This window comes from Gossypium hirsutum, chromosome D04, assembly GCF_007990345.1.
Source record: "Gossypium hirsutum isolate 1008001.06 chromosome D04, Gossypium_hirsutum_v2.1, whole genome shotgun sequence".
NCBI classification, from domain to species: Eukaryota; Viridiplantae; Streptophyta; class Magnoliopsida; order Malvales; family Malvaceae; genus Gossypium; species Gossypium hirsutum.
In genome coordinates, this window is record NC_053440.1 from 25338747 (window position 1) to 25410835 (window position 72089).

Here is a 72089-nt window from a genome sequence, read left to right on the forward strand (position 1 = left end):
GTTGGGACTAAAAACATGATCCCCGATATGAATCTCTGAAAGAGAGTCCATGGCCATGCACCATATTGTGTAAGACCATAGCTAGGCTATGGCATCATTTGGAAAATAACTAAAGGAAGGTGATTACTCAAAGGGGTTCTTTGCTTGACCCAGGACGATGAGGGACAAAACTCACAAAATATGACTCTAGGCGAATCCCTATGGTGAACACGCTAGAAAAATGATGCCTTTGTGGAAATCTATGAAAATAGAGCCTTTGTGGAAATCTATGAAAAGGAAGCATTTATGGAAAACTATAAAAAGGAATCCTTTTTGGCGATCTATGATAAGGAAGCCTTTTCGACGCACTCTAAAGAATGACCTTTATGGCAACCATCTGAAGGCAATGCATTTGTGGTCGACCCTAAGAGAAGCCTTTTCGGCGCACTCTAAAGAATGACCTTTGTGGCAACCATCTGAAGGCAATGCCTCTGTGGTGGACCCTAAAAGAAGGAAATGGTATTCGTGGTGAGCTCTAAAGTAACGATAGTTGTAATGAAATCAGAAGGAAACTCCCCTATGGCGTATCATGTTACACCGTTGATGAGATATGCTAATGAGCTTCGTTTGTGGCGAGCTTTGCATGAAATGTAATGCCATATCCTGCATGTTCGTAAGATAAGAACATAGAAACTGGAATGCACCAGAGTATGTGGTGAGTTCAAAGTATGGGTTAAGTAAAATTTAAGAAAAAAACTGTGTAAAGGCTATGTCTAATTGTTTGATGAAGGGAATGTAACGCCCCAAAATTTAAATCTTTAATTTTTGTATGTTTTGGCCAAAATTGCTTGTTTGCTTTATTGGCTAAGTGTTTTGGGTGTGTTTGAGAACCTTGGGTTCAAGTCTTGGCTTTTGCAGAATTTTTAGTTTTACTCTTAATTGAATTTGGACACTAGCACATAGGCTTTATAAATATTAGTGCTTGTTTTATGACAAAAAAGCCTATTGGTCTAGTGGTAGGTGGCATGTGAAGTACTCTTAAGGTCTGAGGTTCGAGTCTTGTGGTGCACTGTGGAGTGTTTATTTTTTTACCACCTGTGCACTGAGGTGGTGGAGTTTGACTGAAATGCTGTGGAATTTGAATAGAAGAGTGAATCATGGAGAGAATAGTGCATTGTGATTGGGTGGAGTGAATCAAGGAGGGATAAGGGGAGAGATTTTAGGAGAAAATCAAGGAGTTGTTTGGAGAGGAATGTTGTGTCGTTTAGGGTAAGTCAAGCATTGAGAATTCGGATGGGGGAGGGTGTTTGTGCTGAATTTGATCATTCACTCAAGGTTATCAATTTTGGTTTATTTTGGAATTTTTCTCTCAGTCTGCTTTGATTTTTGTGAGTTTCGGGTTTCACATTTTAGTTTTGGTGCCGAATTTTGCCAAGTTCTGGGAGTTACTCTCGGGTTTGCTCATTTATTTTATTTTCTTCTCTTTACTTTTCTTTTTCTTTCCTTTTTGTTTATTGTAGCCGAATTCCATCTTTGTCGAATCCCTTTTCTCTTCACTCTTCTCTTCTCTGCCAAGCCGAATCACTTTTCTCTTTTCTTCTTTTTCTTTGGCCGAATGTCCTTCTCACTCTGTCTTTAATTTCTATCTCTTATTCTTTAACTTTGTTATCGAGAGCTATTTCTTTTTCCCTTATTGATTGTGGTTCAGCCGATTGTCGCCATTCCATTCTCTGACAATTCGAGTTCCTCAAGGAGGAAAGGAATATTCAAATGTTTTTAAGTCATCGAAACCTTCCTCTCGTCACGCGAACATAGGTAAGTATGTAGTTTAGTATTCCAATGTGAAGGCCGAGTTCTTTCTTTGGGTTTGTAAGTCACCGTGTGTGGTTTTAAATCACATGATTATGCGATATGGTTTAATGAAGTCCGCTGTGATGCAGATATCTGTCAAGAAGATTTTTGTCAACCTTCGTCGGTGGTATAAGTGGGCTAAGCCACTTTTTTCAGTCAATGCAAGTATTAGTTCAATTCTGGTTAAGGTTGCAAAAGAATGAGATTACCCCTTTTTGTTTAGCGACTAATGGAAAACATGTTTGAATGCAGATTTTGGGTGTTCGTGGATCTTTGTGCGTTTTCACAAACTGGTGTGTAATCACCCCACTACAACTGTAGATCGGTGAAAAGCCGTGAACATGGTGTTTGAGAACACATGGGCGTGCGAATGCTCGAGTGGTAAGCCTAACTTGTGATTCGTGGGCAAAATGAATGAAATATCCTGAAGGGTAAAATGACCGAAATACCCTCAAAGGGTAAAATAACTAAAATACCCTTGAAGGGTAAAATGATCGAAATACCCCCGAAGGGTAAAATGATCGAAATACCCTTGAAGGTAAACTGACTGAAATACCCTCGAAGGGTAAAATGACTAAAATACCCTCGAAGGGTAAACTGATCGAAATACCCTCGAAGGGTAAAATGACTAAAATACCCTCAAAAGGTAAAATGACCGAAATACCCTTGAAGGGTAAAATGACCGAAATACCCTTAAAGGGTAAAATGACCGAAATACCCTCGAAGGGTAAAATGATCGAAATACCCCCAATAGGGTAAAATGACTGTTATACTCCTAGGAGTTGAAATGAGTGTATGACCGATTTGCTCGATGTTATATATATGACTGTTACTGAATATGACATACTGCATACACGTATGATTTATGACATGACATACTGCATGGGGTTGGGATTCTGATATAGGGGAAGTATACTGTACTGGTGGTTTGTCACATATACTGTTACTGGTAGCCTTGCTGCGTTACTGTTATTGGCAGCTTTGCTGCGTCATTATTTCTAGAAGCTTTGATGCGATATTGGTGTGTTGGCTAGGTGGGTCGATTTTATCCCCACATGGTGTGTTGGTGGTACGGAGTGGTGTGTTGGCTGGATTGAGATGGGTTGCATTACTACATTGTATTGATTACTGTATTGGGCTAAGGCCCACACACTGTTACTGTATAGGGCTCAGGCCCAGACTGGTTCTGCATGTTGATAGTGATTGTCAGAAGGGGATTACACACTGAGTTTCGTAAACTCACCCTCTCCTTTAACTGTACAGGTAATCCTCTGCCATAGGTGATTCGGTGCTGCGAGGGACTCGGAGATGGCCATACAATCACTGCTTTTCATATTTTCTTTTATTTTGATTTAAATAATAAGTTGGGTTTTGTTTTTGTAATAAGGCCTTTAAGTTGGTTTAAATTTTTAATTGGGCTTTTACTTCCATATTTTAAATTGCTAGTTTAGGAGAAAATGAATTTTATAATAATTATCTTTTTCAAAGACACGAGTTTTAAACTATAGAATTTAAAAAGCTTTCACGATTTTAGACTAATTGATTAAATTAATATCATACAACAAGACTGATGTTTCGACTAATTGATTTGCTAATTAATAATAAAAGGGGGTTTATCTTCAACATACAAAAAGAAAAAAAATTCTACCAACGAGTTCAAATTTTTGAGTGACACATTGATGTGACACATCTGATCCGACCATAACGTCTAGGCCAGATTTGGGGTGTTACAGGAAATGTATTAGTGAATAATAATAAGAAGGGGTAGCTGAAGAAAGATAAGGTAAGGAAAGCAAATTCAAAAATTATTTTGAGAAGAGCACTAGGTAAGGGAATCATGATTAAGATGTGTATGAAAGGAAGAAATTCTGAAGGGATGAAGCCACTAATGAAACAATGTTAAGGGGAATTAATCATGATATAGTAAATAGAAGGAAAGACTATATTTCATCAATGGCAAACTGTTCATGGTGACAAACAACTGAAGATTTAAGAAAATGAGCTAATGGCGATGGACTACCTGCAAAATTATGTAAATGAATGACTAAGGTATAAATGATTAGTTCTCACTAAGTTCTCATAAACTTACATGAATTGTGTTTTCTATTTCAGGTTGAATGTGAGGCTATGCCTTGGGGAAATGATGCTAGGACTACGCCCAAGGAGTGGCGTATCAAATTATTATGCATACAGAGCAAGCTTTGATGGCGTGACTGAGTGTGTTTGACACATAGAAACCCTTCAATCAAAATAATTACGTTAGACCAGAACATCATTTTAGTAATACTTGTAATCAAATTCCCTATATATTATAACTGAAATTCTCTAATGTTTATACTTATGTATTGTATTGTGAAGTCTTGTAATTAAGTAGTTCAAATCGATTATAATTTGTGTAAGTAGAGTTAAGTTACATTTTTATTAGATTGGTAACATCTAAGATTCAGATCCGGTTCATTGAATCGGATTTGGGGTGTTACAGGCTATCTCACATGCAACCTAAGAATGATATTTAGCTAACTCAGTTATTCTTAAAGCTAACAAAATTAGTTTACAAATTAGAAAGCTAACAAATCTAAAGGAAATCCAAATAAATGTATGTGCAATTATGTTTTCCATCAAAATAGACTATGTAGATACATAATAGACAACTAAAGTGAATCTGTCACATCCCAAAAATAGGGTTAGTAGAAATTGGGTTAATGAACCAAGAGTGGTCATGACTAAACTTTTATTTAGATGATCTCTTACTTATTTGATAATAAATAAATAAATATAAATTATAATGATTGAGTAATGGTGGAGCTGTCCTTGATGATCTGAGTTTGAATCCCTTCCCTCTCAATAATTTCTTTTTGGTGCAAAATTTTTTAAACCCTTAGCAAAGCTCATCCAATGTTTTTAAATATTTTCTGTTAAAATAAGAGTAAGGAAGTGAAGTGGTCTAGTGCTTTAATGCTCATTAGCTATCCTAGAGGTCTTAAGTTCAAGTCCCCTTATTCTCATCTTTTTATTTAATTTTTAACACAAAAACCCTTGTGATTATTAAGCTTGCCGTCCACCCCATAGCTTCCACGAATAGGAGGATTGCTTTTTGATAACTCTTGAAAAGAGTTATATTTCAAGCCTCTAGATGGAATTAATTGTTTGTAATTAAGTAAATATGTTTGCATTTTTTGATATTTTTAGAACATTGCATAAGAAAGCCTGGATTGTGGTATAAATGTTATTATCTGTTACTTCTATTATTGGGGAAGAAAGGTGTTGTTTGTGGTTGGCAACAAGTGTAGGATGAAGAAGAGGAGAAAAAGAGTAGGAAAATGAAGGAAGAGAAATATTGTCATGACAAAATGTTGGTTAAATTGCCAACACGAATGCCATGGCAATTCTAAGAATATGACGCAACACTCAATCCATGTCACTCTTAGCCAGCTGGACTTGTATAAGATAAACCACCTTTAAAAAAAGAAAGCAAAAGGTGTGTGCTGAGAGGGAGGGACGTACCCTATAAAAAAGGAAAGAGAAAGGAAAAAAGAAAAAACCAGGGAGAGAGAAGAATTAGAAAATAGTTTTTATCTCTCTATAGCAGATTCTCGTGAAGAAAAAAATCTCAGAGAAAGATAGAAAAGGGTAGTAGCTTACAGAGCAAAAGAATTTCTGACGCAAGGAAAGGGAAGAGGAATCTACCCTGGGTTTTGTATCAAATCTCATTATTAGAGTGAGAGCTGGAGTAGCAGAAGCTTCTTACAATTTTGCCTTTATTTTTTGATTTGAACTTTGTGATTCGTGATTTTAAACAATGATGTTGAATGGTTTTGTTATGGCTTAGAATGTTCAACCTATGAGCTAATTATCATTGGGCTGGAATTATTTGGGTGAATTTTTATTATCTTTATTACCCATGGTTTGATTTTGATTAGGATATTGTTTCATTCGATTTGTGATTATTTTTAATGCATGCGTGCAAGCTCTAGATATAGATGACTGTTTGGAATGTTATTAGATCTGATTTAATTTTGAAAAGATTAATTAGATTGGATTATAACCAGTTGATACAGGCAAGTATTCGAAAGTATCTTTGCAGCACTCTAGATGTAGAAGTTACAGTATGGAGAGGAAAATGGAGAAAAATCGAGATATCATTCTTGAGTTTTGTAGACATGCAAAAACTCAGAATGATAGCTTAAAGTCTGGCTTTCGAAAGAAGCAGTCTGCAGTAGTGATTTCTTGAGCAGTAGAATGGTCAAGATTTTTCCATGGCATTATTATGTTATAGAAGTATGCCCGAGTAATTCCAACCTTTATCATTCCACAGTACAAACTCTTTCCCACTTATTCTTTTAGAATTTCCACAATATTTTAATTGTCCTAGCATATTTTTATTCATAATTGATTTTATTAATCTATTCATTACATTTCTTTATCAATTAATCACCTGTTTCTTTTGCACAGTTTAATTAGTCAATTTCGTAGTAATAACATAACCAATTATTTTAGTCAATTTCGATCTTTATGGAGACGATACTCACTCATCACTTTATTACTTGCTTCGACGTGTATTCTTGTACATTCGTGTTACACATTCATATGTGACAAGTTTTTGGCACAATTGCTGGGGATCAACAATTTTGGTGAAATATTTGATGTGCTATTATCTCTTTAATTTTATTAGTTTATCTTAATTAGTTGTTTTGATTTTTTTTTTGTTTTTCAAGATTTTTGGTTGGTACTTGAATAGAGATATTTCAGCAATTGAAGAGTACTTTTTTGATCTAGAAACTGAGAAAACCTTGAGAAGAATGAGAAAAAAATTGAGAGAAATGGAAAGAATTAGAAACAATCAGGTTAGAGAAGAGTCATAACAACAGGAAGGAAGGGATGTTGATATTCCTTGAATAATAGATGACAAACACAGACCCATCAGAGAACATGTAGTGCCGATCTTAGATGATTTGAATCCAAGAATTGTCAGGCCGCATATTCAGGTTCAGCATTTCGAGTTAAAGCCAGTGATGTTTCAAATATTACAAACAGTGGGGCAGTTTAGTGGATTGCCTACGGAGGATCCAAGGTTGCGCTTAAGACTCTTCTTGGAAGTCTGCGATTCATTCAGGTAGTAGGGTGTTCCTGAAGATGCCCTGAAATTGAAGTTATTCATTTATTCATTATGAGATCGTGCTAGAGCATGGTTAAATGTATTGCCGTCAGGTACTGTGACATCTTGGAATGAACTTTTTTAGAGGTTTCTGCTGAGATATAATCCTCCGAACATGAATGCCAAACTAATGAATGATATTATATCCTTTCGGCAATCTAGTGATGAAGCATTATATGAAGCATGAGAGCAATTCAATGAGTTAATTAGAAAATGTCTGATGCATGGTTTCCAACATTGGAGACAAATGAAAATGTTTTACAATGGATTGAATGAGCATACAAGGATGGTGGTTGACGCATCTACCAATGGAACTTTGCTCGATAAATCATATAATGAAGCATCTTAAATACTGGAGAGGATAGCAACCAATGATTATCAATACCCCACTACTAGAGTAGGGACTGGCAGGAGAGTTTATAGTGCAATGGAAGTTAATGCGATCACTTCCCTAACAACTCAAGTATCATCTTTAATGAATATGATTAGAACACTAAAAAGACGAACTGTAGTGCAGGAAATAGAAGCAGCCGAGTTAGCATGTGTTTACTAAAGACAAGATCATGTTTTTTATGAATGCCTATCAAATCCAACCTCAGTCTATTATATGGGAAATTTTAATCATAACAACAACAACCCATATTCCAACACATATAATTTGGGGTGGAAGCAACATCCCAACTTCAGTTGGAGTAATCCAGGGGTGGGAAATGCTAGCAATGCTATTCAACAGAATGTTGCAAGTGCACCACTTGGGTTGTAACAACCTTAACCCGTATCCGTCGTAGGAATAGGGTTACGGAGCATTACTGAATAAACATGACTTAAAACATACATTTGCAAACATTATACTAAAAATAGCATAATCCATACATTTCATCCCTTAATCGAGCCATCGAGGCCTTAGAAACACTTTAAAAATGATTTAGGACTAAATCAAAAACATTTGAAGCAATGAGGAAAAAGTTAGAAAATTGGAACTACAGGGGTCACACAGCTTTGTGGTCAGGCCATGTGACTCACACGGCTGAGACACAAGCCCGTGTCTCAGGCCATGTCATAATTGAAATAGGGACAGTCAGCCATCTCCTAACCCGTGTTCGTGCCCATGTAACTCTCTAAGTTGGGTCACACTGCCAAGCCACACGCCCATGTGCCAGGCCGTGTAACACTCTAAATGGCCTCACACGCCCGTGTTCCAAGCCATGTAACTGCCTGACTTAGAACCTTTAAAACCTACAGGGGACACATGGCAATGTCGCATGGCCGTGTGTCACACATGCCTGAGACACACACCCGTGTCTTTGGCCATGTGGATAAGAAATTGGCCAAAATCAAGCCATTTCCTTCACCCATTTCAAAAATGTACCTACAAGCAATATACACATATAATCAAGGCACCAAAACCTGCACAATAAAACCAAATCAATAAGCCAATAATCCATCCAACCAATATGCCATATTGGCACCTCAATCACAATCATACAAATATACCTAAACTTATGCATAATTGGCCATAACTCATCTATACACATCTAGCTAAATTACATATCAAAACATACAATAATTGACCACATTGCAAGCATGCCAACAATTACCATTTTGGTAATAAAACATGCATCAACTTAACCATATTAACAACCAAACCCAAGGTGTCATAAGTACCAAAAGTACCACGAATTCAAAGCAACATTTACATGCCAAAATTATCAAGTAGCCTTTAAACATAAGTCCACCTATACATGCCATTATAACCTTAGCCAAAACATCAAAAACTACGGATATGATCACTGAATAGTGTGATAGGTCTCTGACGAGCTTCCAAATCGATCGAGTTTTCGATAATCTATAAAAACATAGGAAAGAAAACTACATAAGCATGTAAAACTTAGTAAGTTCACAAATTATGAACATAACTTACCATTTCAATGTATAACCTTATAATTTAAACATGATTCAATCCAACATAAGCTTGGCACAAGCCTAAGCATCATCAACAACACATGTTAGCACATTCAAACATAATCCACATGAATTTAACATAGGTAAGCCATTACACATGAACATAATTCATTTAAATTCATCTTTTTCCTTAACATATCATACTTTCAATGAAACTTACCAATTCAACCCTTTTCATAAATACATGACATAGTTACAATTTCAACACTTACAATTCATTTCCTTTTCATGCTCGTTGAACCGTTTAGAATATCATTATATACGCGGGATAGCTCACACGAAGTGTGCTGAACATATAACCGTAACCTTTCCTTTCTTTTACATCATTGCTCACACGAGCTGTGGGTCAGAATGTAAGCTATGCAATGCTACTCACACGAGCTATGGAGTATCTTCAACAAATGCAGGACTTCAGCCATTGGTAGGACATTCAAGACCAACACCCGAAATAAAAAAACCCTAATGACATGTCATTTGTATCCTATGAATTCCTAAGGTTCAAACAGGGCTTGATAATCGTTGTGACATCGTTGGATAAACATCATATAGTTACATTGAAAATAATACATTAACATATAGATCATTATAACATTTAAACGTTATTTAATCATACAAACTTACCTCGACAAACAAAATGTAAAAACGTAGTCGATCAATCTGAGGCTTTCGTTTTTTCTCGATCTAAATCTGCACGAGGTTTACCTTGATCTAAATAGATAAATTCAATCCATTTAATACTTCTATTATTCAATTCAGTCCATAATTCAAAAGTTTTAAAAAATTACAATTTTACCCCAAACATTTTAACTCTTTCATAATTTAGTCCTTAAGCTCAAAAATTGAAATTTATGCAATTTCATCCACATTTCATGCTAGCCGAATTACCTAGGGACTTATATCAACCCATGCAAATCATCAATTCATTATTTCACCATGTACTTTTACTACTTTTACAAACAAGTCCTTAAATGACATTTTCATAAAAAATCACTTTACAAAACTTGTTTATTTATTAACAAAGACTCACAATCTTTCATTAAAATTCAAGAATCATGCAAGAACATTTAGGGAAAATCCCTATATCTTTAACAGTTTTGCAAATTAATCCCTAGGCTAGCTAGATTAAGCTCCAACGACTTCAAAAACATATAAATCATTAAAAACGAAACAAAATTACATACTATGCAATCAAAAGAGCTCAATCGAACCCTAAGCTTCAACAATGGAGTTTCCTATGCTCAATTTCAGTGGAGAAAGAAAATTAAAGAAGATGACATCTTTTTCTTTTTTTCGTTTTAGTTTTATTTTGCTATTTACTAAATTAACCTTTATAACTTATTAAATTTTCAATAAAACCATGCCATGTATGTCCACTAACCATACAAATGGTCTAATTACCATCTTAGCCCTTTCACTTCAAAATTTCATAACTATTTAACACCTTTAGCTACTAGAACTCTATTTTTACACCTTTTATGATTTAGTCCTTTTTACTTAATTAAACATGCAAACGTTAAAATTTCTTAACAAAATTTTAACATGACCCTAATATAGTCTTGTAAAAATTAAAATAATAATAAAATAAATGTTTAACTTATCAAATTTGTGGTCTCAAAGCCACTGTTTCGACTTCACTAAAAATGAGTTGTTACATGGATACAATCAACTCATGCCATGGTAAAATGTTCAACAAAGTTTAGCTTTGAGTTCTTCATCGATGGAATATCTATTGAAGGAATATATGGCTAAGAATGATTCTATCATTCAAAGTCAAGCTACATCTTTAAGATCTTTAGAAAATCAAATGGGGTAAATTGCCAAAGCATTAAGCTCAAGATTGTAAGGAGCACTGCCTAGCTATACCAAAAATTCACAATCTCAAGGAAAGGAACAGTGTAAAGCTATTATGCTTAGAAGTGGTACGCAACTACCAGGAGTTGTTAATAACACCACTATTGAAGAAAGTAGTTCAGATTTCAGAAATAAGAAGAATTTAGAACTAGTAGTGGAGCAGGCTACAAAGGAAAAGAGCAAAGGTTAGAAGAATTTGAAACTATTACTCTCACTAAAGAATGCACAACAATGCTAAGAAACAAATTGCCACCAAAGTTGAAGGATCTAGGGAGTTTTACTAAACCTTTCTCTGTTGGAAGCCATTATGTTGGCAAAGTATTATGTGATTTAGGTGCGAGTATAAATCTAATGCCTATGTCTATTTTCAGGAAGCTAGGGATAGGGAAGGCATGACCTACAACTATCACTTCACAATTAGTTGATCGTTTATATGCACATCCAAAAGGTAAAATAGAAGATGTGTTTGTAAGAGTTGACAAATTTATTTTTCCAGCAGATTTTATTATTCTGAAATGTGAGGCTGATAAAGAGGTACCAATCATACTTGAGAGACCTTTTCTAGCAACTAGCAGAACATTAATTGATGTTAAAAAAGGTGAATAAACTATGCAAGTTAACGATCAGCTGATAACTTTTAATTTTTTTGATGCTATGAAGTGCCCAGATACAGATGAAGAATGTCACGCTGTGGAGATTGTTGACACAATAGTTCAGAAAGACATTGTAGAGTTTTATCACAATAACTATAATGATGATGCAAAATTAACTAAGTTAATTGAAGAAAAAATGATTGAAAAGCTTGGTGAACTGATAGATGTCTAGCAAATCGAGAATGGATCAAGGAGAAGTTTTGAATCATTAAATTTATCAGATCGTTCTTTTAAACATCCTCGGCCATCCATAGAAGATGAATTGAAGTCTTTGCCAGCACATCTGAAGTATGCTTACTTGGGAGATAACAGTACATTGACAGTAATTATTTCTTTGGCATTGACATTAGATCAAAAAGCTCAATTATTGAAAGTTTTGAAGAAATCTAAAAAAGCATTGGGATAGACGATTTCAGATATCAAAGAAATTAGTCCAGTAATCTGCATGCACACAATATTACTAGAGGATTGCCATGGAAAATCTATTGAGCAACAGAGAAGATTGAATCCCATTATGAAGGACGTTGTTAAAAAAAGATTATCAAATGGTTGGATGTTGGAATCATATACCCAATTTTAGATAGTTCCTAGGTGAGCCCTGTTCGATGTGTGCCTAAAAAAGAGGGTGTCACGGTGGTAAGCAATGATAACAACGAACTCATTCCTACTTATACTGTCACGAGATAGACGGTTTTTATGGACTATCGGAAACTCAACAACGTAATAAGGAAAGACCATTTTTCTTTGCCATTTATCAACTAGATGTTAGATAGATTAATGGGGAAAGTTTTCTATTATTTTCTAGATGGTTATTCGGGGTATAACCAAATTGACATATCTCCTACTGATCAAGAGAAGACCATATTCACATGTCCTTATGGAACTTTTACCTTCTGACGAATGCCATTTGGATAATGCAATGCCCCTGCAACATATCAGCGTTGCATGATGGCAATATTTTTGGACATGGTAGAGAAATTTCAGAAGTTTTTATGGATGACTTCTCGGTGTTTGGTGATACTTTTGAAGATTGTTTAAAAAATCTGGAGTTACTTTTTTGCTGGTGGGAGCAAAACAATCTTGTTCTCAATTGGGAGAAATGCCAGTTCATGGTCTGTGAAGGAATTGTTCTGGGACATAAAATTTCACAACAAGGGATTGCCATCGACAAAGCAAAAATAGAAGTTATTGAGAAATTGTCACCACCCTCCACAATTAAAGGTATTCGAAGTTTTCTTGGCCATGTAGGATTCTATAGACGATTCATCAAAGATTTTTCAAAAATATCAAAACCCCTGTGTACATTGTTAGAACACAATAGATCTTTCAATTTTGATGATTAGTGCTTACAAGCATTTGAGAAGTTGAAAAAGAGGCTAGTCACAGCACCAATGGTCAAAGTACCAAATTGGACTTTACCTTTCGAACTTATGTATGATGCCAGTGATTTTGCCATAGGGGCAATACTTGGGCAAATAAAGAACAAGGTATTTCATGCTATATACTACCCAAGTCGTACGTTGACTAGGTCAAGCTAAATAATGCCAGCATTGAGAAAGAGTTGTTAGCTGTGGTATTTGCCTTAGACAAATTTAGAGCTTATTTAGTAGGCAGCAAAGTTACAGTTTATAAGGACCACTCTGCTATTAAATACTTGGTGACTAAGAAAGATGCCAAGCCCAGGTTGATTCAATGGATATTGTTATTGCAAGAATTTGATTTGGAAATTAGAATAGGAAAGGGATAGAAAATCAAGTGGCTGATCACTTGTCTTGAATTGAAGCAGGAAATGAAGATGGAAATTAGAGATAGGACAGGGATAAAAAATCAAGTGGCTGATCACTTGTCTTGAATTGAAGCAGGAAATGAATATGGTAATATTCAGCGCATTCAGGATGATTTCCCAGATGAGCAACTCTTAAGTGCCATGGCATTACTGTGGTATGTTGATATTGTAAATTTTTTGGTTAGTGGACTATTGCCACCTGACCTCGCAAATCAAAGACAAAAATTTTCTCTATGATGCCAAGCAGTATTATTTGGATGAGCCATTTTTCAAACATTGTGCAGACTAGATGATTCAGAGGTGTGTTCTAGATGACGAGATCAAAAGTATTTTATTTCATTGTCATTCAGCACCATCTGGAAGGCACTTTGGGGGCATGAGAGTTGTGGAAAAAGTCATTCAATCTAGTTTTTATTGGCCAACAATGTTTAAAGATGCTTATGAATTTTGCCAAGTTTTCGATCGTTGTCAAAGAACTGGAAATCTATCGAGGAAGTATGAGATGCCCTTGCAAACTATTTTCGAAGTGGAATTATTTGACATTTGGGGAATTAATTTTATGGGGCCTTTCCCACCTTCTTGGGGCAATGCATACATACTTTTAGCTGTTGATTATGTCTCCAAGTGGTTTGAGGCTATTGCTTTACCAACAAATAATGCCAAATCAGTACTAAATTTTCTTCACAAGAATATTTTTACTAGGTTTGGTACTCATCGTGCTCTAATTAGTTATGAAGGTTCACACTTTGATTGCAAATTAGTTGCTAATGCTCTAGACAGGTATGGAGTTAAATATACAATTGCCACAGCATAACATCCCAGACAAATGGGCAAGTGAAAGTCTCTAATAGAGAGATTAAACAAATTCTAGAGAAGGTAGTCAATCCCAACCGAAAAATTTGGTCATCCAGATTGGATGAAGCTTTATGGACATATCACACTACATTTAAGACACCATTAGGGATGTCACCCTTCAAGCCTATTTATGGGAAACCCTACCATTTGCCCATTGAACATGAACATAAGACATATTGGGAAATTAAGAAATTGAATATGGATGGGAGTGCTGTTGGTACCAACTACCTATTGGAGTTGAATGAGATGGAAGAATTTTGAGCTCAACCTTATGAAAATGCCATGTTGTACAAAGAAAAGATTAAGCGATGGCATGACAACAAAATTTTGCCATGGTAATTTGCATCTGGACAACAGGTTATGTTATTCAATTCTAAACTTAAATTATTTCCTGACAAATTGAAATCTCTTTAGTCTAGTCTATTCGAGATATTGTATGTTTATCCTCATTGAGCTATAGAAGTTAAAGACAGCAAGACTAGTTTCATTTTCAAAGTCAATTGACAACGGTTAAAGAACTATTCTGGAGCCCCTATAATTCGTGATAAAAGTTCCATCACTTTTCGAACTGCTTAATATTTCTTTCTTATCCTATTTTATTCATTTACTTTGCTTTTAATTCTTTGTTTCTTTTCTTCAATAAGCTTATTTACCTGTTATTTTCTTTTGTTACAAGCACATGATGGCCCACGGTTGTAGACATCAGCCCATTCACTACATTAATTAATTTTAATTTCCTAATTTTTTTGCTAATTTTCTTTTCCCGCTAATTTCTTTTTTGTGTCAGGGCACACTCTCAGATTAATCTTAGCCACCACATCATTGCTATATTTCCTATCACGTTTTACCCTGGTTTTTTCACTTCCTTTCTAACTTATTTTTCTTTTCATCTTTTTCAATTTCCTTTACTTTTACTTCATTCAAACTGTAAAGGTTTTACCTTTTTTATTTTTCTAGTCACTATTATCTCTACAATGGCTCACCAAACACCATCATCTTGCACCCCTGTGCCTTCACAAACATTTTTTAGCAAAATTGCGGAAGAAAAGTATATCCAGAACATACAAAAGAGGTCAAGATGCCCCATCTCTTCTATAGTGGAGAAACATGGATGGCAAATCTTTTGTCTCCATCCTAGTGACATTCTCACTAAGGTAGTGAAAGAATTTCATGCTCATCTAACCTCTCCAGATAATGCTTTTATATATGTGTGTGGTGTCTCGGTGATGTTTGATGAAAAATCAATTAATGCACAATATGGGTTATCTAACGACCTTGATGAACATGCCTAATTTTTCAAGACTATGACCACTAAAGGACTCCACCAAGTTTTTACGAATTTATGTGTTGAGTGGATGAAGTGGACAGTGTCTCAAAATGATTTTTATACCATTAACCGTGTATAGTTGAAGCCTTACTGTAGAGTCTGGTATCATTTACTCAAAACTCGTCTCATCCCTTCTACTCACAACTCAACTGTTTCAAAAGAATGTCTATTATTATTGCATTCAATTGTGACGGGCAGAAAGATCTGTAACCTCCCAAACCCAGACTAGACATTATGGCTAGATTGAGAAGTTTATATTAGCCGCTGAAATGGCAAAGTTAACTTGCATTACTTTTGAATACCTCAAATAAACTCATTTTAGAGAAAACCGTAGTTGTACTTTTAGTTATCTTAAAAGCATTCATTCATTAGGTCATTTATACTTACGATTCATATCATTATTGATAGTATTATTTTAGAAAAACTGTTTGCTTGTCGTTCTTCTTTAAAAAACACTAGATGTTAACCTAATGCAATAGAAAAACCATTTTTCAAGTCATTTTGAAAACTTAGTTGCCTTATCGATTTGTTTTTCAAAAACATTTCCTTTGCAATGAAGTGGAAACTAGGGAACAATATCAAATTTTACTTAAGCTCGATATCATGCATTATCCGGTTATTATGCTTAAGTAATCCATGCATGAAAAAATCCCAAACAGAAAAGTTTCCAAGCCACAGACAAGAAATAATTAAAAATTACAAACCAAAACAAATAAAGACTTAATAATAATACTTATTAAGAAAAATAATTCGAGGTCCAAGGTGATTCTCTAAATTACGAGTCTGGTCCTAATTTTGAGGTTTACCTGAAAAGTTAAACACTATTGAGGGTGAGCTTATGAAAAGCTCAGTGTGAGTCGAAACAATTATTTAAACGGACATAAATATCAAATATAGTGAAACATATTAGCATTAAGAGAAGAACACAGAACCATCATAGGAATTTCATATCATTACATAGCCATTATCAATATCGATGTCAAACGATGTATGAGCATCGGTCATCATTCATTCAAGTAACAATGATTAATTTTGATACCATTCAATACAATAGAATACAATACATAGCATAAATCAATAACATTCAAATATGTTGTGAGCATGATGCAATGCAAAAGGTTCCTACCCATACCATCCGCTACACACCATGAGTTCCCCAGAACCCGTTGAACGACAGAAATGTGAAAGTGTACACAATCACAACAAGTAATAAAGTGACAAGTAAATGTCGAATTATCATACCCATAGGGACTGTGAAAAGAATTATTTATGAATGCTATTTAAAACACTTTGGTGAAGAAAAATATTTTGTTTGAAGAGGGTGATTAAAAACTAAGATTTTAAACTAAGTGAACTAAATAAATAAATCACAAATGTACAATTTCAAAATACGATTTTAATCAAGATGACATAATTGTGTTAGATTATTTGCATTTTTTAACTTAGAATTATTAAACTCATGTTTATATTGTTACGAATAAGTTCACGGCAACTCATTAATTTGCTAACTTATGAACATACTCACCTACCAAAATTCATTTATCTCTCGACTATATCCCTATGCCAATTCAACCGATTAAACAAATATTAATAGGAAAATATGTTATTGGCATACATACTTATTAAATTGAAATAATCTCTTGTACATATCATTATGTCAATTCAAACAATTAACTCAATTTAATAAGCACATAAAAGACTATGTGAGGTAACAAAGTGTCCTTACCTTGAAATAGTTTAATCACGATAATCTTGCAAGTTATGCTAGGCAAATGTATCGTCAGTTACCGTTGCTAATCTAACCCTCAGCTACCTTAGATGATTAAACATGCATTGATTAAGTACTATGTCCATTACTTACAATTTCAATCCATTTAAATAATTAAATCATTAGCTACATAACAATTGTAATGCTAGAGTAACTTACTCATGATTTTACTTAATCAAGCATCTTACCGAGGCCTATAACAACATAAACACAATTTCAATAGTTTTAACAAACAAAATGCAATCAACCTAACACGAATTAAATTCAAGCTAAATTGATTAAATTAACCATTCCAACAACATAAATATTCATAGATATCTTCAGCATAACAACAACAAAAATTAAAGAGATAGGGAACAAGAATCAAATCTGGTGTTTTCTCGTGGCTTGACTAGTTGCTCTGTTCTTCCTTCTCCATTGTCTTCGTCGACTAAGGCTACTATGAACACTTAATTGCTGCTCCAAATAGTTGATTGTTAAGTTCAATTTTGAGCTTAACTTATTCCACTAATTACCTTAATTATTGATGAATTCTTGATCGATTGGTTTCTAATTAGCTCAATTTACATTAAGTATATCTTATGCCTTGCTAATTTATTTTTGTTCCAATTCGATGATTTAATGTTTTTTTAAGTCATGGTGCAAGGTAGGTACATTTAGATGGTTCGAATGGACCCAATTGGGAATCCAATTCCCACAAATAGAGCTAATGGATAGGGCTGGTCATATGCTGATTTTGAAATTAAAATTGACTTGGTAAAAATGCAAATCCGAATTAACCAAGTCAACTACAAAAGCCCTTGAAAATAAGAGTAAGATTCGATCCAATTTAGAGGTGAATGAAGCTGAAATTGTGCGACCAGTCAGCAAAGGAATCAGATTTAATTCTGATTTTAATTCCCCTTCCCCTAACTATGATCGACCCTAGTGTATAAAATAGACAATCCAATTCAGCCTTTGAGTAGTTAAATTGGAGTGAAACTCTAATTGGCTTGAGCTGATTTTGTGCGATATGATGAGAAAAAATTAAGGGGATCAAATTAGATTTTTTATTCTAATTTCCTTACTTGATTTGAGGCTGATTCTATCCCATAAAAAAGAGAGGACTCCTACCAGCATGGAGTGCGAACAGAGTGAGAAGAACCAGCAAGAGGAGGACAAAAATTGAGAGAGAGGATCGAGTAATTCAACAAGCACAAGCACCTCTAATCAATCTAGCAAGTGCCGATCAAGGAGCTTAAAATCAGTCCAAGAGATCAGCAACTTTAAGAGGAGGAAAGCTCGACAATTAGAGTAGTATTTCTAAACAAGATTGATTCGAAATTCACTAAGTTTTCAATTAATTCTTGTTTTGTTTTATTTACTATGAGTGGCTAAATTTCTTTTACTTAGTTAGACACTTATGAAGCCGAATACAAATTGATTCAAAGATGCAATTCATTCTGAATTTAAATTTGGTATTCCATAGTTGTTTATTTTTATTGTTCAAGGGTTTTTCTAAATTAATTGGATTGATCACCTAGTTAATTTAGGAATTATCTTATAATCATCTAAGTTAAAATTGAGGAATTATATTTCTTAACTAGACTTAGAATTGGTGATAACTAATTGGCTAGCCACTAATTAGAACAATTACAGATTTAATTACATAGAAGCCGCTAGAGGATTTTCTATGGTTAATGTTAGGTGAAGTCTCTCTAATACCCAATGCATCTTTAATCAGTCAAACATAGGGCTGATTAAGGGTAGTTTTTAGTTAAGAACATTTCTTAATTGGATTAAAATTGCTAGAGATAGGAAGTCGCTTCGTAAGTGATTTTACAGCCTTGCTATTGAATTGGTTTTCTAGGATAATTTTGAGTCACAAAAATACTTGTGTTTGGTGAATTAAGGTGTCGATTACTGAGCATTCTTTCTATCTATTTGATTCTCGATTTCAAGCATTCTCGATTTAAATTTACTTTCGTTCCTTACTTTAATTTTTAGTAAGCAAACATTGAAACAAACCCCCCATTTGCATGCGTGTGTGCGATTTACATTTAGTTTTATTTCAATTTTCCTCAAATAGATTTAACACAAGCTTCCTCGTGGGATCGATACTCTATTTTCCCTATGTTACCAGTTAATATTGGTTCAGTAGTGGATTTAATTCGGTGGATGTAACGACATTGCACCAAATTTTGGAGTCGTTGCCCGGGAAGCGACATTGTCGAATCTCTTTAGGTAAGAGCCTTAGCTTTATGAGTGAAATACATTCAAATTGTGGCATGATATACTACCTGTTAATGTAGTGTATACTCCATTGAGATTGTAAAGTAAAGAAACTATGTGACAAGATGAATTCCTTATAAAAAATAATATTTGTAATTAAAATTTTGAAATGACTGAATACGTGATAATAGTGAAACTGAGTTTAGAGGAAAGATTACTTAAATACATTAAGAGTGGTCTGCTATAATTAGAATTGCATAATTATTTAAGAAATTATTTTTAGGAAACATTTTCTGCACTTCATTTACTAAACAAGCCTATAGAACTCGACCCAATTCTTTTTTGAAGACAGCTGATAATAGAGGTATTAAATATACTTCATATGGTTAAACAATTCAAATGGTAATTGTGTGTTTTGGCAGATATCTATGCATTCATGCATACTCATATACATTTTGCTTGAGGAAAAGCAATAATTTAGGTTTGGGGGTGTGATAACTCTTGAAAAGAGTTATATTTCGAGCCTCTAGATGTAATTAATTATTTGTAATTAAGTAAATATGTTTTCATTTTCAGATATTTGTAGAACATTGAATAATAAAGCTTCGATTGTGCTATAAATGTTATTATCTATTACTTCTATTATTAGGGAAGAAAGGTGTTGTTTGTGGTTGGCAGCAGGTGCAGGATGAAGATTAGAAGGGAAAAATAGTACGAAAAATGAAAGAAGTGAAATATTGCCATGACAAAATGTTGGTTAGATTGCCAACAAAAATGTCAAGGAAATTCTAGGAAGATGATGCAACACCCTGTCTAGGTCACTCTCAGCCAGCTGTACTTGTACTAGTTAAATCACCCTGAAAAAGAGGAAGCAAAAGGTGTGTGCTGAGAGGGAGGGACCTAAGCTATAAAAAAAGAGAAAGAGAAAAGAAAAAATTAGGGAGAGAGAGAAGAATTAGAAAATAGTTTGTATCTCTCTGCAACAGATTCTCGTGAAGAAAAAAATCTTAAAGAAATAGAGGAAAGGGTAGCAGCTTACAGAGTAAAAGAATTACAGATACAAGGAAGGGCAAGAGGAATCTACCTTGGGTTTTGCATCAAATCTCATAATTAGAGTGAAAGTTGGAGTAGCGAAAGCTTCCTATAGTTCTGCTTTTATTTTGTTATTTGAACTTTGTGATTCATGATTTTAAAGAATGATGTTGAATGGTTTTGTTATGGATTGGAATGTTCAACCCATGAACTAATTCTCATTGGCTTAGAATTATTTGGGTGAATTTTTATTATATTTAATGCCCATGGTTTGATTTTGAGTATGATACTGTTTCATTCGATTTGTGATTATTTTTAATGCATGCATGCAAGCTCTAGACAAAGATAATTGTATGGTATGTTATTAGATCTAATTTAATTCTAAAAAGATTAATTAGATTGGATTATAATCAGTTGATACAGGCAAGTATTCGAAAGAATATATGCAGCACTCTAGGCATAGAAGTTCTAGTCTGTACAGGAAAAGGGAGAGAAATCAGGATACCATTCTCGAGTTCTGTAGACATTCAAATGATTGCTCAAAGTCTAGATTTCGAAAGAAGCAGACTGCAATAGTGATTTCTTGAACAGTAGAATGGTCATGATTTTGCCATGGCATTATTATGTAATAGAAATAAGCCTGAGTAATTCCAACCTTTATCATTCAATAGTGCAAACTATTTCCCACTTATTCTTTGAGAATTGACACAACATTTTAATTGCCCTAGCATATTTTTATTCATAATTGATTTTATTAATCCATTCATTACATTTCTTTATAAAATAATCACATGTATCTTTTGCACAGTTTAATTAGTCAGTTTTGTACTAATAGCATAACCAATTATTTTAGTTAATTTCGATCCTTATGGAGACGATACTCACACATCAATTTAGTACTTGATTCAACATGTATACTTGCACATTCGTATTACACATTCATAGGTGACACTTTCCTCCATTATGCGTTAAACTTACCAAACATGATCCCCCTTTGTACTCCATCTCTCCCTCCTTACCATTTCATCTCACCCTTTCCATAGTACAGGTTCATTGAACCTAGACCATGGTGACCAACCTCTCCTCTCACTCACCCACCTATCATTGTTTTCCCCTTCTCCCTCTCCTCCGTATTCTGTTTTTTCTCTCCATTCTAACCGATTTTTCTCTATTTTTGCAAAACCGCCACCCTTTCCTCTTTTCACTTTCACTTTATTCCTCCACCATGATCGAACCCTCCATCATTGACCACCGCGCCTCATGGCCACTGCACCTCCTTTTTGTCCTCTTTCTCTACCCTATCGCCGCCCATTGACGTCGTGACCACCACCATAAACCACCGCGATTTTCTTTTCTCCTCCACTTCTCTTTCTTTCATCATAATATTTCACCTTTGTTTTGCTGAACCTGCACCATTTCTTTTACTATACCTTTCGCCAGATCACCACCGCCACCATTGCCACCATCACACTGCCGCCACCACCGTTGGCACCACCGATGGTTGAGTTTTCCTCTTTTTCTTCACATTTTTTATGATTATTTTATTTTGATTAATCTTATACCTTCTCATTTTAATAATTCTTTTAGATCACCCAACTCTCTGATCTCGTGTCTTTATCAATCCACCGTTCATCTCGAATTGATCAAGTGTGTAAGTGTGTGTTGTTTGATCATAAACTCCTCTTCCTAGTGATTTCCTCTCTTGGTCGAATGGTATAGTGGCCATAGTGGTTATCCTTATTTAATTATTTACGTATTAATACTATCCTTTACTCTCTTTGAAAGTCCAATCGATAATAATAGGAGAGATCCTTTTGGATCATAAGTCGTAGATTCAAGTGTGCAAATCGTTGGGTAAGTGTTATAGTGAGATTTTTAGTGATCAATCTATTAAGAATAAATATTTTTTTGACAAATTCTAACCAGTAAAGATCATTTGTGTGTTTAGATACATCTTTCAAGTTTAGATCCAAGCTGAATCAATACTAGGGGATTGTGGCATTTTGGATCTAGGAAAAAGGTGTGGGTTCAATAGTATTAGTTGTGTGTGATGTGTTTGCTTTTGTTATATTAATAAACTAATTATAATTAATCTTGAGTACACTAAATATTCAAAGAGGAGTTGAAAAACTCATTAAGGGGAACCCAAGTAAGTGACTCTAACTGAGTAATTCTATGAAACGCATGATATATGATCTGATTATAACTTTGGAAAAGATGTATGTGTAGATCTCATCCTCATGATATGAGATGCATGGCTTATGTGATACATTTGATAATTTAAATATGTGATATCTATATGTGTATATGTTAATATTAAGATCTATGATCTAATGTGAAATGAATGTGAAAGTGATTAAAAGTGATTATTAAGTGATATGTAATTACGATAGCATATATACATGCCTAAGTATAAAAGTGAATAATATGTGTTAAAAAGTGAAATTTCCATATCACATGCATGAGGTGGGTTTTGTGAAAGGTGGAAGTATGTGGTAGTTTATCTGCAAATCAGTTGTGGCTTGTTCACAAAGTCTTTCAGTGGTAGTATATCTGCATATGTGTTGGCTTGTCCAAAAAGTATTATCAGTGGTAGTTTATATGCAAATCAGTGGTGGCTTATCCAAAAATGGTGTTTCGGATGGACAAGTTTTTGGGAACTCGATACTAGTGTGTAGCGAAGATGGATATGAAATTTTATAAAATGTGAATCGTATTAAAATATGCATCGACATGTTCATGCATAAGTATCAATGTTAAATCTTATGATTATTAAGATGACTAATATGTTGAGATTGATATTTTGATATGTATGCGATGATATTTCTGTTGATCTCACAGTGGGCTCTTTAAAGCTCACCCACTTTACTTATATGTTTTAGATAATCATCATGGTTAGAAGTCGGATTCAGTCATCGGTGATGCTATTGTAAATGGTTTTTAAATAAATATAGACTTTTATTTATGATTTGGAATTTTATGGACTTTGTTGCTATTTGGGTTAAATTAGGTACTCTGGTATGGGACTTTACTTTGGTGATTTTATTCTGACTTGCATAACTTGATTTCAGGACATTAAGTTTTAAAAACTGCATAAGTTATTATTTAATAAGATTTCGTATGAAACTCAATTTTTAAAATAAAATCTATCAAGAATATATCTTTTCGCTGCATTTCTTAAAAAGGAGTTTTTAATAAAATTATACTTTGTTTTCAAAATTATTAATCTTTAAAAGTGAGTTTTCTAAAGACATTTGATTTATAAAGTTAATATGTTTTTATTACTAAAATAATAATGAAAAACCAAGTTCTCCAATTTTGAATAAAAAAGACAAATGATTTAGAAGTATTATTGAAAATCTGAAATAATTTTAAATAAATGATTGAATATTTACAATTGAGATATTATTATTTTGATTCTTGAAATTTTCACGTTTTTTATGAAATTAAAATAACGTTTTATTTAATTTGTTTTGAATTAATAAGCCAATAGTTTTAAAATATTTTTTCAAAATTCTAAAAGTTTATTTCGACCATTTTCGTGTACAAATGGTTTTTGGAATGAGATTCAAAATAAAGTTGAACATTCGATTTTATTAATTTTGAACGAACTGCGCGAATGGTTTAAAAGAAATATGTTTGAAATCAAGAAAGTTTTTCTGGGCCAATGTAGCTTTCCGAATTCGATCATAACAACTGGACCAGGTTTAGGGTGTTACATGTAGCGGTATTAGAGCCCAGTTCAAAACTCGGACCACGGAATTTTTTTTGAGTCTACATGCATATTAAAAGGGCATTTTGGGAACCATGCCACAAGGTAATATTTATGATATGTTCACAAAAGTTAAAATCTGAGAACTCCGATGTCGTTCTAAAGTTAGTACTATTATTGCTAAACTGTAGACATATTAAGATTGTATTATTTAAAATTATAGATTAAAACTGTAAAAATTAGACCGTAAACACTCAGGAAATAGTTAGACTCTTTATTTTTGAACTATGGAGAATATAAGACTTTAGACTCAAGAAAGAAATATGAAAACTCGAGGTATGCAAACCCGTGGTAAGTGATTTTTGAGGAGCACAATGTCGAGTAGCTCATCATTATTCGTTAGCTTTTAAAGGACTTGTGCCTAACCTTGAGACAAATGGCATCATTAAAGCATTTATCGTTAAAGGCAGAAATTGCGAAACTAGGGATGATAAAATATCCCAAGCAATGTAGGGTGTTTTAGAAAGGGGTTTTCAAGACTACGGTTGAGAAGAACAAAATAGTAGAAGGAAGTAAGTGATAGGAATATTAGAGAAAGGAAAAGAAAAAAGTACGGAATAAGAGGAAGTCTAGTTCTACTGGCCCAAATTCACGACCTTTGAAGCAGGCTAGAGAGGATAGACCACAATAGAATATTGTAAAAGCAAATACTAGAGGTTCTATTGGTTCAACAAGAATTTTGGTTTGTATGTCACATCCCAAAAATTGGGTTAGTATAAATTGGGTTAATTAACCGAGAATGGTCACCTCAAAATTTTTATTTATATAATATTTTGCTCATTTGATAATAAATAAATATCAATTATAGTGATTGAGTAGTTGTGGAGCTGTCCTTAATGACCTGAGTTTGAATCCTTTCGCTCTCCTTAATTTATATTTGGTACAAATTTGTTTTAAACCCTTAGAAAAGGTCATCCCATGTTTTTAAATATTTTTTGTTTAAATGATCACAAGGAGTAATTTGGTCAAATGGTTAGTGCCTAAATAATTTCCTAAAGTTTTTATGTTCAGCTCCTAACACTCCCAAATTTTTATTTAATTTTTTTGACAGCTTTAGCTAATGTGAACACTCTTTTCCATCCAGCCTAGTTACTATGCATGAGGAAAGATTCTTTCCTTGTGTGTGAGTCAACCTTCCCTAATTAAGCCCCCTTTTTCACTCCTTTGATCCTTTTTTTTCTCATTTGTCCCCTCTACAAGCCTATTTTCTTCACACTTACCTTGTGTGTCATACATTGAACCTAGACAAGCTGAATTTTGTCCATATTTTACTTTCCTATTCATCTTTGCCACCTCCTCTTTTGCTCGTCCTATTTTCTCCCTTTTTATTTTGTTTTAGCCATCAACCACCATTTGTATTATTTTTCCTCCTCTCCTCCCTCACCCTTTTTCCTTGAACCACCATCGTCACCACCAGACCTCCACATTTCTCCTCTCATTTTTCTTCAAACAATGCCCCTAGTGCCACCCTCCACCATCGGGGCAACCATCGCGCAACTTCTCCCAATTTCTTATTTTCTTTTCTCTCTTCCTTGCTCCTATTTTAAGAGAATGACCGAACACATATTATTTCCTTCTCCTCTATTGAACCGCTGTCTCATTGTTAGATCGTCACCATCATCGCCATAGCACCACTGCCAACAGTGAAGATCATTTCTCTCTTCTTTATTTTGAATGTTCATTATTTTTTTATATAGTCAAAAATTCTACATTAAATATTTTGTTTAATACCCAATTCTAAACTCTATTTTTCTTGAGCTTATTTTAAATAATCCTCCTTTTAGATCATTTTTTCCCCTCCGATTCTTGATCGTTACAATCTGTCGAACCTTCTGTTTCAACATAGTAAGTATAAGACTAAGGGTTGTGTAGAAATATTTTTCTTCCCTTGGCCGAATACTTTAGAGAGCCTTAGTAAATTATCTTTCTCATGTATTAACATCTCTTATGTCATAAATTGTTGAAAGGTCGATCAACATCAACTTGAGAGACCACTAAACGTTAGGATTTAAATCATTTTCCAAGAGATTATTTTAAGGGTAAGTGATAACGGAAAAATCAACACCACTTTTGTATCAACCTTATTGACGATCATTTTTAACGTAAGATCGCCATTGTTGACTGAATAGGTAATCTAATTGTTAGATCCATGTGTAGGCGTTCTTAGAAATTTGTGGCACATCAGATCTATGATCAGGTGTGGGTTTTAACACTAAATTAAATCAAGTCTTTGTTTTATATTGATAAAAGTGTTGTTATTTAAATAATGTTATTGATAAGGATACTTTTCGATATGGATTTTGTGAAGTAAGTATTTCCCAAACTGTATATGTTGTGAAAAACATGTTGTGTGATATTGATGCTTATTATTGACTTGAAAAATATGTACATCTCATTCTCATGTCATGTTCGCATGAAAATAAATTGTTAAATTTTGGTACCATGTGTATATATAAGATTTTCTTGATAAACATGCCTATATGATCTGAGTGATTTTACCCATATCACATGCATGGGGTGAGATATGTGAAAACTGGAAGTATGTGGCAGTTTACCTGCATTAATGTGACACTATTCATGATTTTGATTATGTGGCAGCATATATGCAGTTTTGGTGGCTTGTCCACGATATTGATTATTGGCAGTTTTATGTGTTGCATGGATGAGTTCTGGGAAAAACTTGATTTTGGTGTGTAGCAGAGATGTGTAGGATCTTTTTAAGAAAATATGCATCGTTTTACGAAATGTACATTGACATGATCATGCATAGTATAAGTGTGAAATATTGCGTTATATGAAACTGATATGATTATTATGATTGTATGTATTTTTGTGATTGTGTTTATGTTAATCTCACGCTATGCTTTATAGCTCACCCCTACAGTTTTCGGATGTTACAGATAACCCTGAGGTTAGGATTCGACGACGACATTTGGAGTTTCTAAGAATTCTTTTTTAAATTAAAGTAATTAAATTTTATTTTGATATTTTGGGTTTGTAATAAGTTTGGGTATGGACTGTGGCATGAGACTTTATTTTGGGAATTTTTCATTCTAATTTGCATAAATAACTTCCATGACATTAAGTTTTAAAAATTGCATAAATTAATATTTGATAAGATTTCGCTTGAAACCCGGTTTCTAAAATAGAATATGTCAATAACACATTTTTCTATTGCATTTCTAGAAAATGAGTTCTTAACAAAATTAGACTTTGTTTTCAAAATTATTAATGTTTACAAATGAGTTTTCTAAAAAAATTTTATTTATAAAGTTAATATGTTTTTATTTCTGAAATAATGACAAATTACCAAGTTCTCCAATTTTGAATAAAAAGACAAATGATTTAGAAGTATGATTGAAAATCTGAAATAGTTTTGAATCAATGATTGAATGTTTACAATTGAGATATTATTTATTTTGATTCCTAAAATTTGCACGATTTTTATGAAATTAAAATAAACTATTTATTTCATTTGTTTTGAATTGATAAGCCAATAGTTTCAAAATATTTTTTTTCAAAATTCTGAAAGTTTATTTCGGCCATTTTCATGGACAAATGGTTTTTGAAATGAGATTGAAAATAAAGTTGAACATTCGATTTTAATAGCTTTGAACAAGTTGGGCAAATGGTTTAAAAAAAGTACGTTTCAAATCAAGATGAAGGTCGGTTAACCATCATGTTAAAAATCGTTCACATATTTTTTAGGTAAGTGCAAGCTTCGACTCAAAAATGAAATTAGAGACTGGCTTATACTGCTAGGCATCGAGAGGTTCGAGATGCATCTGACATTAATGAAGGTACCTTTATGATCCATTCTAATTGTACCTTGCATTGATTGTGAATTTATTTTCCCTAAATGGTTGTTGTTAAAAGTGCATTTTTGAAACTGAGAATTTGGGAATGAGGAAATCGTTAGTGATATTTCTATAGATAGTCCCTTGAGAAAATCCATGTAAGTAAATAAGAAATCAATAGGAAATTTAAGGTGAAGTATTAGAACTACATTGGAATCAGAGTTGTACAGTGAAAGCATGGTGGTTGGTTTAGAAAGAAGGGTTATGAATTTTATGGATAAGTGAATTGGCTTGACAATAGAAATTTTGACAAAATTCTTTTTAAGGAGGGGAGAGTTGTCACATCCCAAAAAATTGGGTTAGTAGAAATTAGGTTAATGAACCAAGAGTGGTCACAACTGAATTTTTATTTAGATAATCTCTTACTTATTTAATAATAAATAAATATCAATTATAGTGATTGAGTAGTGGTGGAGCTATCCTTGATGATCTGAGTTTGAATCCCTTCCCTCTCATTAATTTTTTTTGGTATAAATTTGTTTTAAACCCTTAGCAAAGGTCATCCCATGTTTTTAAATATTTTCTATTAAAATAAAAAGAAAGAAGTGACGTGATCTAGTGGTTTAATGCTCATTTGCTATCTTAGAGGTCCTAAGTTTAAGTCCCTTTGTTCTTATCTTTTTATTTAATTTTTAACACAAAAACCCATGTGATTATTAAGCTTGCCATCCATCCCAAAGCTTCAATGAATATGAGGATTCCTTTCTTCCATTATGGGTCAAACTTACTATAACTTGAGGGAGCATGATCCCCCTTTTTACTCATTGTCTCCCTCTCTTACCATTTCATCTCACCCTTTCTGTAGTAGAGGTTCATTGAACCTAGACCAAGTTGACAAACCTCTCCTCTAACTCGCCAACCTATCATTGCCGTCCCCTCCTTCCTCTCCTCCATATTCTCTTTTTTCCTCTCTATTCTCACCTATTTTTCTCTCTTTTTGCAACACCACCACCTTTTCCTCTTTTTACTTGTGCTTCCTTCCTCCACCATGACTAAACCCTCCACCACCGACCGTCGTGCCTCGTGGCCACTACACCTCCTCCTCCTCCCCCTCTTTCTCTTCCCTGTCACCACCCATCGATACCATGACCACCACCACAAACCATTGTGGTATTATTTTCTCCTCCATTCCTTTTTATTTCATAATAATATTTCACTTTTGTTTTGTCAAACCTTCACCATTTCTTTTACTACACCTTTCGTCAGACCGCCGCCACCGTCGCCACCACCAGTGGTTGAGTTTTCCTCTTTTTCTCCACATTTCTTAGCCATTCTTTTATTTTTATTAATCTTATACCGTCTCATTTTAATAATTCTTTTAAATCATCCAACTCTCCAATCTCAAGTCTTTATCAATCCACTGTTCATTTTGAATTGATTAAGTGTGTAAGTGTGGGTTATTTGATCATAAACTCCTCCTCTTGTTGATGTTCTTTCTTGGCCGAATGGTATAGTGGCCATAGTAATTGTCCTTATTAAATTATTTATGTATTAATACTATCCTTTACTCTCTTTGAAGGTCCAATCAATAATAATAATAGAGATCCTTAACTTTGGATTAGAAATCATAGATTCAAGTGTGCAAACTGTGGGGTAAGTGTTATGGTGAAATTTTTAATGATCAATCTATTAATAGTAAATATTTTTTTGACAGATTCTAACCGATAAAGATCATTTTTTTTTTAGATACATCTTTCAAGTTTAGATCCAAACGGAATTAATAATAGGGGATTGTGGCATTTTGGATATACAAAAAAGGTATGGGTTCAATAATATTGGTTGTGTGTGATTTGTTTTCTTTTTTATATTAATAAATTAATTATAATTAATCGTGAGGACACTAAGTATTCAAAGAGGAGTTGAAAAACTGATCAAGGGGAACCAAGTAAGTGACTCTAACCGAGTAATTCTATGAAACGATGATATATGATGTGATTATAACTTTGACAAAGATGTATGTGTAGATCTCATTCTCATGATATGTGATGCATGGCTTATGTGATACGTTTGATAATTTAAATATGTGATATCTATCTATATACATGTTAATATTCAGATCTATGACCTAATGTGAAAAGCATGTGAAAGGGATTAAAACTGATTATTAAGTGATATGTGATTAAGAGAGCATGGTTAAATGCCTAAGTGTAAAAATGAATAATATGTGTTAAAAAGTGAAATTGCCATATCACATGCATGCGGTGGGTTTTGTGAAAGGTGGAAGTACGTGGCAGTTTATTTGCAAATCAATGGTGGCTTGTCCACAAAGTCTTTCAATGGTAGCATATCTGCACATGTGGTGACTTGTCCAAAAAGTGTTATCAATGGCAGTTTATCTGGTGGTGGCTTGTCTACAAATGGTGTTTCCAATGGATGAGTTTTTGGGAACTCGATACTGGTGTGTAGCGGAGATGGGTAGGAAATTTTATAAAACATCATTTTAAAATATGCATCGACGTGTTCATGCATAAGTATCAGTGTTAGAACTTGTGATTGTTAAGATGATTGATATGTTGAGATGATAATTTGATATGTATGCAATTATATTTCTGTTGATCTCACATTAGGCTCTTTATAGCTCACCCACTTTACTTATGTGTTTCAGATAATCTTCGTGGTTAGAACTCAGACACGGTCGTTCGTGATGCTCTCGGAGATGGATTTTAAATAAATATGGACTTTTATTTATGATTTGGATTTTTATGGACTTTATTGCTATTTGGGACTTTTTATGTTCAATTATGGTACTATGGCATGGGACTTTATTTTGGGGATTTTATTATGATTTGCATGACTTGATTTCCTAATGTTAAGTTTTAAAAATTGCATAAGTTAGTATTTGATAAGATTTCAAATGGAACTCATTTTTTAAAATAAAATCTATCAAAAATATATTTTTCCTACTACATTTTTGAAAAATGAGTTTTTAATAAAATTAGACTTTGTTTTTAAAATTATTAATTTTTACAAATGAGTTTTCTAAAAACATTTGATTTATGAAGTTAATATGTTTTTATTTATGAAATAATAACAAATAACCAAGTTCTCCAATTTTGAATAAAAAGACAAATGATTTAGAAGTATGACTGAAAATCTGAAATAGTTTTGGATAAATGCTTGAAAGTTTACAATTGAGATATCATTTATTCTGATTCTTGAAAGTTGCATGGTTTTTATGAAATTAAAATAAAATATTTATTTAATTTTTTTGAGTTGATAAGCCTATAGTTTTAAAATATTTTTTAAAATTTTTGAAAGTTTATTTCGACCATTTTCGTGGACAAATGATTTTTGAAATGAGATAGAAAATAAAGTTGAACAATCAATTTTACTAGTTTTGAGCGAACTAAGCGAATGGTTAAAAAAGTATGTTTGAAATCAAGAAAGTTGTCATGGGTCATTTCGATGGCCAATGTAGCTTTTTGAATTCGTCCATAATGATTAGGCCGGGTTTGGGGTGTTAAAGAATCAAAGGTGCTCATCCAAGTAAATGCAAACAAATTAAGAGAATTGTGTGAGTAAAATATTTTGGTTGCAAAGGTCTTCTACGCTAGTAACGTTCTAAGGCTTAGGACGGTTTGGACTTCAAAGAAAAAGGTAGCTCAAAATGGTTTCAAGCACTAGAAATAGTAAAGAACACAACATTGTTCCCCTTTTGTCCTATTTAATCATAAAGCTCACCTCCTTATTTCTCCTTTTCTGTCAAAAATATTAGAAGATACTAAAAGATATTGGAACGTATAGTAAGTGAGCAAGTATTACACATTATGAACTAAAAGATTTTTGTTTAAGTTCAAATTTGATTTTTCATTTGAGCTCTTTCTTCTTTTTTTTTGCATCCTTTCACATGCAATGCTTTTAACCCTCACTTTACTTTTATTTCACTTATACATATTTTTCTTTTTTGTACTACTTTTAATTAGCAAGTATCTATACCTACCATATCATACAACCTCTTCTTTTTCTCTCATGCACAAATAAATCCACCAGAATGTCTCTACCTAACCCTTAATGTATGTGGCTCAATGTCCATTACATAGTGCCTTTTTTAATGCTAGGGACAAAAAAGGTTTGAGTTTTCAATTTGTTTAGGCTCAAGGCTTCAACATGAGGCTCATCAAGAAAGGATTATTTAAGGCTCAATGTAACACCCCAAAATAGGACCTAGGAGTTTTAGGGGTATTTTAGGAATTTCAGCGTTAGAGTGTTAGAAATTTTGTGACATGATATACCAGTAATTTTTTAATTATGGTTTTTAGAAAATTAAATAAATTTTTGAAAATGAGTTCTAAATACATTTAATTTTGCAAAAAGGACTGATTTTTAAAAAAGTCAAAACTTAGAATTTTTATGAAGCAATTTAACCAGATTTTAAAATTCAAGCTAAAAACCCCAATCTCCAAATTATTTCACATAAAAACAACCCCCAAAACTAGTGTTTGTCGTCCATTGTTCTCTCTTGCTATTCCAATCAATTTTGAACTCCAAATCCTAATTCCTGTTGATTTCTATCATATTTAAGTTACAAACCATTAAAAAAGACCAAGAAAAACACCCCAGATCACCATTGTTTCCTCCATTGTTAAGCTTTCGAGTTTTCAAATTTTCGATCTAATGCTTGGATTTTTGTTGTCTATGGTAACAGTTCAACTTCTAAATATTTTTAAATGTTATTTATTCTTTAAAACTATGTTTTTAGTCATTAAATCGCATGTTTTAAATAAAAGTCAAAAATTGGGTCGTTAATGGTGGATTTTGTGATTTTGGATAAAAACATGGTTTCAAAGTGTTTTTCAATTAGATCTGATGTGATTAGAAGGTTTATAAACTTACTTTGAAGTTTCGTTAAAGATTTCTTAAGTTTTAACGAATTTTTAGAAAATAGCCATAAAACATGTGGAAAAAGTCGATACTATGAATTGAGTATTTTATTGTAGTTTAAAGGCTTGGAATTAGTAGTAGGTGAATTAAAAGATGAACAGAATTGGTTTTAGGATAAAGGATTAAGTATAGGTCAAGATATCTGAAATTAAAGTTTGTTATGTTATAAGTTTCGGTTACATGAGAACTTAGTTTAGCCTTATGTTTTGTATGCTTGTCATAAGTCCTTAGCTAATTTTTGGATGCATTGTTGTATGAATTTTTTGTGTTGAAGTTCTGGATTCGATAGAACCTTCTACGAGTAGAGATAAAGGCAAGGAAAAACTAGTTTGACCTTTTGGCTTTTCGGCGAAAGCGTAATTGGTGAGTGTTTGGAATAATTGCTCTGGACATGATTCAATGCGTTATTTGGGAATTTAGTAGTAGCCTAAACCCCTACTCTAAATTCCAAGTTTAAGCTTTCTCATACCTATGTTATCTTGTGAATAAAGTGCTTATGTGTTTGTGAATATGTAAATTGAGATGATATAACATGTGATATGTGGTTATGATAACTGTTGCGAAAGTGAAAATATGTACATGTTATGTATACGTTAAATGTTAGTGATAGTATTTTGCTAAAGATGCAAATATGTTGTGATTGTGCACAGATAATCGGTAAGTGATATGTGTTTGACTTCGAATATTTTGGCCTTGTGATCTTGAAACCATTGGATATAGTTGGCATGCCATAGGATTTTGAGTACTCACCTATATGTACAGTGATTTTGGGCATTGAGGCCTTGGGACATGTTGGAGGGATAAGGGAATGTAAGCTAAGCTCCATTCAACTGGACATATGAGGGGAAATAAGGAGAGTGTTAGCTTTATGCTTCACTTTTGGGACATGTTTGACTCTATGAGTCTATGTTTGGTGTATTGGAGATCTATGTATCTGATGAGTGATGATAGAGCTCACTTTTATGTTTCATAGCTCAAGTGCCAAATTATATTAAAATGTATATGTGTAATGTGAGGTATGCATAAATGAGTATGTGACCATTATGCAATTTATGTGTAAAGATGTTTTGAATATTGTGATATATGCTTGAATGTTAGATGATAATGTGTAATAGGATATATTCTTAAAAGTGAATATGTTTACCATGTAAAAGAACTAGTAATAATGAACTAGTAAGTATAATATGACACTAGATTTGGAACTACTGAGGTTGTGCAATATGGTTGTTTCTTTGATGCTTAATGAATTGTTTTCATTGTGGTTAATATGAGCATTTGTAAACAGAAAAATATAGGATATTTCCTATGTAATTTATCACCTTTTTACTTAAATTCATTGTTAAAACTAAGTAATTATTTAATAAATTAATGAAATATGTGAAAATATGAAATTAGGACATATAAATTATTAAAATGTGATTTTATACTTTATTATATAGTTTTCATGCAATAATATGACTTATTTTATATTAATTTGAATATATTATATTTTTTAAGACATAAAGTGGACCATGCATGATTAAATTAAATAATAAAATATAAAATTATATTTAATAATTCATTTTAAAATATTTCATTAATAATTTGGGTTTTAATTAATTAATTAATTTGGATAAATTTTATTCTTTGGTCCTCTAACTTGTTGATTTATTCTAGATAGGTTTAATAGTTTTGCTGGATTACAAAACTATCCAAATTGGAGACCAAGTCAACCCTTCGGCTACACATGGTTGTCCATTTAAACCATTCTTTGGTTTAATTACACAAGGTCCTTGCAGTGTTGAAGAAATTAGATATTTGCCCGAAGATTTACGATTGACTGAGTCTCAGTCCTGAGTTGTGTGGCATCCAAAATTGTTTAAAAATCAAGCAAAAAAATCAAGTCAAAAGCCACTAAGCATGGCCGGCAATAATTTGAGGAGATTTGAAGAGGTTAACATCCACTATTTTCAGCAAACTATCCCCTTCTTCCCACCTATAAATAAGACCCTCCCAGTCATCCATTCATCATCCCTCAATCATTCCTCATTCATTCTCATCATTCATTATTCTCTCTTTTCTCCAAATTCTCTTAGCCTTTTCCATTCCCACGCCTAGAATCATCTCTTCGTAGAGATTTTAGCAATTAATCCTCTTAAAAAACCTTGGTCGGCCACCTTGGAGAGCCATCAGCAAAAGAGCAAAGCAAAGGAATGAAGGAGCCTCATCAGTCAGAGTCTTGGGTGACAGCCACTCTAAATTGGGTTTAATCTTCCTTTTCTCTAATTTAATATAAAGATGTTTGTTATGTGTTCTTCGTTCTTGTTTACAACAATGTTAGCTTAATTTTATTTAAGCTAGGATGATTGCTTTGATTAAATAATATTTATTTGATTCATGCTTATAATGTTTGTGCCTCAATCAATCATGTTTTCAATTAAAATCAATTATGTATTTCGTTCATACATGATTGAAATGCACCTGAATTAGCTGAGCGATCCTGACCAGATGACGGCTAATGGACACATAATTGAAATGTACATGCTCAAATTTAGATCCTGACCCGATTAAATTGAAGGTTGTATAACATCTCTAACCAAGCTCTGTTATCTGCATAGTTTTTAGATTTGTGTGATTAAATTGTTTCAAACCTAACACGTCCCTGTTACCTCACATGAATGCTAGGAAACCCTTAGTAAATAAGGATTAATAAAATGTGTATTTACTAAGTAAAGGATTCCGAAAGGATCTAATGTCGTTTCCAAACTCATGAAAGATCGAGTTGCCATGGAATGTTTTTTTGAATGTTATTAAGCATGTTGATAATAAATTGAGTTTAATTAAAATATTTGTCCTAGTTTATTTATGTTATAATTGTTGCAAACTGTGTTTAATTGTACTAAAATCTATTTCATTCATGTAGTTTACATACATAGGATAATTTGCATTACGGATCATTGCATTTAGTTTAATATATTTTAATCACCACTTCTCAACTATATTGTGTTTTTATTTACCAAATTGTTAATATAATTTTATTAATTAAGTGACTTCGCACAAATACAATCCCCGTGGAGACGATAACTCGATAGTTACTTATTACTTGATAACGACTGTGTACACTTGCACAAACCTATGTGTTATAAGTTTTTGGCGCCGTTACCGGGGACTGTTAAATGTTGCCATAGTCATTTTTTCGTGAAATTATTTATTTTCAATTTGATTTATTTCTAACATTACTAACTTATTCTTTTAAATTTTTGTGATTTTCCTTTCAGGTGTTTATGGGCATCAATCGAATTATTGATTTACTCCCTGTAGACCCTGAAATTGAGTGAACTTTCAGACAAAGACAAGTTGAGATGGACCTTGGAAATCAAAATCAAGACCAAGGTAATGAAGTCGATCAAGTACGAAATCCTATCCTCATTGCCGATGATGGGGACTGATGCATCAGACAATATGCTGTACCACTTTTCAGTAAGTTAAACTCAGAAATTAGAAGGCCAGATATTGAGGCAACCCAGTTTGAATTGAAACCAGTGATGTTTCAAATGCTACAAACGGTGGGCAATTTAGTGGTATGCCCACAGAAGATCCACATATCCACCTTCGATTGTTTATGGAGGTGAGTGATTCATTCAAGATAGCCAGTGCAACTAAAGGCGTACTGAGGTTGAAGTTGTTTTCGTACTCATTACGAGAATGAGCATGAGCCTGGCTCAACTTATTGCCACCAAGTTCCATATCTACATGGCAAGAATTAGCATAGAGATTTTTGGTTAAGTATTTCCCACCTAGAAATAAAGCTAAGTTAAGGAACGAGATCACAATTTTCCAACAATTGGATAACGAGTCTTTGTATGAGGCTTGGGAGCGATTCAAGGAGTTACTTCATAATTGTCCTTATCATGGGATTCCTCATTGTATCCAGTTGGAGGCATTCTATAATGGTCTCAATGCACTTACAAGATTGATGGTAGATGCTTCCGCGAATGGTGCAAATTTGTCTAAGTATTATAATGAGGCTTATGAGTTCATCGAGAGGATCGCAAGTAATAACTATCAATGGCCAACAAATCGAACAGCTTCAGGAAGACGTGTAGTCGGATTTCATGAAGCTGACACCCTCACTTCGTTATCAGCTCAGGTATCGTCTATTTCCTCTATAATAAAACAATTAACCGCTAATAGTGCTAATAATTCTGCAGCTCAGACACCAAGTCTGTTTGATGTAGTTTCCTGTGTGTACTATAGGGAAGGTCATTCTTTTGAGAATTGTCTATCAAATCCCAATTTAGTGTACTATGTGGGGAACCAATATCAAAATAGGAGTGGACAAGGACCCCAGTCCAATTTCTACAATCCTTCATGGTGTAATCATCCTAACTTTTCTTGGAGCAACCAAGAAAATGGACTAAACAACAACTTATTGCAGCAAAGACCCAACCAAACTCAAGGGTTTAATCAGTAAGCTCCAAAACCATCTCAAGCTGAGGTATCAAACAGTTTGGAGAACCTGTTGAAAGTGTAAATGGCAAAGAATGACGCTTTGAACCAAAGCCAAGCAGCAGCACTGAAAAATTTAGAAAGCCAAATGGGTCAGTTAGCTACGGAGCTACGTAATAGACCACAAAGAACCTTTTCGAGCGATACTGAGAATCCAAGAAATTTGGGTAAAGAACATATCAAGGCAGTGGTATTGCGAAGTGGTAAAATTCTAGAAACCCAATTGATTGATGTCGAAGATAAGCTTGTTGAGAAGAATCAACTAGCTGTTGATGTTCCTAACCAAAGGAATCAGAATCTGCAAAGTTTGACAAGGTAAACCTTGACTTAGTGAATTCAGATATTTTAACATCTTTTTTGAATGAAGATTTACCTACTCAGAAAAGCTGTCTGGTTCAACCGAAAGTTCCATCATCTCCATATTTGCAATGATTGCAGCAAAACAAGCAGAAACAGGAGGTGCAATTCAAGAAGTTTTTGGATGTTTTGAAGCAGTTACACATCAATATTCTATTGGTGAAAGCTTTAGAACAAATGCCGAATTATGTGGAGTTTATGAAAAATATACTGTCCAAGAAGAAACGACTGAGTAAGTATGAGACTGTTGCCTTGACAAAGGAGTGCAGTGCGTTCCTGCAGAACAAATTGCCACCAAAATTGAAAGGCCCAGAAAGCTTTACTATACCCTGTAACATTGGTGAATCTTACTGTGGTAAAGCTTTGTGTAACTTAGGAGTGAGTATCAACTTGATGCCTAAGTCTATTTTCAAGATGTTAGGGATAGGTGAAGTAAGACCTACAACTATGACGCTTCAGCTAGCAGATCGATCTTTAGCATATCCCGAAGGAAATATCGAGGATGTTTTGGTAAGAGTTGATAAATTTATTTTTCCTACTAATTTCATTGTCTTAGATTTTGAAGCAGACAAGTGTCGATCATCCCTAGGAAACCTTTCTTAGCCACAGGAAGAATATTAATTGATGTGCAGAAAAGAGAACTCACTATGCGAGTTCAAAATGATCAGGTAATCTTTAACATTCTTAAAGCGATGAAATTGCCCGATCCGGCAGAGGAGTGTTAAGTTATGGAAGAGATAGAAACCTTGGTTTTTATGGAAAGTAACTTTGACGAAGATCCATTGGAGAAAGCTTTAGATTTTGACCCTTTGGAAGATGAAGAAGGTGAAGAAAACATGGCTTTAATAGAAGCCAATCCAGGAAATTTTATTCAATCTACACAGTTTGAACCATTGGAGTTGGAAGTTAGAGAATTTGTGCAACCCAGTTGTCAATTGAAAACCCACCTAAACTCAAGCTAATGGTACTTTCTTCCTGTAATGCCCCGAAATTTGGGCCTAGAAGTATTGGGCCTTAAGCAAGAGAACGGTTAGGAAGCTGAGCATAAAAGTTTATGTGAGCTAGGAAATGACACAAAAGAATGTTTGCTTTAGTGGTTAAGGGTCCTAAGAGGAGTTGGAAAAGTCCTGGGTTCAAACTTGGGCTTTAGCAAAAATTTTGGTTTTAAGTGGATAAAACCCTGGATGCTTGGTTGTAGGCCTTTTAAATTATTGTGTTAAAAAATGATATAAGAAAGCATGTGGTCTAGTGGTTGTGGCATCAGTAAGGTTGCAAGGGATCCTGGGTTCAAGTCTTGGCTCTTGCAATTTATTTTGGTTTTCTTTTAAAAGAACTTGGACTTTGGATTTAGACCTTTTTATTAATTGAAGATAAAATGTGACGCAAAAAGGAGCCTGTGGTGTAGTGGCAAGGTGGTCTGTTGTGTAACTGTGAGGTCTGAGGTTCAAGTCCTAGGTTGCACAATGGGGTATTAATTTTGTAGCTTGGTTCGACTAGTGGTTGTGTTGCAATAAAATTCTGATAAATAAGTGGTTGGAGTGATATGTGGAGTGATTTGAGGAGGATATCAGGGAGGAATTTTAGGAGTGGATTGTGGACAGAAAGGAGGAGTTTGAGTTGTAGAAGGTTATGCTGATTTGTATTTTGGTGTATGGGAAATTCGGCTATGAGGTTTTCTCCTCTCTTTTTGGTCAATTTTATTTTGGTCGGTTGCTCTAAATTCTTAAGTACCGAACATAGTTTTCTGTTCTCCGTTTTTGGTTGTTGAAGTTTTGTCGAATTGACAGTTTGGGGAAAACTGGTTAGTATTGCCGAATTCACTTTTCAATATTTGTCGAATCGTCTTTCTTCTTCCATTCTTTCTACTTCTCTGTTTCTCAAAATCGAAGAGTGCTTCTCCCCTTCCCCTCTAATTCTTCTCCTTTCAGACTTTCTACTAAGCCGAATCTTCTCCCCACCTTTCTTCACTATCTTCTCTACTTCTCATTCCTTCACAATCCCAACCGAACACATCTTAGGCCTTTCAAGCACTTTCATTTTATCATCTCCTCTCTCTACTGTGCTTGGCCAAATACACCTTTTTTTTTTTCTAACTGGTTCTATCATCACTCTTTCTTTTTGTATTAAGCCGAATACTTCTTTTTCCTCTTGATTCTCTTGTTGTTGATTGTGAGTTATATCTGCTAAAAGTAGAGCACGGTTTTCCAAAACAATAATTGTTTTCTAACACTACATTTCCGCACCTGAATTTTTAAATATCATGTTTTCGTAAATCATTTGCTTTAACTTAAGCTTCCGCAACAAGGTTTTGTAGGTGATAACTTTTTAAAAAACCTTTACTGAAAACAAACAAACGCAAAAACATTTCAATGTGACACGCCAGATTCGAGCCTAACTTTTAGGCCGGGATTAGGGTGTTACACTTCCCATTTGAAATACGTTTATTTAGGTGATTATTCTACTTTGCCTGTGATTATTTGAGCGGAACTAACGAAAGATCAAAAGGAGCAACTAATTGCTGTTCTAAAGAAATTTAAGAAAGCAATTGGTTGGACCATAACTGATATTCAAGGTATAAGCCCTTCTTTTTGCATGCATAAAATCATTTTAGAAGAAGGAGAAAGAGCTCAAACTGATGGAAAAGGAGGCTCAATCCTATTATGAAAGAAGTTGTGAGAAAGGAAGTGATTAAATGGTTAGATGCAAGAATCATCTATCCTATTTCAGGTAGTTCATGGGTAAGTCCGGTGCAGTGTGTGTCGAAGAAAGGTGGAATCACGATTGTTGAAAATGAGCGTAATGAGTTAATTCCAACAAGAACTGTTACCGGTTGGAGAATCAGTATTGATTATAGAAAGTTGGACAAAGCCACTCGGAAGGACCATTTTTCGTTGCCTTTTATGGATCACATGTTAGATCGACTGGCAGGTAATGAATTCTATTGTTTTTTAGATGGCTATTCAGGATATAACCAAATAGTTGTAGCCCCGAAGGACCAACATAAAACAACATTTACTTGTCCATACTGTACATTTGCTTTTAGGCGAATGCCTTTTGGTTTATGCAATGCACCTGCAACTTTTCAACGATGCATGATGGCTATATTTACTGATATGGTTGAAAATTTTGTTGAGGTTTTCATGGATGATTTTTCTATTTTTGGTAACACTTACGATATCCGTTTGAGTAATTTGGCTAAGGTGCTGAAGAGATGCGAAGAGACGAATCTTTCCTTAATTGGGAAAAATTCCATTTTATGGTCAAGGAAGGGATTGTCTTAGGTCATAAGATCTCAAAAAAGGGAATTGAAGTCGATAAAGCAAAGGTGGACGTAATTGAAAGATTACCGGCCCCAATGAATGTGAAAGGAATCAAAAGTTTCTTAGGCCATGTCGATTTTTTCGAAGGTTTATCAAAGATTTCCCAGATGAGGTAACTCAATCATGTGTGCCTATCAACGAGAATTTCCCAGATGAACACTTATTTAAGGTAAATCGAATTCATGAAATACCCTGGTTTGCTGATTTTGCCAATTATCTTACATGTGGAATAATTCCTCGAGAAATGACATACCAACAAAGAAAAAAATTCATTTATGATAGTTAGTATTATCTTTGGGAGGATCCGTTTTTGTTTCAATAATATGCAGATAATATAATCCAAAAGTGTGTAGCTGAAAGCGAGATTGCGGAGATCTTGTATCAGTGCCATTCATCTCCAAGTGGGCAGCACTTTGGTGGTTCACGTACTGCAGCAAAGATTTTGCAAGCAGGTTTCTTTTGGCCTACACTATCTAAAGATACTTATGCTTATGTGAAAAACTATGATAAATGCCAAAGGACTGGAAATATATCAAGGAGGAATAAGATTCCTTTGACAAACATTTTAGAGATCTAATTGTTCGACGTAAGGGGCATTGACTTCTTAGGCTCGTTTCCTTCATATGGGAACAAATACATCTTAGTTCCTGTGGACTATGTATCCAAGTGGGTTGAAGCTGAAGCATGCCCAACAAATGATGCTAAGGTAGTCATGAGATTCCTACATAAGCATGTGTTTACACGATTTGGGACACTAAGAGCTATTATTAGTGATGAAGGTTCTCACTTTATGAACAAAATGGCTTAAGTGGTTGCTTGACAAATATGATGTGAAGCACAAGATTGCTACTGCCTATCACCCCCAGTCTAATGGGCAAGTTGAAAGAGTGAATCGCAAAATCAAAGGTATCCTTGAAAAGGTACTACGCCCTAACAGAAAAGATTGGTCTTGAAGGATCGATGATGCATTATGGGCCTATCAAACAGCATTTAAGACTCTGTTAGGAATGAATCTTTATTGGTTAGTCTTTGGAAAGACATATCATTTGCCATTAGAGTTGGAGAATAAAGCTCCTTGGGCTTTGAAGCAGTTCAACTTTGATCTTAAGCAAGTTGGTGAGAGAAGAATGTTACAACTTGATGAGTTGGAAGAGCTGAGGTTGTTTTCCTATGAGAATGCCAAAATGTGTAAAGAAAGATCAAAGAGATGGCATGATAGTCATATACAACCTCGCGAGTTTAAAGAAGGTCAGAAGGTTTTGTTATTTAATTCAAGGTTCAAGTTATTTCCTAGGAAGCTTAAATCCCGATGGAAAGGACCTTATACCATCTACCAAGTTTATCCTTATAGAGCTATTGAATTATACAACAATTACGGAGGTACTTTTAAAGTCAATGGTCAACGTCTCAAACACTACTAAGATGGTGAAGTTGAGCGAGTTGAATCCTCACTCAGATTAACAGACCTTTAATTTTTCATGAACTCATTTTGTAAATAAATAAATAATTAGAACTTATTTTCTTAACTTATTACATTTAATTAATTCTGTCTAAGGAGATTGGAACTTAAGCGGGACCGCTGTGACCCCTCCAACCTTTCCTTAGAATTAATTTAATGTAATTTGTTAATAAGAAATTTTCTAAGATTTAATTTTTTTTAATTTCATTTGTTCTGTTTAAGTTTTAAATTTTTATGTTAATAAATGGGGTCAAATTTGGCCCAAGTACTAATCAATTTTTTTTAGTAAGATACAGTCTGAGTTATGGGCCCAATACAGCAAAAAGGAAGGAACAATCCATGCCTTGCCGTCACACCCATTGCTTGCTGCCCAAGTAACCCTAATGTAGCTAATTGTTTTCTACATGTTGCCCTAATTTTTCCCTATATAAACCCCTCTCCATCCTACTAATCTTCATAGCAATTTGCTTACACCCTAAAAATCCCTAAATCTCCCTTTTGTACCGTCAACCACAAATCTCAAAAGAAACCTTAGTTCTCTTCCCTTTCTGCCGAAATTCCCTATTGCCGTCGTAAGATTTTTGCCATAGCAAGTTCTACCCACTTTGCCAAATTTTTGGGAAAAGATACCATGTCTCACAAAAGAACCAGATCTTCAAAGACTACTCCTGAAAACCCAATTTTGATCGATGAAGAAGTGAAAGAGAGATTTGATTCAATCTTCAAGCATCAACCTATGATGCCGGAAAAAGGTTTTGACTTGAAGAGTAATGATTTGATGGTTGTTCCTATACCGATTAGAAAGAAAATCAATGCTTTCAAGTCGGAACGATTTTGTGATGCTCGTTCACTTCCCGATGATGAACTAATTCAAGAATTCTATGCTAGATTGACTACACAAGATGCTACTAAAGTCATCATTCGAAAGAAAAAGGTACCTCTTACTTCTAAGTCCATCAATGATTTGTTTAATTTACTTGATATTGAAGAAGATGAGTACTACCCTATGATAAACAATATCAATTGGGATTTTCTTCAACAAGTACATGATGTTGTGACAAATCCGGGATCCCAATAGATTATAAGAAAGTATAGGAGCCATTCTTGTCGAAGAGAATACTTAAAATGAGTAGCAAAGGTATGGTTTTATTTCGTTCGTTACATTTTTATGCCTATCTCACATAGTTCCACCATCTTGATGGAACAGATGCTTTTGTTATATGCAATTTTGACAGAAAATTCCATTAATTTTGGGAAAACTATCCTCAAGGAGATTCACAATTGTACTAAAAAGAAGGTAGGAAGTGCTTATTTCCCATCATTAATCACTTCACTTTGCTTAAAGTATCATGTTAAAACACAAGAAAATCTGAAGGGGAGATATGTTCAAGGGTGCATTACAAATTATGATCTTGAAAGATTAGTGGAGAGGGTGCATGAACTGAATCAAGGCGAGCAAGAAGAGCCAACTCAGCCGGATACAGAGGATTCAACAGATGGAACTGAAACTGAAGCTAATTCAGTCATAGACACTGAAGAGGAAAAATCTGATAAGGAACCAAACATTCCTGAACCAAGGGTTGAGCCAGAAGAAGAACCAGTCAAGCTAATTGTTGAACTTGAATATACAACTCTCATGCCAACTTCTGTAAGTACTTCAAGGAAATCGAAGTTGTCAGTTTTGATGGATATGTTCAAGTTCATGCACAATCAACAACAAACTTACGGGAAATATGCAAAAATTAGAGATGACTCAATTTGAAATACTTTTAAGAATATCTCTAATACTTTTGTTCCTAAGTTCCCAGATGCTATCTTTGAGACATGGGCAGAAGATACTGATGATGCAAGCGGAGATGGAGCTAAAGAAGACAAGGAGAATAAGTTAGAAAAATAAAAGGGGGATTCTTGTCCTGTTATTTATTTAATTATTTTTAGGTCTTTAGGAATTTATTTCTTTCATAATTAGGATTTAATTTCTACAGAATAAAACATAGCAAGCATGAACAAACTTAACACTTCTTTAGAAATAATAAGACTTAGTGATGTAGTAATGGGAATGAACATGTCTAGGATTGGGTTATTAGGGAAGACTTGGTATTTAAGCAGTCTTAATGGCTCACCTCTCTTTCTTTACAACCCTACCTGGTGTTCAATTTTCATTCATTACTTTGTTCTTGCAATGAGGACATTGCTACTTTTTTAAAGGGGAGTAAGGCAAATAAATTGCTCAAATTGCTTAAACTTTCAAATTTTTTTCAAGTATGCTTCAATTATTTCTTTCATAAGTATGTTTTAATAAATGAATGTTTAGAGATATTTTTTTTTTGTTACTGAGATAGTTTGTATGCAAGTATAAATGATGATTTTATCTAAGTTAAAGTATGTTATCATGAAGAATGGAATGCTTGTATGATCTTAGCCTTAGTAATGTTTGCCATGAAAACTTAGTTTCTTTTGAGATTAGACATGCATGAAGGTTTATATCTTTAGAATTGACTTAGTAACTTTCTTGAGGCAAAATCCTAGGGGACATAAATATCTAAAATGATATAGGCACTATTTCTTTGGACTGTTTGAGCCATTTCAAGCCAACCCTATGATATTAGACCCTTAAAACTATAATTTTGAGCTTAAGGGTTTGTTTTTGCAATGAACCTACATTATAAGCCAGTTACCATCTTTTTAAACTTGTCCTAATTTTTTGCACCTATCTTAACTAAAGTTGTCTTGGGAATCAATATTTGAGGAAATTTTCATAAATATGTATGTGCTCATGCTTACAAAAAAAAAAGAGCGAAGAAAAGTTCGCTCAGTCTTTAAAAAGGAAAAATGTATGAGCTTGAGCTCAAAATAAGTTTGGGAGTGTTCCAAAGGTTCACTTAAAGAAAAAGGTTGTATTACGAGAAAACCAATACAAAGTTAAAGGTTAGATTTTTAAAACCAAAATGTCTCATCTCTTAAAATCCCTACCTTTAACTAAGCCCCATTACAACCTTATAAAATACCTATTGATTTGATGATTATTTCACCTACATTAGTGGAGAGGAAGTCCTAAGTTCAACATATGAAGATTATAAATAAGCCTTGTGATTGTTTGCTTGATTGATAGGAAATTATGTTGAATGAAGAATGTTATCTATTGCTGTGACATACATGCAAACTATGATTCATATTGGCATATTTTCAAGCTTAGTATAAAATTAAGGAATGTTTGCATATGAATTCCTTGTTAATAAAGAATATCGATAAGCATTAATGCATGATTATGGGAAAAATATTGATGTTGCTTACACAATTAGCAATTTTGCCTTAGCAAGACCTTTTGCTGTGTATAAACATTACTCGGGATGATCAATGATTTAATTTTGGGGGTGTGTAAACGGAAAAATATATAGGATTTTAACTATGTAATTTATCACTTTTTTACTTAAATCCATTATTAAAACTAAGTAATTGTTTAATAAATTAATGAAATATGTGAAAATATGAAATTATGTCATAGATATTATTAAAATGTGATTTTATGCTTTATTATATAGTTTTCATGCAATAAATGACTTAGTTTATATTAATTTGAATATATTATATTTTTTAAGACATAAAATGGCTATGCATGATTAAATTAAATAATAAAATATAAAATTATATTTAATAATTCATTTTAAAATATTTCATTAATAATTTGGGTTTTAATTAATTAATTAAATTGGATAAATTTTATTCTTTGGTCCTCTAACTTCTTGATTTATTCTGGATATGTCTGATAGCTTTGCTGAATTACAACACCGTCCAAATTGGAGGCCAAGTCCACCCAATATTTGGCTACACATGGTTGTCCATTTAAACCATTCTTTGGTTTAATTACACAAGGTCCTTGCAGTGTTGAAGAAATTAGAGATTTGCCCGAAGATTTACAATTGACCGAGTCTCAGTCTTGAGTTGTGTGGCATCCAAAGTTGCTTAAAAATCAATCAATAAAATCAAGTCAAAAGCCACTAAGCATGGCCGGCCACAATTTGAGGAGATTTGAAGAGGTTAACATCTACTAATTTTAACAAACTATCCCCCTCTCCTCAGCTATAAATAAGACCCTCTCATTCCTTCATTCATCATCTCTTAAGCATTCCTCAATCATTCCTCATTCATTCTCATCATTCATCATTCTCTCTTTTCTCCAAATTCTCTTAGCCTTTTCCATTTCCAAGCCTAGCATCATCTCTTCATAGAGATCTTAGCAATTAAGCCTCTTAAAAAACCCTTAGTAGGCCACCATGGAGAGCCATCAGCAAAGGAGCAAAGCAAATGAACGACGGAGCCTCGTCAGTCAGAGTCTTGGTTGATAGCCACTCTAAATTGGGTTTAATCTTCCTTTTCTTTAATTTAATATAAAGATGTTTGCTATGTGTTTTTTGTTCTTGTTTACAACAATGTTAGCTTAATTTTATTTAAGCTAGGATGATTGCTTTGATTAAATAATATTTATTTGATTCATGCTTATAATGTTTTTGCCTCAATCGATCATGTTTTCAATTAAAATTAAGTTTGTATTTCGTTCATACGTGATTGAAATGTACCTGAATTAGTTGAGTGATCCTGACCAGGTGACAGCTAATGGACACGTAATTGAAATGTGCATGCTCAATTTAGATCATGACCCGATTAAATTGAAGGTTGCATAACAACTCTGACCAAGCTCTATTATCTGCATAGTTTTTAGATTTGTGTGATTAAATTGTTTCAAACCTAACACGTCCCTGTTACCTTACACAAATGCTAAGAAACCCTTAGTAAATAAGGATCAATAAAATGCGTATTTACTAAGTAAAGAATTCTGAAAGGACCTAATGTAGTTTCCAAACTCATGAAAGATCGAGTTGCCATGGAATGTTTTTTCGAATGTTATTAAGCATGTTGATAATAAATTGAGTTTAATTAAAGTACTTGTCCTAGTTTATTTATGTTATAATTGTTGCAAATTGTGTTTAATTTTACTAAAATCTATTTCATTCATATAGTTTGCATACGTAGGATAATTTACATTAGGGATCATTGCATTTAGTTTAATATATTTTAATCACCACTTCTCAAGTATATTTGTTTTCATTTACCAAATTGTTAATATAATTTTACAAATTAAGCGACTTGGCACAAATATAATCCCTGTGGAGACGATAACTCGATAGTTACTTATTACTTGATAATGACTGTGTACACTTGCACAAACCTATGCGTTACAACATTCACTAAGATTGTTAAGCTCACACACTCCTTTTAAACCCTTGCAGATTAGTAGGGAGCTAGTGTGAGCGGTGAGTTTTCTGAGAAGTGATCCAAGCAAGTCTATTTGTTATTTCGTAGGTGTTTTATATTTATTTACGTTTTGGGGAATAAGGTAATGTGGTAGACTTGTTACAACCATATTAACTCCTAGACATTTTGCTGGTTTTTTAATCAGTTTATAAGGATTACATGTTATTGTTATGGTTGGGTTCATGAACATGTATATGGATTGACGTTACTTTCTTGAACACTATTTTACGATATTGAATTGTAAATTAGGTCGTTGAATGATTATTTGTTAAAGTAATTGATGCATGATGTTTAGGAATTAAATTGGGAAGGATTAATTGCTTATGCATGTTGCATCTTTGTGGTCTAGAGCAGAGGTATCGATAATCGAGTTTGGTATCGATAATTGAGTTTTAAAATCGATACCTCTATGTTTTGAAACATGCAGGGAGTCAGAATAGAGATTTGGTATCGATACCTTTGCTTAAGTATCGATACCCGGGGTTAAAAATATCGATATTTCATGGTAGGTATCGATAATTTTTGAGACTTTGGCTTTTAATTGAGAAACAAAATGCAAGAATGGTTTTGTTTTTCCAGGTGATATCGGTACCAATTAAAGAAAATAATGATACCCTAGTATTAGTATCGATACCTAGGGACAAGTTTTTGAAATATTGTTAAATGGACCCTACGTATGTTTAATTATTGTTATAAGACTATTTGATGTATGGTTAGCATGTAACATTGATAACTAACAAGTATAATTGACTTAAAACCTATTCGAATACTAGATTGGAAGATGTTGCGTTTAGAATGAACTTCTACTTGTTGTATATGACATGAGACGGTGATGTGGCATCCCGTATTCCGGCTTGGCAACCAGGCCGAGTATAGGGTTTTACATTTGGTGGTATCAAAGCTCTAGGTTCATTAACTCTCAGACCTAGGTGACTATTGTGTGTTTGGAGTTTCGAAACTCACGTGTCTAAATTTCTTTGATTTCTTGAAATTGTTGATATACAACTATTTGAATTGCATGAGACTGATTGAAATTTCTTTGATTGAATTGTATGTGGGGTAGGAACAGGAACACATTTCCTTAATCCTAAATTTTACTTGCACGAACAAAACTTGGATCATCTCCTCGCCACACACACCGTTTATTTGTTTATTTGTTTGTTTGCATGTTAGACTAGATTCGATATGTCACATAGATGTGTTAATGCGAGTGTGAATGTATTCGTTTGATCTAAGTGCACTATCTAGTAAGTTGAAAATTCGGGTAGGAGTGGTCAATAAGGGTATTTTTTCCTTGTAATCACTTCTTTTAATCTCACTGATAGATTTAGGTTCTATGCCTTCATAAATTTTAATTGAATTAGCTAATAAGTAGAGAATCCCGATAGGTACTAGTGAATTAGGACAAACAATTATGAATTCCTTTAGACGAGAGTATCATAGTGAGTAGAGGGAACTGCTAGCAAAGTTACTGTAGAATAAGTTTGTGGTAGTAAATAGGATCATTAAGAAAACCACTAGAAAGTTAGAGAGAATAAGAATCTGAGTGCGCAACAAAAGTGTGATAGTTAGTTTAAAAGTAGAAATAACATATTTTGTGATTAAGCAAGTGACGTATTAGCAAGGAATTTTGAGGATGAAATTCTTTTTAGAGGGAGAGATTTGTAACATCCCAAAATAGGGCCTAGGAGTTTTAAGGGTATTTTAGGAATTTCATCCTTAGAGTGTTCAGCATTTTACGACATGATATACCGGTAAAGTTTTCAATTATGGTTTATAGAAAATTAAATCAATTTTTGAAAATGAGTTCTAAATAACTTTAATTTTGTAACACCCCGTACCCGAGTCCGTCGCCGGAGTCGGACACGAGAGGTTTGTAGACTTAAATCACTTCTTTGCACAATCCATTTTAAAATTTTTCCAGGCAGTTGGCTAACTGCATTACTGTCACCTTAAAAATTATATCTTGAGTTTCACAACTCGAAAATAAGTTTCGTAATTTTTCCCTGAAACTAGACTCATATGCCCATCTACATATTTTTTTCTAGAATTTTTGGTCGGGCCAATTAGTACAGTTTATTAGTCAAATTCTCCCATGTTACAGGGATCGACTACACTGACCTTTGCGCATTACGACTTGGATATCTCCCTGCACAGAGCTTCAATACTGATGCCGTTTGTTTCTATAGAAACTAGACTCAGAGAGAAATCTATACATATATGGCATGACTCCTAATTGTCTCTGGTTAATTTATAATGAATTTCCAAAGTCGGAACAGAAAATCCAGAAACCGTTCTGGCCCTGTCTCACGAGAACCTGAATATCTCTTAACATACTGTCCATATGATTGTTTTGTTACTTTCCTATGAAAATAGATTCATCAAGGTTCGTTTACATAATTTATTCACTATTTAATTCCATTCCTACTATTTTTAGTGATTTTCCAAATCTACATCACTGCTGCTGTCAGCATCTGCCTTTAAGGTAGACTTTACCTATTTCATAGTTTCCATGATTCAACTAGCCCTTTTAGCATAAATAGCACAAATTATGATAGTGATTAACCATTCCCATGGCCAATCCTTGTTAAGCATATCCACACCTCTCAATAACCATATCCATACCAAATGATGATAACATTATGCTCAAACATATATAAGCCATTTTCGCATGGCTATCCAAAATTATACAAGTCCAAAGGGTCCATGACCCACAACAAAAAGGGTAGTCCTATACATGCCATTTCGAAGTTCAACCAAAATTGTACCAAAAGGGGGCTTTGATAGTGTGGGCGACTTCGACTTCAAAATCCCGAGTTCGATAGCTGAAGAACCAAAATCTATAAAACAGAGAATCAAAGAAACGGAGTAAGCAATTTATGCTTAGTAAGTTTTGAGCAAGGGATTCCAGCACAACAAAAGTATAGCATTCATGTAGCTAAACGGATAATTTCATATGCACAAATTTTCAATATCATACTTACTTCACATTACCAACCCTTTTATTCATACACAAAGATCAACTTAGCCAAAGGCCGGTAGCTCATTTATCAACTGAGCGAATACTTATTTGTAAGGGCTCAACTAATTCAAAGCACATACGAAACATACCTCAATGTTGGGATGTTTCAAGCGTATTAACTGAAATTTTTACAGCAAGATCATTCATTCCCAAATCACATACCTTCGGAATTTAACCGGATATAGCTACTCGTTCAAATGCCTTCGGGACATAGCCCGGTTATAGTAACTCGCACAAATGCCTTCGGGACTTAACCCGGATTTAGTAACTCGCACAAATGCCTTCGGGACTTAACCCGGATTTAGTAACTCGCACCAATGCCTTCGGATCTTAGTCCGGATATGGTCACTTAGCACAAAGCCTTCGGGACTTAGCCCGGACATCATTCAAATAACCATGCACATTTAACAATAAATCATGGCACATTCGTATTTCATTTTCGTTAGCAAAACTCGAACACAAGACACTTATCATTCTTGCAATTTCGGCTCAATAGCCACACACAAAGAGCATGATTTTGATTTGCTTAAAACATGATCTAATCAAATCATAATTTAAGCTCTATTACTCAAGAACTTACCTCGGATGTTGTCGAACGATTCCGATAGCTATTCGACCACTTTTTCCTTCCCTTTATCGGATTTAGTTCCCCTTTGCTCTTGAGCTTAATTAAACAAATAAATTGATTTAATCATTTGAGCATCGAAAAGAGGAACACAAGGCACTTAGCCCATATTTATACATTAGACATTAAAGTCACATATGTACGGAATCATGAATCAAACTCAACATTGTAGCTAATTTTCCCCCTTGGCCGAATTTTCTAAGCCAAGACAAAAGCATCAATATGCTTGCCTCTAACCGAATACATGCAACACCAATCTTCTTCCTATGGCCGAATATGCATGTCTATGTTGAGGCCGATTATATACTTAATACCACACATAAATGGCATACATTTTACTAACTAATGCATTACATATTATAACTCAATACGCATCCATCATTTACTCCATAACTAAACCACCACCATATATAAACATATACCTTGGGATGATATATATATGTACCATACCAATACATCATGTGCAAATATATATATATGCAAGAGCCAAATCACAAGGCTGATTATAGCCATCTCATATATTTTCATCCCATACCCGAATGCACAAGTACATTATAATAGCTTCCAACTTAATTCATCGTAAATTTCCCTTTATTTTTTTTTCATGGCCGAATGCTCCTTCTACACCATTTACCTTCACAAAGCATGAATTTCATCATCCAACTTACAAGCTTACAATCTCATGAAGTTTAACCTCATAGTACCTATCAAACTCTCACTCATTAGCTTCTATCATAAACCTCCAACAACACCAAATAAACATATACTTCGTGGGTCTATGGTAGAACCAAGAAAGGAACTCATAGATATCAAGATGTAAGCAACTACCATTATTCATCTAAGTTTAGCATGAAACACAATCATCACCCTTATTAATCTTTTATAGCCGAAAACCATACTCACCCCCAAAATCAAAATTTCAACATGGTTTACAAAAATCACTTGATAACTCACTCAATATCAACTAAAATTTCAAAAGCTAGTACAAACTTCCTTACCTTAATAGTGACCTAAGATGACCGATTGCTTCACTCCCTTCTTCTTCCTTTCAATTCGGCCAAGAAGAACCAAAGAACACAACTTGTTTTTCTTTCTTCCTTAGAACATTCGGCCAAGGGAAATGAAGAAAGATGGACACTTTTTTTTTTGTTTTTTCTTTCTAGTTTCGGCAAAATGGGGGGGGGAACAACCACACACTTTTTTTTTGTTTTCATCATATTCCCTTTCATTATTTTATGCCCATGCTCCTTATTTTATCATACTTCCCATGAAACACTAACTCAACATGTTTATGACATGTTCTTGCCCATCACACTTGGTCTACCATGCTTGTCATGGCCGCCCACTACTAATTAGGGGGGAAATTGACATGCAAGTCCCCCTTTTTATTTCATGCACTAATAGATCCTTATGCTTTGACCTATCACATTTCAAAATTTTCTCACATAAGTCCTATTTACTAAAATTCACCTACAATTAAACAAAATTCAAACACGAAATTTTCACACATGCACATGTACATATAATGAGCATCAATTATGACGGTTAAATATTTTTATGACTCGGTTTAGCGGTCCCGAAACCACTTCCCGACTAGGGTCAATTTTGGGCTGTCACAAATTTTGAAAAAATGAATGACTTTTAAAAGAGTCAAAACTTAGAGTTTTTATGAAGCAATTTAACTATATTTTAAAATTCAAGCTAAAAACACCCATTCTCCAAATTATTTCAGGTAAAAACAACCTCTAAAACTAGCATTTGCCCTCCTTTGTTCTCTCTTGCTATTCCAATCAATTTTGAACTCCAAATCCTAATTCCTCTTGATTTCTATCATCTCTTAAATTACAAACCTCTAGGAAAAGACCAAAAAAAAAAATACCCCAAAACACCATAGTTTCCTCCATTGTCAAGATTTCAAGTTTTTCGGGTTTTTAATCTAATGCTTGGATTTTCGTCATCTAAGGTAACTGATAACTCTTATTTATTGTTTGCATTTTTAGATATTTTTAGAATATTGCATGACAAATCTTGGATTGTGCTATAAATGTTATTATCTATTACTTATTTATTGGGGAAGAAAGGTGTTGTTTGTGGTTGGCAGCAGGTGCAGGATGATGAAGAAAGAGAAAAAGAGTAGAAAAATAAAGTGAAATATTTCCATGGCAAAATTTTGGTTAGATTGCCAACACAAATGCCATGGAAATTCCAGGAAGATGATGCAACACTCAGTCCACGTCACTCTAAGCCAGCTATACTTGTACCAAATAAACCATCCTGGAAAAGTGGAAGTAAAAGGTGTGTGCTGAGAGGGACGAACCTACGCTATAAAGAAGGAAAGAGATAAGAGATAAGAAAAAATTAGAGAAAGAGAGAAGAATTAGAAAATAGTTTTTATCTCTGTAGCAGATTCTCGTGAAGAATAAAATCTCAGAGAAAGAAAGGAAAGGGCAGCAACTTACAAAGCAGAAGAATTACAGACAAAAGGAAAGGGAAGAGGAATCTGCCCTGGGTTTTGCATCAAATCTCATTATTATAGTGAAAGCTGGAGTAGGGAAAGCTCCCTATAGTTCTGCCTTTATTATCTGATTTGAACTTTGTGATTCGTGACTTTAAACAATGATGTTGAATGGATTTGTTATGGATTCAAATGTCCAACCCATGCATTAATTCTCATTGGGTTGGAATTATTTGGGTGAATTTTATTATCTTTAATGCCTATCACACTCCTAACCCGTATCCATCGTTGAATTAGGGTTCCAAAGCATTATCATATAAATGAAACATTAAAACATACATTTCATACATTATTGAAAACATATTATAAAACAATCATTCACATACATATCATCCTTAAATCGAGTCTTCAAGTCCCCAGAAATACCTTAGAAACAATTCGGGGATAAATCGAAAACATTTGGAAAGTTTAAAAAAAAAGTTACATAAATTTCACTACAGTGGTCACATGGATGTGTGCCTCACACAGCTGAGACACAGTGGTAGTGTAACCTTTGAACTAGGGGTACACGGTCATGTCCCAACCCATGTCCTCACCCGTGTAACTCTTTGAGTAGGGTCACACGACCTGGCACACGGACATAACTCTCGAAATTGCCCCACACGCCTATGTGTCAGGCTGTGTGCTAGGCCGTGTAACTCACTGACTTGCATACAAAGGAGCCTATAGGAGACACACGGCCGTGTCACAGGTCATGTGTCACACACGATTGAGTCACATACCCATGTCTCAGGCCGCATGGACATTAACCTATAGGCCTTTTGTGCACATAATCAAAGCATCAAGACCTTATCAAAATATACATGTAATGACCAATTCAAGAGTCCTAAAATCAACTAACCAATATTCCATTCAAGGCACCTCAAATGCAAGCATCAAAGCTTACCTAAACATGCATATATTTGGTCACATTTCCATCATCAATTATAGTTCATCTTTTACCAAAACATGCCACAAACATAACCATAAACACATCACCTCAAACATACTATTTAAGCCATTCAAATTATGCATCTCAAGTTAACCAAAACGACAGAATCCATCAAAGTATCAAATGGTACCAACCAAGACAACTTGCACAAGTTATACATACTAAATTCATCCATTAAACATTCAACTAAACATCATTATAAGTCCACCTATACATGCCATTATAATCTTGGCCAAAACATTCAAAAGCTATCGATATTTATGCTTGATAGTGTCATAGATCTCTGATGAGCTTCCAAACCGATCGAGTTTCTGATAATCTATAAAACATAGGAAGGAAACTACGTAAGCACATAATGATTAGTAAGTTCATAGAAAATGAAATATAACTTACCATTTCATTTACATAACAATAAGTATAAGCATAGTGTAATTCAACCACAAGCTTGGCACAAGCCTAAACATCATCATCAATACAAAATTTAGTTCATTTATACATAACTCATTTGGATTAACCACATGATAAGCCATTTTCATAAGAAAATAGATCATTTGAATCATACATCCTTTTCATGAGCATATGCATAATTCCATTTGGAGACTTACCATTTAATTCCCTTTTCTTGCCCGTTGAACTACTTAGAATAATATTAGATACTAGGGAAAGCTCACACGAAGTGTGCTTAGACATATAAGTGTAACCTTTACTTTACATCATTGCTCACACGAGCTGTGGAGTGGGCTTGCTCACACGAGCTGTAGGTCAGAATGTATGCTACACGATGCTACTCACACGAGCTATAGAGTATCCACAACAAATATAGCACCTCAACCATCGGTAGGGCATTCAAGACCATCACCCGAAACATGAAATCCCTAATTACATGTCATTTGTATCCTACGAATTCCTAAGGTTCAATCGGGACTCGATAACCGTCATAGCATTAATTTGCTTATACATTGCTCAATTAACATTGTAAATAAAATAATAACATATATTTTAAGTAACATTAATACGATAGTTTTTCATACGAACTTACCTCAACAACTAGGGGCGTATAAATGAATTTGTCCTAATTAGAGGCTTTAGCCCTCGATCTAAATCTGTACGTGCTCTATCTTGATCTAAATAGAAAAATTAAATCCATTTAATATCCTTAGTATTCAATTTATTCCATATTTCATATTTTATGCAAAATTACTATTTTGCCCTTAACATTTTAACTTTTCACAATTTACTCCTTAAGCTCATAAATTGAAATTTATGCATTTTAATCCTCCTCTCAAGCTAATCGAATTCTCTAAGGACTTAAACCAACCCATAGCAATCATCATTTCATAAATTTCACATGAACTTTTACTATTTTTTACAAATTAATCGCTAAATGAAATTTTCATCAAAATTCACTTTACAAAACTTGTTTATTTATTAATAAGGACTCATAATCTATCATTAAACATCAAGAATCATACAAAATCATTCATGTCATAACCCTTTATCTTAAAAGTTTTACAAATTGACCCCCGAGCTAGCTAGATTAAGAAAAAACGACCTCAAAAATCTAGAAATCATTAAAAACGGGGTTCAAAATCACTTACATGCAAGACTTGAACATAGACGAGCATTCAAGGTGCATAAATGAAGTTTTCCTTCTCTAAATTCGGGGGATAAATGCATGCAAGAAGATGATACTATATTTTTACCATATTTTTACTTTACTTAATTATTAAATTACTTTTTTCACCTTAATTATTAACCTTAAAAATCATTTAAATAGTGTCCATAATTTCCCACTAGCTTAATAAATGATATAATTACCATTTAAATCCATCCACTTTAAAGTTTCATATCCATTTGACCCTTTTAACTAATAGAACTCCACTTTTGCACATTTTATGATTTAGTCCTTTTTACTTAATTAATCATGCAAACATCAAAATTTCTTAACGAAATTTTAATATGACCTTACTAACATCCCATAGATATTAAAATAATAATAAAATAAAAATTACTTGTCATATTTATGGTCCCGGAACCACTGTTTCGATTTCACATAAAACGAGTAGTTATAATGCCCATGGTTTGATTTTGAGTAGGATATTGTTTCATTCGATTTGTGATTATTTTTAATGCATGCATACAAGTTCTAGAAATAGATGATTGTTTGGTATGTTATTATATTATTAGATTGGATTATAATCGGTCGATATAGGCAAGTACTCGAAACAATATTTGCAGCACTTTAGATGTAGAAGTTGTAGTCTGAACAGAAAAAGGGAGAAAAATTAGGATATCATTCTCGAGTTCTGTAGACATACAAAAAATCAAAATGACAGCTCAAAGTTTAGATTTCGAAAGAAACAGACTGTAATACTGATTTCCTGAGCAGTAGAATGATCATGATTTTGCCATGGCATTATTATGTTATAGAAATAAGCCCGAGTAATTCCAACCTTTGTCATTCAACAGTACAAACTCTTTCCCACTTATTCTTTGAGAATTTCCACAACATTTTAATTGCTCTAGCATATTTTTATTCATAATTAATTTTATTAGTCCATTCATTACATTTCTTTATGAATTAATCACCTGTATCTTTTGCAGTTTAATTAGTCAATTTCGTAGTAATAGCATAACCAATTATTTTAGTTAATTCTGATCCCTGTGGAGATGATACTCACTCATTAATTTAGTACTTGATTCAACGTGTATACTTACACATTCGCATTACACATTCATACGCGGCAAGTTTTTGGCGCCATTGCCGGGGATCGAAAATTTTGGTGAAATACTTGGTGTGTTATTATCTATTTAATTTTATTAGTTTAGCTTATTTAGTTGTTTTGACTTTTTTTTCAAGATTTTTGGTTGGAGCTTGAATAGAGATATTTCAGCAATTGAAGTGTATTCTTTTGATCTAGAAATTGAGAGAACCTTGAGAAGAAGGAAAAAAGAATTGAGAGAAATGGAAAGAATTAGAAATAGTCAGGCTAGAGAAGAGCCATTACATCAGCAAGAAAGGGATGTTGATATTCCTCGAATAATAGATTACAGAGACAGGCCCATCAGAGAACATGTAGTGCCAATTTTAGATTATTTGAATCCAAGAATTGTCAAGCCGCATATTCAGGCTTAGTATTTTGAGTTAAAGCCAGTGATGTTTCAAATGTTACAAATAGTGGGGCAGCTTAGTGGATTGCCTACGGAGGATCCAAGGTTGCAGTTAAGACTCTTCTTGGAAGTTTACGATTCATTCAGGCAACAAGGTGTTCCTGAAGATGCCCTGAAACTAAAGTTATTCCCTTATTCATTGCGAGATCATGCCAGAGCATGGTTAAATGCATTGTCGTCAAGTACTATGGCATCTTGGAATGAACTTTAATAGAGGATTCTACTGAGATATTATCCTCCAAGCATGAATGCCAAATTGAGGAACGATATTACGTCCTTTCGGCAATCTGAGGATGAAACATTATATGAAGCATGGGAGTGATTCAAAGAGTTAATTAGAAAATGTTCGATGCATGGTTTCCAACATTAGACACAAATAGAAATGTTTTACAATGGATTTAATGTGCATACAATGATGGTGGTTAACGTAACACCCATTTTCATGTCTTTGATATCAACAGCTCCGTGTGAGAATACTTGAACTACTTCAAACGGACCTAACCAGTGAGATTTCAATTTACCATGGAATAATTTGAGTCTAGAATTAAACAGTAATACATGTCGTCCTAGTTCAAATTGCCTTGGCATAATTTTGTTATCATGTCATCGTTTGGTCTGTTCCGTGTATAGTCTAGCATTTTCATATGCTTATGCCCGAAACTCTTCCATTTTATTTAACTCTCACAACCTTTTATTACTAGCAACAGCCCAGTCCATGTTTAGTTTCTTGATAGCCCAAAATGCTTTCTGCTCAAGCTCAATAGGTAACTGACATAGCTTCCCATAAACAAGTTTAAAAGGCGACATCCCTAATGGTGTTTTAAACGCAGTTTAAGAGGCCTACAAAGATTCATCCAGTCTAGTGGACCAATCCTTACGAGATGGATTCACTAGTTTTTCCAAAATCTCTTTAATTTCTCTATTAGAAATCTCAGCTAGTCCATTTGTCCGCAGTTGATATGTCGTAGCAATCTTATGATTCAGCCCGTACCTACTCAAGGCATTGGCCACTAGTTTGCAATCAAAATGGGATCTTTCATAGTTGATAATGGCTCTAGGTGTACAAAATCTTGTAAAAATGTTCTTATGTAGGAACTTCAGTACTAACTTAGCGTCATTAGTAGCTAGGGCTACCACTTCTACCCATTTAGAAACGTAATCTACTGCCAAAAATATTTATGATTTGCCTAATGATGGTGGAAATGGACCCATAAAGTCTATTCCCCATACTTCAAATAACTCAACCTCCAATATACTTAGCAGCGGCATTTCATGTCTCCTAGATAGATTCCTCGTTCTCTGAACAAATTTGGCCAATAGAATCTCGACTAAAGCACTTTAGCAGTGATTCTCATTCCTCTAAAATGTCCTCCATAAGGAGATGAATGACAATGCTCCAAAATACTATGTATTTCATCGTCAGAAACACACTTTTGAATGATTTGATCGACACAATGTTTAAATAAGAAAGGTTCATCCCAATAATAGTGCTTAGCATCATGAAGAAATTTTCGCCTTTTGTGGGTGTTTAAATTAGGCGACATTACACCACTCACCAAGAAATTCATTATATTGGTATACCAAGGTAATGCTTTGTAAAATACCAATTATTCTTCTGAAAAATCTTCTTTAATAAAGTTTCCATTGCCATCTACATTACCCAATTCTAACCTTGATAAATGATCATCCACTTGGTTTTCAGCCCCCTTTCGACCCTAAATTTCCAAGTCAAACTCTTGTAGTAACAATACCCGCCTAATTAATTTTGGCTTGGCATATTTCTTATGTACCAAATACTTAACAGTCGAGTGATCCATGTAAACTATGACCTTGGTACCCACTAGATAATGATGAAATTTGTTGAATGTGAACACCACAGCTAAAAGCTCTTTTTTCGTGATGGTATAATTAAGTTGTGCATCCATTAGAGTTTTTCTAGTGTAATATATTGCACGCAGTATTTTGTCTCTCCTCTTCCCCAACGCTTACTCCCATGGCATAATCGTTGGCATTGCACATGAGTTCAAATGGCAAGGTCCATTCTAGAGCTACTACAATTGGTGTTACTACCAGTCTTTTCTTTAATTCCTTAAAAGCACCTAGACAGTGTTCATCAAAATCAAAGGGTTTATTTTGCTATAGTAGTGTGCACAAGGGTTTAGATAACTTCGAGAAATCCTTAATGAATCTTCTATAAAATCCTACATGACTTGGAAAACTTCTAACACCCTTGACGCTGGTGGAAGGTGGTAATTTTTCTATTACTTCAATTTTTGCTCTGTCCACTTCAATTCCTCACTGTGATATCCTATGCCCTAAGATAATTCCTTCATGAACCATGAAGTGGCTTTTTTACTAGTTTAAGATAAGATTTGTTTCTTCACAACGACATAAATCGAATTCCAAATTTTTTAAACAATAGTCAAAATTGTTGTCAAATAAAAATAAATCATCCATGAAAACTTCAACGAATTTCTCTACCATATCCGAGAATATGGCCATCTTACAACGCTGAAAGGATGCCAGACCATTACATAATCCAAACGGCATTCTTCTAAACCCAAAAGTACCATATGGACACGTGAAAGTTGTATTTTCTTGGTCACTAGGAGCTATGACAATCTAATTATACCTTGAATAATAGTCCAAGAAACAGTAGAAACCTTTTCATACTGACTGTCCAACATCTTATCAATAAACGGCAATGAGAAAAGGGTCCTTCCTACTTGCCTTATTAAGCTTCTGATAATCCATGCACACTCTCCATCCTGTGATTGTAACAGCTTGTTTTCTATGAAATTAGAATAGTGGTTTTGGGACCAAAAATCTAACATGAAAATATTTATTTTATTATTATTTTAATGTCTACAATATGTTAGTAAAGTTGTATAAAAATTTCGTTGAGAAATTTTAACGTTTGCATGCTTAATTAAGTAAAAAGGAATAAATAAAAAAAAGTGCAAAAGTAGAGTTCTATTAGTTAAAGGTATCTATTAGCTATAAAATTAAATGGTTGAGGGATTTATGTGGTAAATAGACCATTATTATTATCAGTGGACCTTTATGGACACAATTTAAGTGATTTTAAGTTAAAACACTAAGGTTAAAATAGTAAATTAATAAATTAACTTAAAATAAAAATGAAGAAAGATGGTATCATCTTCCTCAAGCTTTATTTTCACCAAAAATTAAAGAAGAAAAAGTAGTTGATAGAGTTTTAAAGCTTCGGTCATTGCTAGCTTGCATGTAAGTGTAATTTCATTTCGTTGTTAATGATTTTTATGTTTTCGGGATCGTTGTAGTTTAATCTAGCTAGCCCAAGGACTAATTTGTAAAAGTTTTAAAGAATTAGGGTTTTTCCATAAATGCAATTGTATGATTTATGAATTTTGATGAAATATTATGAGTCCTTGTTGTTAAATAAACAACTTTTGTGAAGTAATTTTTGATGAAATTATCATTTAGGGACTTATTTGTTAAAGTAGAAAAATGTCATAGTGAAATTGTGAATTAATGATTTGGTTGGGCTGATATGAGTCCCTAGGTAAATTAACTAGCATGGTATGTGGATAAAATTGCATGAATTTCAATTTATGAGTTTAAGGACAAAATTGTAAAGAGGTTAAAATAATAGGGGCAAAATTATAATTTTGTAAAAGTATAAATTTTTGACTAAATTGAATAGAATGAATATTAAATGGGTTAAATTTTCTTATTTAGATCAAGTTAAGCCTCGTACGGATCTAGATCGAGGAAAAGATAAAGTCTCGAACTAGTGAATCATATTTCGACATCTTTTAAATCGAGGTAAGTTCGTATGTTTAAATAATGTTTTAATGTTATTTGATTTATGTGCTACTATGCTATTTATCATGTCATGTTACGACGAAAATCCAACTATGTTATGACGACTATCGATCCCCATTTGAACCTTAGGAATATATAGGATACAAATGACATGTCATTAGGGTTACCATGTTTTGGGTGCTGGTCCTGAATGTCCTACCTATGGCTGAGTTCCAGCATTTTTTATGGATACTCGTCAGCTTGTGTGAGTGGCATTGTGTAGCTACATTTCGACCATCAGCTTGTCTGAATAGACCCATTTATAGCTCGAGTAAGCATCGATGTAAAGGAAAAGGAAATGGAATGGTTTCGACCATGTCGCACACTTTGTGTAAGCTTCCCATGCATCTGATATTATTCTAAATGGTTCAACGGGCATGAAAAGGGAAGGAACGGTAAGTGTTCCAATGGCTAAATTATGAACTTATAATAAGGTATAAATTGGTGTTGATCAAAGTATCTATAATTATGTTTATGGAAAGTATGAATTTAAATGTGCTATGTTCATGTATTATACCTTACCATGTGATGATATTGTTGAGTTATGTGTTAAAGCACTAACTATTGTTATTGATGATACTTAGACTTGTGCCAAGCTTGTGTTGGATTGATTCATCTCAATTTTATAAGATTTTTCATTGAAATGGTAAGCTATCTTTATGATGTATGAACTTACTAAGCATTATATGCTTACGTAGTTTCTTTCCTATATTTTATAGATTATCGGAAGCTTGACAGGTTTAGAAGCTCGTCAGAGACCTATTACACTATCCAGAGATTATAACGGTATATTTTGATGTTTTAGTCATGGTTATAATGGCATGTATAGGTGGACTTGTGTCTAATGTTTCAGTTGATGTTTATGGCATATAATGTTGCCTTGAATTTGTGGTATTATAGTTGGTGTGCTTTTGGCACTTTGATACATTGATGGTTGATGCCAATATGGCTTGGTTGATGCATGTTTTAAATGACCAATTTGGTATGTGATGATGTAGTTTCAATGTGGTCAATTGTGATGAGTTTTTGGTATGAAAATAGGTTACATATAAATGTTTGATATATGGACAATTATGCACATGTTTAGATAGATTTGATGAGTTATGTTTGAGGTGCCTTATTGGCATATTGGTTGAATGAATTATTTGTACATTTAAATGGTCATATTATGTATGTTTTGGCATGTCTTGATTCCTTGATCATAGGTCATATGGCTTGTAGGTACTTACTGGAAATGGGTGAAAGAAATGGCTTGATTTTGGTCAATTTCTTGTCCACGCGGCCTAAGACACAAGCGTGTGTCTCAACCGTGTGTGACACACGGCCATGTTACACGGCCTTGTGTCCCTTATACATTTTAAAGGTTGTATTTTAAAAGTTACACGGCCTAGCACACAGCTTAGCACACTAGTGTCTGAGGCCATTTTGAGTGTTACACGGCCTAGTACACAGGCGTGTGGCTTGGCCATGTGACCAAAGTCAGAGAGTTACACGGGCATGGACACGGGCTGGGACATGGCTGTGTATCAATATTTCAAATGTTACACGGCCTGAGATACGGGCGTGTGTCTCAGCCGTGTGAGTTACACAGCCGTGTGACCCTTGCAGTGTGAATTTTTCTAACTTTTTCATCAATGTTTTAAATGTTCTCGATTTAGTCCCGAATCATGTCTAAACTGTTTTTAAGGCTCGAGGGCTCGAATAATGGTCGATATGCATGTTTGAATGGTTTATGCTATGATTTATGAAATGTTTGGAAATGAATGATTTTAAGTTACGTTTTTATGGTAATGCTTCGAAACCTTATTCTAGCAACGAATACGAATACAGTGATCGTGTGACGTGGTGTGAGATCATTATTGTCGTTGTTAACCACTGTGACACCTCTTTTCTTAGGGACACATTGTACAGGGCTTACCCACGACTTGCCTAAGATTGGGTAAATAATGCTAACGTCAAACCACTTGATAATCTCTTTCTTGACAACTTCTTTCATTATCGGGTTCAATCTTCTCTGTTGTTCAATAAACTTTTTGTGGCAATCATGTAACAAGATTTTACGCATGCAAAACATAGGACTGATCCCCTTTATATCAGTAACGGTCCATCCTAACGCCTTCGTAAATCGTTGCTGGACTTCCAACAACTTGACTTCATGTTAAGATGTCAATTCCTCAAAAATCACAACTGGCAAGGTAATTTTATCTCTCAAGTACTCATATTTTAAATGTTACAGAAAAGGTTTCAACTCCAATGTAGGAGGTTCCTCTATAGAAGGTTTAAGAGGCTTGAATGAATGACTTAATAAATCCAAAGATTCAAATTTTTTCCTTGGTCTCTCTAATTTCTGTTTGGCTTCCATGAATTGACTGAGTTCTTCGAAACATACTTCATCAATCCTTTCTAATAAGTCTTCGTTATTATCAAAATTGTTGTGGCAAAGTCTGTTGAATTCTTCCTCCACTATCGTATTTATAAAACCAATGGCGTGGCATACTTCATTTTTGTCTACACATTTCAAAGCATCAAAAACATCAAAAGTAACATGTTGATCATTTACCCTCATGGTCAGTTCACCCTTCTGTACGTCAATTAGAATTCTGCCTGTAGCAAAAAAAGGTCTTCCAAGGATAATTGACACATTTTGATCCACTTCAAATTCTAGAATAAGGAAGTCAAGACGAAAGATAAATTTATCCACTCTTACCAATACGTCCTTAATTTTACCTTTCGGATGGGTGTAGGATCGAACAACTAACTGCACAGTCACTGTAGTAGGTCTGGCATTCCCGATTCCTAGCTTTCTATAAATAGACATAGGCATTAGATTTATACTCACTCCTAAATCACATAATACCTTACCAACATAATGATTTCCTATTGAACATGGAATAGTGAAACTCCCTAGATCCTTCAACTTTGGAGATAATTTATTCATCAACATTGTTGTGCACCCTTTAGTGAGAGCAGCAGTCTCAAATTCTCCCAATTTACGCTTCTTAGACAATATATCTTTCATAAATTTCACATAATTGGGCATTTTCTACAAAGCTTCTACCAACGGTATGTTGATATGGAGTTACTTCGAAACATCTAAAAATCTTTTAAACTAAATATCCTACTTGGATTTGTGAAATCACTGAGGAAAAGGTAAAGGTGGTCGTCTTTCAGATTGCTAATATTGTTTTGCTGTGGCATCTCTATTGGAAACATGATCTGATTTTGTCACAACATTTCTCTATGTACCCTTTTCAGGTGTTATCTGTTGTTCAGTAGGTTCTGAGATCTTTTTTTGATTACGGTTGGATTTGTCTTTCTCTGTCATGGCATCTTGAACAACTTCATCCAACTGAGTCCCACTTCTAAGAGTGATGGCCTTGCACTGCTCCTTCCTTTTGGTTCTCAAAATTTTCAGTATCACTTCGCAATGCTCTTTGTTGCTTTAAATTTAGAGCTTTTGCTATTTTCCACACTTGATTTTCAAGAGCTCAGAGAGACACAGCTTGACTCTGAATCACAGCATCATTTTTTGCCATATACTCCTTCAACAAAGATTCAATATAATTAGAATATGATACCTGACCATAACCGAGTGGTGCATTGTGGTTATTTTGTCTTGCAACATTTTTTGAACTGCCCACACCATGATTATTCCAACTAAAATTTGGATGCTGCTTCCACTCCGGATTGTAAGTGTAGGAATTGAGGTTAATATTCTGATTAAAATTAAGCATGTAATATACTGATGCTGGTTTTGATGGACATTTATCAAACACGTGACTTTCACCACAACAAACACATGAAAACTGGGTTGATTTCATCTCTTGGACTGCAGTTGGATTTTTCATTATTTTAGTCATGTTAGCTAAAGAAGATACTTGGGCTGCCAATGAGGTAATTGTGTCGAGCTCCACGGTACCTGCAGCTCTTTTGTACGTCCCAACTCTTGTGGTAGGGTACTAATAATCATTGTTGGCAATCTTTTCCAAAATCTCATATGCTTTGTTGGAAGATTTATCCAACAATGTATTATTATTGTCAGATGCATCAACTACCATTCTCGTATGTGCATTAAACCCAATATAGAATATTTTTATTTGAGTCTAGTGTTGAAATCCATGCATCAGACATTTCTGAATTAAATCTTTAAATCGTTCCCATGCTTCATATAATGTTTCATCCTTTAACTGCCAAAAAGATGTGATGTCATTTCTAAGCTTGGCATTCATGTTTGGTGGATTATACCATAGCAAAAACCTCAGCCAAAGTTCATTCCATGATGTCACTGTCCCCGATGGTAGAGCATTTAGTCATGCTCTTGCTTAGTCGCTCAAGGATATGAGAACAATTTAAGTATTAGGGCATCTTCAGGAACACTTTGTTGCCTAATCGAATCAGAGACTTCTAGGAAAAGTCACAAATGCAATCTTGGGTCCTTAGTGGGCAGTCCTCCAAACTGTCCTACTATTTGTAGCATCTGAAACATTACCAATTTCAGTTCAAACTATTGCACTTGTATGGTTGGTTTGACTATCCCTGGATTCAAATCATCAAAAATTGGCACAACATGCTCTCGGATTGGTTTATCTTGATCATCTATCACCTCACAAACATGCAGATCAACACCCTAACCATTCATTTTATCATTCATACCGGGTATCACCCTACGAACAGGAGAAGTGGAATCTTGACGATTCAGATTATCATTTTGACCAAGATCATTCCTATTCCTAGCCATTTTTCATAGTTCTTTCCATCTTATTCGTAAAGTTCTGTCAATCTCTAGGTCAAAAAGATACTCTTTGTTAGCAGGAATGCCTCTTCTCATGCACTGATGGCAAAGATGTAAAGATTAAATATAACTAAGTTAAATAAAACTAATAAAATTAATTAAAATAAGTAAACCAAATTACAGCAAATTTTTTATTCCTGGCAACAGCGCCAAAAACTTGTCGCGTGTGCATATGATATGCGATTTCTGCAAGTATATACGTCGAATAAAGTAATAAAATGATGAGTGAGTATCGTTCCCACAAGGATCAAATTGGGTATATAATTGGTCAAGTTATTATAATATAAAATGCAATTAATGCTATGGTAAAGCTATGGCAAGTACGTTGTAGCAATTAAAGGAATAGTGATGTATGCAATATGTGAAATTAATGCATACTTGAAATGCTATGGAAAAACAATAGTAGAAATGTAATGGTAATTATGAGAATAACTACGTGAATAATATGTAATAAATAAATAAATGACTAAAATTGTTATGGCAAAGCTACTACGGCAAAGATAAGGGTTATGCGATGTTGAGTGGAAAGGTCGGGATTACTAAAAATCTACTTTTCCAATCAGCTACGCCTCAGCAAAATTATACTTAGCCTACTGCTCAGAGGAGTTCTTAAGTGGCCTGCCTCTTTCGAGAGCAAAAACATCACGTTACCTTGCTTGTGTCTATAAGCCTTTAATATGGTACCCTACAGTGTTACCTTCTGTATGATCGCTGCTCTATATCTAGAGCCTACTATAAGTATCTATCGAATACTTGTTCATATCATTCAATCATGGTCCAACTAATCCAACATTTTCAGAATTTAGGTTAATTTAAAGGTATGCTGCACAATCAACTATGTCTAGGGATTGCTCACATACACTGTAAAGAATAAAATAATTAAATGAAATAGTAAACTAACTCAGATTTATACTATAGCCATTAAAGACAGTTAAAGTTTCATCAAAGTAATCCCAACCCTATGAGATTTAACTCGTAGGTTGGCAAATAAAATTCAACTCAAAGATTGTTTTCATCACTGTAATTCATGAAGGAACAGATTAGAAATAATGGAAGAATATCAAGAAGACAACGTTCGCTTGTCCAATCCATACTCCAGTTGCGCAATGTCCTGAGGTGGCTGAGAGGGGTTGCCTGCGTCTTTCCTCTTTCTATCTCCATTCAGCCGCTACTTTCTAATTTACCTAAGGATCTCTGCTTCTAGTTCCGTGCCCTAGGGTTTCATCCTTTGATTCTTTTTAAATTGCTTTGTTTTTCCTTTTTTTAGGATAATTCCAACAACCCCAAGATTTATCTTCTCCTCCTTTCTAGGCAAATTTATCTGGTACAAGTAGAGTTGGGCTAAAACTAATATGCGCTGAATGCTGACTAGACATCTTCCCGGCATTGCTACAGCATACTAGCTGGCAATCTGACCACCCTTTTTCCCCGGTAAAACTTCACTCATTTATTTCCTGTTCTTCACCTACACCTGCCAATACCACAAAACACAACCCTTCCACGAGCAATTAAAAGCATCTAATATTTAAATGCAGCCCAAGTTCTAATGCAATGCTAAAATTACTAATGAAATGTCCTAAAATGCAACTCTATGTACTTAAGTACAAGCAATTAACTAGGTCCAAAAGCATAAAATGTAACTCTTTTCAAGAGTTATCAAGAAGTGCATAGTAGCCCTTACGCTATTCATCCTGGAGGGAGTAAGATGTATCGAGACTTCAGAGAACTGTATTGGTGGCCAGGGCTAAATCGTGATGTAACCGAGTATGTGAGTAACTGTCTGGCGTGCCAGCAGGTTAAGGTTGAGCATCAATTCCCCTCTAATTTGTTGCAGCCTATTCAGATTCCTCGGTGGAAGTGGGATCATGTGACCATGGATTTTGTTAGTAGGGTTTCCTTTGACACCTGCTAAGAAGGATTCAGTTTGGGTTATAATGGATCGACTAATTAAGTTAGCACACTTTCTACCTGCTTGTACTAATTATTCGTTACATAAGTTGGAAAGGTTGTACATTTCAGAGATTGTAAGACTTTATGGTGTACCTTTGTCCATCATTTCCAATCAGGATCCTCGATTTACATCTTAATTTTGGAAAAAGTTGCACAAGGCTTTGGGAACTCGATTGAACTTTAGCACAAATTTTCATCCACAGTCTGATGGGCAATCTGAGTGAGTTATACATATTCTAGAGGACATGTTAAGGGTTTGTGTGATTGACTTCAGTGGCAGTTGGGAGGAATGCTTAACGTTAGCCGATTTTGCATAGAACAATAGTTTTCAGTCGAGCATTGAGATGGCTCCTTTTGAAGCACTATATTTTTGCAGATGTTGTACACCTCTGTATTGGACTGATTTGGGGGAAAAATAAAGTATTGGGTCCAAGTTTGGTGCAAGAAACTGGGAATATGGTGAAATTGATTCAAGATCGATTGAGAGCAGAATTTGATCGACAGAAATCTTACGTCAACTTAAGGCGAAGGGATATTAAGTTTAATGTTGGGTATCAAGTTTCCTTAAGGTTTCACCATGGAAGAAAGTACAGAGGTTTGGGTGCAAGGGCAAGCTGAGCCCGAGATTCATTGGACCTTATAGAGTTCTTAATAGGGTTGGACTAGTGACTTACCAGTTAGAGTTAACTTCGAAGTTGGACCGTATTCATGGCGTGTTCAATATTTCTATGTTGAGGAGATATCGTTCTGATCCATCTCATGTGATTCCAGTCGATGAGGTCGAGGTGAAACCTAGTTTGTCATATGAGGAAGAATTAGTTCAAATTTTGGACCGCGGGGTCAAGACATTGAGGAAAAAGCAAATTCCTGTAGTAAACATCTTATGGCAAAACCATGGTGTTAATGAAGCCTCTTAGGAACCCAAGGATCGATGCGTCGCCTCTAGCCTCACTTATTTGGACCAAGTAAATTTCGAGGATGAAATTTATTCTAAGGGGGTAGAGTGGTCACGTCCCATATTTTATTTATTTTATTGCGTCAGTTTATGACACAAGGAATTAAATGGCCTAGTGGTTAAGTGAGTGAATTATTTCCAAAAAGTCTCATGTTCAAGCCCCTAGATTCCCAGATTTTTTAATTAATTTTGACAATTTCAAGTGGGTCAAACCCCCTTAGTTGTCCACCACACTTGCCTTGTGCGTAAGGATTCCTTTCCGTTTCTTTCTAGTCAACTTACAGTACATAGCCCCATTTTCACTTCCATGATACATTTTTGGTGCCTTTGTCCCCCTTATTGCCTTTTTCCCTCCCTTATTGCCTTTGTCTCCTCCTCTCCCTTTAACTGCCCCTCCTCTTTGCTCCTCCCTTTTCTCCTATTTTCTTTTATTTTTGTCACATCTTCTCTTTATTTATCCTCCATTTCACCACCTCTAAAGGCCACCAAACCACCAACTCACTGCCACCGCCACCGCCATCAGAGCCGCCACGCTGCCGCCATCGACCACACCTAAATTCTCTAATTTTTCTTTTTTTTTCTCCTCTTCTTCTCGTAACTGATTTCTCTAATCCCTAAATTCTAATATTTTTTTCATAAAAAAGAGTATATCACATCATATATCTAATTATTTTTTATATATTATGTTATTTTTTGTCTAGTTGAGAATCCTCCCCTCTAGTCAACTCTCCCTGGGAAGTTGTTGAGCCCCTATTCCTTCGATATTATGTAAGTTTGGATGATCCTCTGTCTATGATATTCTTTCATTTATTTTTATATATATTCGATAAGGACAATAGTAACTATTCGATTTATTGGATATGTAACACCCCTAACCCGTATCTGTTGCCGAATTAGGGTTATGAGGCATTATCAAACATAGCACAGATCAAAACAGACATTTATTTAAATTCAAGCACTAAGAAAACTCGTATATATATATGGATCACATAATCAATTTAACGATGTGCAATAAAACATATTACAAGTGCTTAAGGCATAAAGATGTTCGAACCACTTGATTTAACATTAATGGCATCTATATACTTAAAACGCATCCCAGCATATAACATTATATAGTATATATATAAAACATAAATCAAAACATATATACATATATATATCATAAATTGAATATCAATTATTTTACTTCAATAATTACGCATATTAACCAACTGAACCATCTTATACCATTAAATAATTCAATGTAAATTCAAGCATAGTAATATTTCATCATAGTTGAACCTATATAGTCAACATACAATCTAATACATCATAAACCCATTGTTTACCATTCATTAATCAAGTATATAAGCAACTTTGGTGCAACTCATAAGACCAAATAAACATATTTTATTTCGTAACGAATAATCAAAATAAACTATCATTCCATCTATAGTATAATTAACATTTCACCTAAATTTATTAACATATAAGTAAATCTACTTATCATGCCAACATGTATTTATTCGACCAACTCATTACAATTGCCATTATGACATATGCGTATATGAAAATACGTATATAATTTCAATTAACCTATCATGACCAACATTTATGTATATCACCTATTCTTTCCACACCAATTCTTAATACAAAATATACATATCCATCAATTCAATATCACAGCACAACCGAAACTCATCCCTTAACCAATTTACAGCATAAACACCACTTCAAATTAAGGTTAGATCATGATCAAATATACATTATGTTCTTTCATACTCTTTAGCCGAATTGTTTAGTAAAAACTTACAAGCATTTTTACTATGTTTTAAACTTACTAATACAAACTAATTCATGAATTAGTTCATGATGTAACCAATCAAGACATAAAATCAACTTACCAATCATACTAATTATCATTTATACAAATAGACTTATACCATGGTCGAATCATTGAAACCAAACACATTGAACATTCAACCTAGAATATATAAAACTAAGTTTAAACATAATGATCAAGCCATTTTTAATTAAACCGAATTTAAGCATGGGAATTAGACCATTAAAGCATATTCGTTAATACCAAATTCAAAACAAAAAGAGATAAGCCATTTTCGCACGGCTTTTAATTACACATACACATTGATTTCAAAATCACCATTTTTAACTAAGCTATACATGCCATATATTTGAAAACAATTTAGCAAAATACCAAAAGGAGACACCGATAGTGTGATGAGCTTAGCTGACGATACCCGAACACGTAGCGATCTCCAAAATCTATACATCGAAACAATAATCCAACACATTGTAAGCTAATTTAGCTTAGTAAGTTACAAACAAATAACTCTACAATTTAACTTGATATCTAGAATAATATTTAACCAATTCATACTTCTAAATCATCTTACCTTTAACTT

At 34.0% G+C, this 72089-nt stretch overlaps 4 non-coding genes across 4 annotated transcripts; 1 reads left to right on the plus strand and 3 right to left on the minus strand.

The window, feature by feature from the left end:
• Positions 1–7109: 7109 nt before the first annotated feature.
• On the minus strand, positions 7110–7216 carry LOC121216556 (small nucleolar RNA R71). The gene has a single exon (XR_005912736.1). It is a non-coding gene; the product is annotated as a small nucleolar RNA R71 (small nucleolar RNA).
• A 29514-nt stretch (positions 7217–36730) lies between these two features.
• LOC121216459 (small nucleolar RNA R71) lies at positions 36731–36837 on the minus strand. Its single transcript, XR_005912641.1, has one exon. It is a non-coding gene; the product is annotated as a small nucleolar RNA R71 (small nucleolar RNA).
• Positions 36838–58394: 21557 nt separating this feature from the next.
• LOC121216529 (small nucleolar RNA R71) lies at positions 58395–58501 on the minus strand. The gene has a single exon (XR_005912710.1). It is a non-coding gene; the product is annotated as a small nucleolar RNA R71 (small nucleolar RNA).
• Positions 58502–66100: 7599 nt separating this feature from the next.
• LOC121216648 (small nucleolar RNA R71) lies at positions 66101–66207 on the plus strand. Its single transcript, XR_005912829.1, has one exon. It is a non-coding gene; the product is annotated as a small nucleolar RNA R71 (small nucleolar RNA).
• The last annotated feature ends 5882 nt before the right edge of the window (positions 66208–72089 follow it).